Source organism: Dromaius novaehollandiae, chromosome 27 (assembly GCF_036370855.1).
Source record: "Dromaius novaehollandiae isolate bDroNov1 chromosome 27, bDroNov1.hap1, whole genome shotgun sequence".
NCBI classification, from domain to species: domain Eukaryota; kingdom Metazoa; phylum Chordata; class Aves; order Casuariiformes; family Dromaiidae; genus Dromaius; species Dromaius novaehollandiae.
This window is the reverse complement of record NC_088124.1, coordinates 1,711,360-1,778,834: the sequence shown is the minus strand read 5'-3', so window position 1 is coordinate 1,778,834 and position 67,475 is coordinate 1,711,360. Positions and strand designations below refer to the sequence as shown.

At 46.6% G+C, this 67,475-nt stretch overlaps 1 protein-coding gene across 1 annotated transcript; it reads left to right on the top strand.

The window, feature by feature from the left end:
- Positions 1-19,053: 19,053 nt before the first annotated feature.
- Positions 19,054-66,360, top strand: PKP1 (plakophilin 1). Its single transcript, XM_026101276.2, has 14 exons — positions 19,054-19,425; positions 26,701-26,801; positions 36,719-37,146; positions 45,377-45,521; positions 47,247-47,454; positions 48,268-48,445; positions 50,654-50,768; positions 51,983-52,138; positions 52,242-52,418; positions 54,473-54,626; positions 55,148-55,334; positions 60,235-60,319; positions 61,636-61,736; positions 62,868-66,360. The coding sequence occupies exons 1-13, from the start codon at positions 19,224-19,226 to the stop codon at positions 61,705-61,707; spliced, it is 2,208 nt and encodes a 735-aa protein (XP_025957061.2). The 5' UTR covers positions 19,054-19,223; the 3' UTR covers positions 61,708-61,736; positions 62,868-66,360.
- Positions 66,361-67,475: the final 1,115 nt, after the last annotated feature.

Below are 67,475 nucleotides of genomic sequence, written 5' to 3'. Positions count from 1 at the left end.
GAGGCAGAGAAGGGGCTGGAGAGAGGTGCCAGTCAAACAACTTTCCTGGCCTGAAAGGAGGCGGCCTCCTCAGAGTCACAAATGGGAAAGCAGGCTACAAAAGCCTTGAGATCTTCAGCAATGCTCTGTAACTTGAATGCTTAAATTCTGAGCTCTATTTCCCTCATTTTTTGCAGAGAAAATCTCATCTAGGTGGTCCCAAACCAGCTCCCTGGATGCCAGCACCAACAGCAGTCACACAGCCCCTGGTCCAGCACAGAGGGAGGACTCATGCTGCTTGGGCAATGCTGATAAACCGCTTGTGTATCCCTGATACTGCTCGCTTGTCACTGACTCAGCAAGAGGATCTCGCGCCAAAGTTCCTGTGGGCCAGCAAATTGCTCCTGGCATCCTGGGGATGGCTGAATGCGCATGGCAATTTTGTGGTATTTAGAGAAATTATTGCCCATAACCTATTCTGAATCACTTTTCCTGGTCTGCTATTGCTCTTTTCAATGTATGTTTGAGTTTTTCAAGATGGTAACAGGGGATCTGGGGTAAATCTGACAGTTCTTTCTTGTAGGAACTACTCATAACAATTAAAGGATGTCGTATCGGTATCCCAGCCCACCACTTTATGTCACCCAGGGCTCACTAGGAGCTCTGGCATGTGGCATTGCTTCAGCCTGCTTCTGCAGCACTCAGCCTCTGCTGCCACTTGCCTCACACTCCTTCAGAGTCATTCCCCAAATTCCCATCTGATGAGGGAACACAATGCCAGATTAGTGGAGTTTGTCTCTCAGATTGGGTTGTCAACACCTAGGAGAGTAATGCTCCCAAACTGGAAGGGAGAGGAGAGCTCTTGTGCTAATTTTCATCCCAAGGTGGGAGGACACAGGCTGTGTCTGTGAATGTGCTAGGCCAGTGCCTCTGCCAGAGCTTGGATTCTTCCCTCTCTTCACAGATAAGGCTGGGCCTGACTAATTTTGATGTACATATTGCTGCTGAGAATGAGCAGCAGTGTCAGCTTGGGATGAACAGGTTTCAACAGTGTAAGAAAGAGCAGAATCTCCTCCTAGCCCCTCAGTGTGTGACAAGACCCTTTTAGGGCAGAAAGCAGGTCCTCATGCAGGAGCCTTCCTTGACACTAGGTGTACTTGGTGTGTATCCTGCTGCTTTACAGCCCCAAATGTCCTCTTATTAGGGCTCCAGCTTCTGTGGTCTTTGGTGACTTGGAGAAGAGGATCAGGTCTGTTCATAAATCAGTGCTTCTCCATGCTACTTTCTGATGTCAGCGCTAGGAACTCTCACTAAGGGGGCAGAAGGCCCCTGCCTCTCCCTTTGCAGGTTCCCAGGTTCTGCTTTGTGCTGTGGATGTTCGTGCCCATATATCAACCCTGTGCAGCTGTATGTCCTAGCTCCCTGCTCCCTAGGAGAGTGCTGGTCATAGCTATGGGCCTCAGCTTCCTGGTCAAAGTCCTCTTGAAGGAAATGCTGCTGTAGTCCTGCCTCTGTGTGCACCCACAAGAATAAAGGGTGTTGGGATAACGGTCTGCTGGGAGGCAGGAGATGGACTGGGGACTTAACATGGTGTCCTCAGGAAGCCTTTCGGCATGAAGAGCACATTGGTGCATCCATCAGCGTAGCATCCTTCCTCATGGAAGAGTCTGGCGGGCTGGTGTGAGTTGGGCTTGCTTGAGCAGTCCGTGGAGTTGAGTTTAGGGTCCATTGCTCTTTAGGAATGATAACCCCCTTTCTGAGTACAGGGATTTCACAGTCCATCCTTCTGATAGGGCAAGATGATGATGGTCATCTGGGCAACACACTGCATGTGCCACGGAGAAACTACTGCTGACTTTGCACCCATCTCCTGGTCAAGACATGTTGCTGTTGCAGGAGAGGACCAGATTCCTTCTGGAGACAGTACTGCTCAGTGGGAAGAGGCAGGCTTTGGAAAAACTTCATCCGTTCTCCTCCTTGAACTGTGCAGTAGTCTCCAGTCCTGTGCCTTCGTCTCCAGGGGGTGGTGCTGTGGGATTGCAGAGCCCTCCAGGTCTCCCAAGAGACAATGCAGAGAGGACATTTCCTGCATATGTGGGCCTGCAATTCCAGCTCCTTCAGAGGCTTGAGACTTCAGAGCCCTGACATCCTTCCTCCATGAGACTCAGCTTGATTAAGAGCTGTCATTGGCATGTCTTACCTCTTGCTAAAGGGCTGAACATTTACTTCCTGCGTGATGAGACTGGTGCAGGGTGTCCTGAGAGCCTCATCCCCAAATCTTTGAGGATAGTGCCCTTCTGTGTGCTCTTGTAGCTTTGATCTGAACATCATCATGTCTGCTTTCAAAGCCTGTTCTGTCCTGGTCTCCTGAGCTGGAGTCAGTGTGGCTGGTCAGTAGCTGCAGAGCAGGAGGTGGCTGCCGCACTGGACTGGAGCTCCTGGACGGAGGTGAGAACAGCACGTACACCCCACACAGAAGGTTTTCAGAGTGCACTGAGGGATGATTTCGGCACGCTGGGGAGGGCACAGCTGCAGGACCCACTCAGGGGTCCTGCTGTATTCCCTCTCCACCATGCTCTTGGCTCTGGCAACAGAGCTGGAAGACGGAGAGGTCTGGAAGCAGAGCACAGAGTGCACAGAAGCCACTGTCTGGCCAAAACCAAGCCCTGCAGGCACCAAGACTGGGGTAGTGTAAGTGGTGGGCCAGGACAGGGGCCATGCTTTCATGTAGGTCCAGACAGATCTCCAGTTCCAGCTGGGAGAACTAATGCTCAGACTGCTCTGGGCTGCTTTCTTTCGCTCTCCCATGGCCTCCTTTCTTTTCTCAACCTCAGGTAAGATTTTTTGTCCTATGAAGCAGAATGCGAAAGGGCTGATGCAGCCATCCCTGACATCTCTAACCTGAGGGAAGGAGGCTTTGTGCTGCAGGAGTCTATGCTGATGTGGGCGGTGTCCTTCTTGGGGGGGGTGTGTGTGTGAACCCAACAAGGGTGGCCTGTCCCTCCTGGTGTCTTGTAGGAGGCTCTGCAGGGGAATAGCAGTGTTCGTTGTCAGCGCAGTCGATTTTGCTTTGCTACTGGGATTGCTGCAGTGGTGCTGGGAGTAGGGGGAGGATGGATCTGCCTTGGCTGCAGCTTCCCTCTGTGGAGTACCAGGATAGCTTCATGTGCGGGATTGATGCTTCCAAAGGGGGATGCTCTGCTTCTCCCAGGATTCCCACTGTTAGCCACCCCCTTCCATGTTTGGGATGCCGTGTGTGCATGGTTGCCTTCACTCCTGGCCCCAGAGGTCCCTTGCCTATGCTGTCAGTACTTGTTAAGCTGTAATCTCCTTTCTGCTTTAGCATAGGCAGTTTGTTGGTAGGTTGGAAGGGTGCAGGCACTGAAAGGTAGTATTGTCTGGTTTTCTGTCACCCTCAAATGCTCTGGAATGCCTGGATGAAGCTGTTCTGCAACTGCCAATACAAAGAAATAAAGCTGGGCAAGTCTAGAGTATTTTTAAATGCTCTGCAGTCAGAGCATTCCCTGTCTCAGCTGAAGATCTATGTGATTTAGGTAGCTGGTATGAAGCTGCAGCTTGCAGGGCACTTCCCAGCCATTCCTACCATGATTTTGGATTCACAACAGGGTCATCTAGTGCAGCGTCTGTAGGCAGGTTTCCTGTAGTGCAGCAACTTGAGATGTACCAGCTGCTGAAGCTGTGTTTCAAGCCACAAGTACCTGTTAGTAGTTCAGGCATTGCAGGGCTGAATGACGGTGTTGACTGGACCATAATTTCCATTTTAATCTTACTTCTGTGGTAATACAGCAAGCTGGTAACATGGGGAAAAAAACCCACTGTAGTGAGGATTTCTTTAGCTGTTCACTGCTGCACTTGGGCGAAGTGATTACACCGTGGATTGGATTTCTTTCTGTGGGCCATAAGCATGTGGTTAAACTAAGCACTGCTGTATCATATGGATCTCAGTGTTGTCCAAGTAGTTTTATTTTAAACCAAGACACAGCAGGCAACACCAGTTCAGTAAAAGATGATGCTGTGTGTGCTTGGCTGATCTGAAATCAGACTGAGACATTCTGAGACTGAGAGGCTGGTCAGACTTGAGAGTCATCTTGATTCCCAGAAATGATCCTGTTAAGGCACAAGGAGCTGGGATGTTTGCACAAAGATAAAGAAATCATTTGAACATTTGTGCAGGTCTTCTGATATTCTTGCTGTAAAAAGGGACTTTTAAGGCCTCCAACTTCACTCCTTTCTCTCTACTCACCCCTTGCTCCTTATCTACTCGTCGTGGAGCTAAGGGCCCCACTAAAGGTTTGACCAGTGCTTTCACAGCCCAGGCAGCTCCTAAGGCAGATGTTGCTTCTGTGAGTGTGGGTGCAGTGACGGGATCCCATAGGTGTGTGGGCTCTGCCGAACACGGGAGCAATCCTGGAGGCTGAGGCATGTGGCTCCCAGCAGAGTCTCCTCCTCACCACCAGAAGAACCAGGTGCCTGCCCCATGGATTGTGTGATCCTCCCAAGGGCTCAGACCTATCTGACAAGCTCAAGTAAAAAGCACCATGCTGTAATCAAATTGAAGTTAAATCAGCTGGATTAGCAAACTGTAATGTGCCTGTGCTGACTGATGCTTGTTTCCCTTAGCCTTCTTGGTGATGTTGGCTCCTCCTTACCCTCAGCTCGCACAGCCTTCTCCAGCAGATGCAGAGTTACATGACAGACCCAGAGGCACTGACCTAATGAAGTTCTGTTATTCTGCAAATGACACTTCCTTTTATTTGCTCACCCCTGTGCAAGCAGAGCTGCTCTCTGAACTGGCTCAAACCTCTGGTCTGGGCAATGCTATTCCCCCTAGGGCTGCGTCTGAGTAGGCAGAGTTTCTAGAGGTGTCAATATGTGCAGCTCTTTGTTTTCTGTGCCTACAGCTCCTTCCTTCCTTCTGTCTTTCCTTCCTTCCTTCCTTCCTTCCTCCTCCAACCTGTCTCTGCACAGCTGTCTGTGGCCACTTTGCCAGGGTAGTGCCTGCCTTTCCCGTTGCCTGCTGCTGCTTTTGCCGGTGTAACTGGCTTAGGACTTCACTGCTGTGCAGGCGAAGAGATTTTGCTGCTCTCTTTCCCCTCCTCTGCCTCATACCCCAGCTCCTCTCCTAGCAGCAGCAGCCACCCTGGCTTCCCACATCTCTGATGTAAGTTTGGCACCGGGCTGTGGTTGTTTTGCCTCCTCCAGCAGTCTGCCGCCTGTATCGCCCATGCCTACACCTGGCTCTTGGCCCTCCTGCTTGGTGTGGCACATGGTGGCCTTTGTTCTTGCCCGTTGCATGGCGAGAAGATGAAAGCCAACCGTGAAGCATAATTTATAGGTAGCTTGAAACACAATTTTGGCAGGGTGAAGCACGCCAAAAGATGTAGCAACGCCTGAGAAGCTGCACTCATAGTGCTTATCAAAGGATGCTTGAAAGCCTTGGTAATGCAAGAGGAGAGTTGAGTTGCTCAATTTTAGTACAGGATAAACTGTATTACAGGGACACGTGTTTGGAAGCAAGGAGCTGATAGCTTGCTTTTGAAAACTTGTCTGGCAAGGCAAATCGCAGCTTAAGGAGTCTTGGTCCAGAGAGAGGCAAGGCTACAGGACAGTGCTCATGCACATGCCTAAATAGGGCTGACGAGGTGCTACTCCATCTCTCCTTTCTACCTTCCGGAAAAACTGGCCCAGAAAGGAGAGCATATTACCTTTAAACAATCGAACATGCAAGCAAGCTTTATACCAATCACCCTGAAACCTCTGGGTAGCAGGAAACTTAGCCATGGCACAGAATCACCCCACAGAAATGCATGCTGACTGCACAGTTACCTCCAGAGACCAGGAAAACGTGGCCGTGACTCAGGTGCGTGACAGCCTTTGTTTGATCAGGCAAACAGCAACCTCCAGCCACTACAGAAACCCTGTTCTGATGAGCATGTATTGTATTACTGGGGGCCCTGGGCAGTGTACGAGGAGAGCATGCCTGTATGGACCATGCACCCTGAGAGCTTGGCTTGCCTGTTCCAAGCTGGTTGTATTGCAGATGCCCAGAGCACCCCAGTCAGTGCTTGTCCCTGCTGTCTCTGCCATGAGGTGCCACTGTCCTGACTGCTGGTCCTCTATGGTGGAGGAAGCCATGGTACTCAGGGCAGAGCAGTATTGTAGAGATGTAGGGCTGGGAGGAACCTTGGAAATTCACCTGGTTATTCCCCTGCTCCAAAGCAGGACGGTGCAACCATACCTTTCTCAAAAGGGATGTCTGTTTTGCATGTCCTTAAAGATTTCTGTGCTATGGGCTCCACATGTAATGGAATACATGGCACTTGCGCCAACTCACCACCAGCATTTTTTTTTCCTACCCCTTGAGATCCCTTTTCCTACCAATAGGAAGAATTTGGGAACCATCCTTCGCGTTAGCTGTCCACAGCAGCCATGATGGATCAGAGTTTGGGTACAGCCTCCTGCTCCCCAGAGGGACATCAACTGTGAAACACTGGGACAACGCCGCGCCTTTAGGACACTAGTGTTTAGTGCACAAGAAATACCAGGTGCTGTGGGAAGATACTGTGATGCTGCAGAAGCTATTCCAGCAACTTTGGGGGGTGGTGGTGGTGGTGGTTGGCGTTTTGGGTTGCTGCGATAGCTTTCAGGGGCCTTAGATCTTAGATAGATCTGGACTAACATGCTTCCCTCTCTCAAATGTGGATCATCTGCTAGTGTTTCCATTTGAATTTTGAATTTTCCATTCCAATTTTGAATTACTCCACCCAGCTCTCTGCAGGACAAAGCCCGGATGCATTTCTGAGAGTAGTCCACTCCAGAAGCACTCCCAAAAAGCAGGATGGACAAGACTGCGCCAAGTGTGGCTCCCTCTAGCCTACACAGCCCTCCAAAACTATCCCGACAGGCTCTGCATCCTCGTGCCATGCCTGGAATCTCCAGCACACCCCCTCAGTTTCATGCTGTGAAAACCCCACCCCAGCACTACCCTCAAATTATTTCCAACACTCAAACCAGAGGAAAAAGCTCCTCTCTGAATAATTATTATGTTGTAGGCCACCACATGGGTCCAAAAGAGTGCAAGCTACTATAAATGCAGCCTGCTCTAGAGAGGGCTGGCCCAAACCTGGGTTTCTGGGATCTTGTCCATGGCCCCTGCCTCTGGGCCAGGTATTAGTCTCTGGCCTTCTTCTATTACCTGTGACAACAGTCAGTGTCACTGGGCAGAGGACAGACACCTTAGGGATGTTGATGGGATGGGTGTGAGTCCCCTTGGCCAACACTTCTGTGTTCTAGCTTTTGGAACAGGACCTTTGGTACTGCCCAAAGCCTGAAAAGTGTCCTGCTAACAGATGTGTGCTCTTTTCCTTCCCACAGCTGGCGTAATTGCCTCGGATGTTGTGTGTTATGCCAGGAATACATAAATTCCCTTCCCAAGAAAGGCTCCCTTCTCTGAAAGCTCCTGCTGGGCTGCAGCAATGAGCCTTTTCCACTCCCATTCAGTTGTCTGTAAGTGGCAGGAGATTTCCAGGAGATGAGGTCTCAAATAAAAATTGGAGTAGAGCTGTACAGAAAATTTGTGTTAAAACCAGTCTTTGCACAGAAAGCTCTGTTTTTTTTTTATCAAATGAACTTAAGTTGGACGTTAAAAATTATTCAGGGCAGCTGCTGCTTAATAACAACTGAAACATCCTTTTTGGTTTTCTAGATCAAACGTTTGTATAAAATGTCAGACTGTTTTTATTACAAGAGGAAGACAAGGCACTTTGATCTACAGAAGCAAGGTAAGATTTTTCAGTCATTTCTAAGCAGCAGAGCCATCCTTAATGATTTCATTTTAATGAAATTATATGTGTATTTCAACCTCAGCAGCTACCGTGTCTTTAAAGAAAAAAGAAATTGCTCTCTGGTATCACAGGAGTGCTATACCCACTCTGCAATCTTGGCAAGTTCATACTGCAGATTTTTAGCCCTGAATTTTACAGAAAGAACTTGCTTTCTCTGCACCATCACTTGTTTTCCATAGGACAGTCCTGCACAGATGACTTGGTTAGCTCTTACCATTATAAAACAGAGGCAGGGTGTGTGCCATTCTTCAGCAGCGTGGCAGGAGGGGCAGGATGCACTCTGAAGGAGGAGCCTCCCATTGCTTCCTCCAGTCAGAATATCAGGCTGCAACTGGAGGCCAAGCGCAGTCTTGCTGGATGCCTGGACTGCAGTTTCTGCCCCCCCAGATCCATGCTAAACTTGGCAGCTGGTGTTGCCATGTCCCTCCATGATGCCTGCAGCTGCCAGGATGTGGAGAAGGAGCCCAGCCAGCAAGTCAGGAGGCTGCATAAATTGCATGCCTAAACCAAGGCTGAGGGGAGGTGCGCATCTCCCCTGCCCCAAGCTCACTCTCTTCTCAAGCTGGCTGTTGAAGCTAGGTGAGTCCATCCCGGCAACGGGTGAAAGTGCTCTTGCTCCTCTGCACATGGTAGCTCTAGGGAGAGAGGATGGACCAGTAGCACTGTGTTTCCTGGAGCAGCTCGGCTTCCATGCTGGAGTTTCTTTGAGACCAGAACAGCTGCATGTAGAGACAGGGCTGGAAAAATTCACCTGGTACTTCAGTACATTTCCAATAGAGAGCTGATTTCACAACAGAGAGGTGCAGACTTGGCAAAAGGGACTTGAAGGCTGCCGTGTGGGCAGCTAATATGACAAAGCAAGAGACTGATATCTGCCTCTGCCCATCTCAGCAGCTAGGAGACTCAGCATCATTGAACATCCCCTTGGACGTCCCCTTGGAAGGAGAGAGACTCCTTGCTCCATCCCTAGCATGGTTATCTGAATACATTTCATGCTCCCAGCTGTAACTTTGCTTTGAAAATCTGTTTTTCTGTGTTTAGTCTGAAGTCAAATGTGTAAATACCTGTCTGTCCTGACAACTGAACTCAGTGTGGACTCTTTCTGGAAAGCAGACATGAGCTGAACAGATAACTCCTGCATGACATGTATAGATCAGCCTCAAATATTATCTCTAGATGAATTTGCTATTAAGCACCAGTGCTGTAGGTTTCACTATGAAAATAGACAGTGGTCTTAAGAAAGATGATGGAGGCTGAGTCCCCGTGGGTTGGGCCTGCTTCACATGCCTGCCAGCTGCAAAAATCACCAACAGGCAGCCTTGACATAGAGCTGCAGGCAGAGAGCACGGCCCAGAACCTCCCCAACGGGAGCCTGGGGTCTGCTGGGCTGCAGAACCCATCCCGGCTTCCCCACTGCCACACAGTGCTTCTCCCTCAGTGCATGTCTAGGTACATCTTTGTAGTCCAGAGATGCGACTGCTGCTCTGCTTTCCACCCTGTTACCTCCGCTGTCCGGGAGGGCCAGCATCAGAGAGACTGCATGACTTGGGATTCCCTGTCTCTCTTTTCAGTCATCTTCTCTCCTCCTTGGCCTGGACTCCTTGTAGCAGCTGAAGGTTCTCCAGGTTTCTCTGCTTTTTGTTCTCCTCTACAACCCTCCTTGCGCTTGTGGATGTGCCTCCCATTCCCAGTTTCTACCTCTGGTATAACCCACTCACCTCCTTTCTCTGTGTTGCACCTGGCTGTGGCTGGGTCGGGCTTTTGGCTCAAGGAGGGAGTGTAGGCCCCGGGTCAGTTAGAAAGCAAAGTGAGCCCTGGCACAGAAGAATGATATTAGGAAGCATTCGGTATTTCTTAAGTGTCTTTGGCATCAATAAACACTCCAGAAAGGGGAAAACCCACTACAGCAAAACCAGCCAGTACCCTGCAGACCAGGAGGTTAAAGCAGTATAACAAGCAAGAGAAGGAACGTCTGGCAGCTAATGTTGTTATTACTGTTTTTATTACTATTAATACTTCATGATCTGGGTGCCCTGCGACAGGTCTGGGAGCAAAGGAGAGCAGGCTTTCTTGGGAAGGGGGTTGCTGTAAGGAGAAATGCAACTGAATCTCAGTTTCTGACAGGATTGCTGCTGCTAAAGAGGCATCCATAGATTAGGAAAGAACAAGGCTTTGGCGGGACCAGTGTGCCATGAAGGAGGATGCTGTGGTTATATGGCATAGTGGTAGCTGGGCCAGGCTTCTGCCAATTCTGTCTCCTTTTGGCCTTCTTTTGCCCCAAAAGAGGAAGAGGTGCAAGGGTTCAGCTCACACACATCCATGAATCACAGCTTTTTCTAGCAAGAATATTTTTCAGGCTGTGTCAAGCATCCGTTCAAGCAATACTTTTCTTTCCCTGTGCACGTGGGAAGGCCTGAGATCTTTACTCATCCTGTTCATGCTTCACCGGCAGCTTTTCAGCACGGCACTGAGAGCCTGCTCTCGTGCAGAGCGATTGGGATGGTACGAAGCTTTACACTCAGTCACACCTTCCCCTTGGCAAACATTGTTAGTGAGGGAGGTGGTGCAGTAAAACAAGCAGTCTGTGAGCTTCAGCAGTAACTGAGCCTAGGAGTTGGTTTGCTCATATCATATTGTCCACAGAAATAAGGACTGCAAGGTCGTCTGCCCTAACCCGGTTGTATCCATATGTCATCTGTCTCTTTTCTTTTCTTTTTCTTTTAGATCCCGAGCAGTCTGTGAGCCACAGACTGGGCCATCCTGGTGGTCAGTTACCTTACTTCTGTCGAAGTCTGGCTGCTGTCTCAAAGCTAGGAAGGGAGCTCGTGTTGTTAGCTGTAGGTACCTTAATTGCAAAGAGCTACTGCTGAGCTAGCTGGCATGGGAAGCGCAAAGCACTGTCAGGGAGCAAGTCCTCTGCTCCTTGGGGCTGCTCTGATCCCACCCGTGATCTGCTGACCCTATTGCTGAGATCCCCAGGGATCTCAGGGGGGTTGCTGCAGCCCTGCATGTAGGCAGAGGTGCCTCTCTGTCCATGTGACCCTGTGCGTCACACATAAAGGAGTAATTTGTTAATGTGTAGGAATTAGAGCCTTCCCAAATTTAGGAAACTGAAGAGGATGGAGAGGGAAACTCCTCTAGCAGCTGCATTGCCAAAGGAGAGGATGAGCGCAACTTCAGCACGACCAAAGAAGGGCATCGTCACCTCACTATGGATCCTGATGGCCAGCAGTGCCTACTGGTGTCTGAAGGGTGGCACTGGATACGGATGGGATAAGTGCTTCCAGGACATTGCGCACACAGGGTCAGCCCAATGTTTTCATCCTGACAGTACTCACATTCTCTGGCAGTTACAAACCCTCCTGGGCTTCAAGTAGGCAAGAGAGGTTGTGTCTGGAGAACAAACAGTCAGACAGCATCACTGCAAAGTGGCGATCCTGATGCTTGGGCGGCTCTGATCCTATCTGGAAGAGGACAGCAGTGCTTGTAGCACCTGATGTCTAGTGGTAGCTTGTGCTTAAGCTGGGGTCAAACTCTAACGGGACTCCGTGATGCAGGATATGAGGAGAAACTAATTCCCATCCCAAGCCCTGAACTGAAATGGTGCTCTGGAAGGAAGGGAAGCTCCTCTGCTGATGATAGGAGCATCTGTACCTCCCTGCAGAGCATGTGGTTATGAAGCAATGGAGCTGCCAGATGTGGCGTGAACATATGTCCATACATAACCTGTCAAAGTGGCAGGCATTTGGCCTAACTCTTCTGCAGCGTAGCTGGTAGGTCACACAGTGCTTGCAGCCTTCTTTCTCTTCCAGTCTCACTGCATGTTCCCTGTCTGCACCCAGGAGATTACTGCGTGATCACCTCCCCCTTCGCTGCTCCCCCAGGCAGTGTATGTTTTAACAAGTCAGGTCGCAATAGGCTATATTGCTAAATCATTACATAATCTGGTCTGTGGGGTTCCCTTCCCCCGCCAAAAACACCAAAGGATTTCACAATGCTGTGGAATCTAGTGCATTCTAGCATCATTTACATGCTTGCTCCCTTTCTGAATGTGACCCTGTTGCCTCTGTTCCTTCCAGAGTCAGAACAAGCTCTCCCTTCCCTGGAGCATTTCTGAGCTGATCCAGATTACTACAGCAACAGGGAGGCAAGGAGTCTGGGTACTTTCTCAGCTGAAATGCATACGTACCCACCCCTTTTCAGCTGGGTCCCCACGGCCAGGAGGCTGCCCGTACCTATTTGACTGTAGCTGTTTCACTGAGCTGTGCCTTGGCTCATGATGGATGCAGGCTTAAGCCGTCTCCCTGACTTTCCACGTGGGGCACTTGTATTCGTACATGCCTGGGCCTGGCAGCATTCCCACTGATCCCTGGGATCATCATTTCCGATGAGCAGCATAGCCAGGGGTGTACTACCTGGACACGTTCTGTGCACTGTTTCCTGGCTCGAGCCTGTGTGGCTTTGCACCCAGAACATCCCAGTCCTTCAACTGTGCTTCGGGCCATCTTCTTGTGGCCCTCATTGCTGTCCACACTGCTGTCCTGGCAGAAGAAAGAAGTCCAGAGCAGTGTGCCAGTGAAGACAAATTTTAGTTGTGCCTGCTGCCAGGATAGGAGGGACAGGGACCTGTTGTGGGACAGCTGTTTGGAGACAATAGGCAGCATTAATGGAGACAGGGGATGTGGCTTGGGGTTGGGGTGCATCAACCATTTCTACAGCTGAGAGTATCCTTAGGCAACTGAAGTGGCTGGAGAAACATCTGCCTGGTGATCAGCTACATCCGCAGCAAGGCGCAACACCTGCTACACAGGCCTGTTTAGGTGTGGTGGACACATGCATCTCCTCAGCAAAGCTGACCCTGAGAAGGCCCTGGAGCAGCTGTATCTGTGTCCATGAGCAGAGCTTCACCTCTAAAGACAGTGCCCCACACCCCAACCATCCTTCCAACCGCTCCTGGAAGCAGCAGATGCATCTAGCAGGACCTGACTTGGCTGCATTTGCAGGACACCACCCAGGTAATGCTCATGCACCCCATGGGGCCCAAAACAAACTCTTAGCTTATCTCTGGGGCTGGCTTTAAGGCAGTGTGGGGTCTTCTCCCCATCTGAGTGTGCTTCCTCCAACCCCAACCTCAATCACTCCCCCCATTAGCAGCCAGCTCTCTTTGCAATTCCCGGGCATTGCATGGTGTGAAGGGGAGGGGATCTACAACTCTTTAATTATTTAAGAACAAGCTGGCCACTGTTCAGTCCTCAGGTAGTCCTCAAGATCTAGAGAACAGAGCACCTATGGAGAGGGCTCTACTGCTGAGCACCCTCTGGTCTTCTGGGCATGGTCAAGTGGAATTCGCAGCCACCTGGCCACCAGCAACCTGCAGTGGGTACACAACCTTGCTGTGGGGCTGACATATCCTCCTGAGAAGCCACGAGATTTTGTCCCTGGGTGCATGTGGATGGATGTGGTGGGACAGTAGCATGGCACAGACGTGAAGGCCAGCCTCTCCACACTCATTTCAATGGCATCATCTACTTTCAAGGGCTGCCTCTTGGCAGCAGCCCATTTTTCAACTGATTCCCCCCCACAGGGGAATTTTTGCAACAACACCAAATGTAAGTGCCATCAGCACAAGGACTCCCTCACTGCACTTCCAGAGATCTGTCCATCCCCTCACATGTGTCCTCTCCTCAGGTCAGAAGCAACAACTTACTGCTGAGATGCACCAGCACCAGGGGTGTTATCAGGAGAGTGCCAGTCCCAGAGATCCTGATCCACACTCTCAGGAGCTCCTCTTCATGCAGTTGTCTCCTGGGACTTGATCTGCAAAGGAATAAGTTACTCCAGATTCACTCAAACATCATTGCAAGCTTTACCCTTGGGCTGCAGGACGGGCTTTGCCAGCAGTGTGCCACATGGTAAGTCTTGCCGTGCAGTATGTTCCCCTGGGCATCTCCTTCACAGAGATGGGGGAAGAGGCAATTGGGAGCATCTGGTCTGAACTCACCCTGAGCTGGAAGTTGCCCTGAGCTGGAGGTTGCCCTGGCGGAGGTAGAGATGGCAGGTAATCAGCAGCCCCTCACTCAGTTTTGTAGGGGCTCCTCAGGTGAGATGCGAACATGAGGAAAACAGGGAGGATTGGCTAGCCTGATGCCTTTCCCCTGGAGGGGACCTGAGAGCTCCTTATTTCTCCATCACTATCCTCACCTCCCAGGGCACCTCCTTCATGGCTGCTGTTCCCTGGCAGCTGCACAACCACTGCTGGAGCTTGTTCCCAGAAGGACCTGCTGACCAAGGGATGTCCCTTTTTTAGCTCTCAGCAAGCCTGGACAGCACTAGTCTTTGCTTGTAAAGCAAACTTTGCAGAGTTGCCACGTTGTTGCTCCTCATGGTTTGGACCTGGGATGTGACTGTGTTTGGTGGGGAATGTCTGGGTATAGGAAAGGGCAGAAGGGACAACCAGTAACCTCAGCCTGGATAGCACTGAGCGTGGGCCTGTTGTCAGGTACCTGCAGGCTCCTGCACAGAGCTTTAAGGGTGGTCTCCAACCCACATATGTCCTGCTCTTCTATGGGTCCCTTCGAGTGCATTGCACATGCCATCTGCCACAGATAGGAGCAGCAGAAACAGGAGACATAGGAGCTCGAGCACCCAAAGGTCCAACTGGCAGCAGTCATGGGCAGCATATTCTGGCACCAAGCTGGCGTCCATTACTCGGCAGAGATGGCTGGTCTGGGGTCGTAGGGCATGGATATCCTGGAGGCATGAAGACGTGGGGATGTGTGGCGTGGGAGAGCAGAGGAACCCAAATACTGCACTAGAGTGAGGTTCAGGAGGGGTAGAGTAAAGGTCCACGGGGTATATTCTCAGCCAGGGTATGTGCCAACTAACCCACAATTTTGGCTGTGGCCACACTGTTCTCAGGACTGGCACATTTTAACACATGGGCGTGGGCCATGCAGTGACACTTGGCCCCAGGGCAGAGAGTGGTCCCAGGCACTTCAGCACACTTCGCCCATGTCATAGCCAGGTGCCAGGATAAAATGCCACACTTCTGGCCAGGAAAGTGGCTCTGCCAGGGCAGCTGCACCTTGGAGGTGGACAACAGCTTGGTCTTCTCCCCACCCTCCAGCTCTGCAGGGTTTCCTGCACCATGCCCAGTGCTGTGCCCAGTTTGGGGGCCCCAATATAAGAAAGACATGGACATTCTGGACTCCAGTGGAGGCCACCAAGATGATTGGGGCTGGAGCACAGGAAGCACCAGGGGAGGCTGGGAGAGCTGGGTTTCTCCAGCCTGGAGAAGGGAAAGCTTGGGGTGATCTTACTGCTGTCTGTAGCTACCTAATGGGAGGGTGCAGAGAAGATGGAGCCAAATTCTTCTGAGGTGCATAGTGAGAGGATGATAGGCAATGGAAACAAGCTGTAACATGGGAAAGACTCCTTAGATACTAAGAAAAAAGGTTCACCATGAGGGTAGTCAAATACTGGAACAGAGGCTGTGGGACCTACATTCTTGGTGATACTCAAACATCAACCGGAGAAGGTCCCCAGCAGCTGGGTCTAAGCTTTCCCTACTTTGGACAGAGAGTCGGTCCCTTCCAACCTAAATTATTCTGTGTTTCTATCATGACACACCTGTATGATGCATTAACTGCATTTTCCCAGGTACTTTATCTCCATTACGCAAGCTTTGGACTTGGTTTGTTTAGCCTCACAGCTGCTCTGTGCGAGCTCTGATACAATGTTACACAGTCCTCCCTTTTCATGGAGTAATCAGGGTTTTCTTCCCTTTCTTCATGTAAGACCATTCCCTGCCCCTTACAAGCTCTCATCTGCCATGGGAGATCTCTGGGCCTTGGTGAAGTCTACCTACTTCGTCAAGGGTTTACTTGCAATCTGACAGGCGCTGTTGCCATCTTGTCCTACTGCTGCACCACCTGAAAACCCAGCTCAGTGTCACACGTGTGTGAAGGGCAGAGAGCAAGTTTTGCTTGGAAATACCTTGTCCGCTTGCCTCAGCAGGCTTCTGTGTGGCTTTTCTGAACTTAGACAATCTGTGCACATTTTCACCTGGATCCTAGTTCCCTTTTTGCATCTGAGCTCTCCATCTGTCCTGGCCTGGTGGCACTTTCTTCTCCCACAGAAGAAGAGCCTTTCAAGAGAGGCTGAGAAAAACTAAGGCTGTGCAAATCTGAAGAGCAGGTTTCCTCCTGCAGAAACCTTGCCAGGCTCTGGGAAGTCTCTGCTGTGGTGGGGCAAGGCTGAGTCACCCCTTGGAGAATGGCATTTTCCTGGGAAATACAAGAAATTCCCAGCACCCTTACATCTGTCTCTCTTGGTGACCATCCACCCTGAGGAAGAAGCAACCCTAGATGCTAAAAAACTGCAGCAGGGCTTCCTGTCACCAATTTTGGGGGCCAGCCATCTTGCCCTGGCAGATTCTGCAGTGATCTGTAGACACTTTCAATTCAGGAGTGTCTGACAAGTTTGAACAGAAAACCCTGCGCCACTCTGGGAGCAGTATTGGGCCAGCGAGCCCTTAGATTGCAATCAGTGAGTTGGCAAGAATCCCAGGAACTCGTACAAAAATGCTTTGAAGAGGCCAGATGCACAAGGTGTGTCCCTGTGAGCCTGTGGGGCGCGGAGCGGTGATTCACGGCATCACCATGCGATGGCTGGTGTGCACACATGTGGCCGTCGGACCGCGGCTACGGCCCCCGTCTCCCTCAGACCGCCAGATGCCTTTTTACTCTCCAATCTTTTGGCCGTCATGCTCCAAATTCGGCATGGTTTTTGCTTCCTTTCAGCCTTCTCCTATTGCTGTCCCAGTGCCTGCAAGCTCCAGACAGAAAGGCAGACGGGGAATTTGCTTAATGCACTTGTAGATGCAGGGCTTTGGCTGCTGTGTGCCACTCTGGTGTGGCGCTGGGCTTGCTGGGGATGACACTTGCTGTGCCCTGCTAAGTAAGCATCACCATCGTGTGATTCATAGCAGAAACGGCAGTTTGCATAGAGGTGCAACACACTCCTTTGTTTAATTATCTTTTGCTCTTTTAGAGGCAGGTTTGGAATATGTTTCGGAAAGCTGGGAGATTTCTTTCCCTGGGCTAGATGGTGCAAACTCATCCCTCAGAATCTATTGTTTCTTGAAAGCCTTTATAGGCTCCCTGTCCCCAGCTCCGCAGCCCAGCTCAGCATTTTGGGCGAGTTATGAAACAGGGCAGATGCCAGAGCATAGCATTCGTATTATCCACCAGTAAATGACTGGATGTGATAAACACTTGGCTCTCCTGTGCGGGGACAGGGTGAGGGCTGTTCCTTGCCGTGGGGTAAGTGACATTACAGGTTTGCAAGAGCTGGGCACTTTGTTGTTCAGAAGCCATCTGATGCTGACAGCCTGTCATTGATTTGCGAAAACATCATTTGGCATCGATAACAAGCTTTCGGGAGAAACAAGTAGGACACAGAAAAACAACACCCAGATATTGCTCTGCTGGTCCCTGTCCCAACTGGGAAGCGCACAGACTTATTCCTGCTGGGTGAAAATGAGCACAGGAACATTAAGAAATCCCCCTCCATGTCATTAGGCATTACCCCCCCCCCCCCCATCTTGGGTAGTACTTGCCCCTCATCCTGACTGGCCTCTTTTGGTCACTGACTGGGCCTGATGGGTGACAGAGCACAGTGGAGCTGCTGTGTCTCTTGGATGAGGTGTCAGGAAACTTGGGGAGGGGTGACTGAAGGTAATTAGCCCTTAGTTGTTCTAGTCCTGAGTCTCATTAACCAAGTTTGGGTATCTGGTGTTGGGGTTTTCTGCAGGAGCATCCTGGAGCCATCAGAAGAGAAAGGTGCACAACCTTCATGCTCCCCAGGGCCATGCCCTGCGTTTTCTAATATTGCTCCCACTTTGAAAACTGAAATGCAGTCACAAGCTGCCGAGAAAACATGAAACCTGATGAATGGAAGTGAAGTAAAGTGTTTTCCATGTCTTCCTGCTGCTTTCAAGGAGTGACCTAGTGTCCATGAGCTGAAAGCACCAGGCCTGTGGCCAAACCACAGGCACCCTCATCCCTCATGCTGCTGGTTCCCAAGAGAGAGAAACTGCACAACTGCTCTTCGCAGCAACACCCTCTATCCAGCAGCGCAGAGGAACCTGCTCCTCCTGGCCTTGTCTGGGCCCTCTGCTCGTGTAGGCACCCCTGAGACCCAGTACTGGGCGGGGGTGCCAGGAAGCCTCTGCCTTGGGCGGCCTCTCTTCTGGTCATCTTTGCACCTCTTCTGATATATCAGCCTCCTATGGCTTGGCAAAAGCTTTGTCAGCATTTGCTGTGACCTGAAACCGGTCGCACCAGCACTGGGGTGTCTGGTTCACTGCAAAAGACTCACGGCAGTGCAGCTTGGCAGAGAGAAACCTCTTCCCTCAAATTCAGAGCTTGGTACCTTCTGGTATTTTCTCCATGGAGGAGAGCCCGGGTATAGGGCTGGCCCTGCAAAGGGAAAGGATCATGCCACTATGAACACAGCAGCATCCTGTGGTCAGCGGGGCCCAGGGCATCGCTCCGGGACCAAGGTTAGGTGTTACGCAGGCAGTCCTGCGCCGTCCCTGGCTCGGCAGGTTTGCCACTTGTTCAGGCAGAGGAAGCTTTTCACAGACGGAGAGCTGAAACAGATTGACCTGGGAGCATCTCGGCAGGGCTGGGGATGGAGCCCGGACGCCCCGGCAGGCACAGGCACTGTGGGGAGCATTCGTCCTCGTTCACGTGCAAGCTGCTGCTTGCTAACAGGGGCATCCCCAGGCTCTTGGCACTGAAACTCCATTTCGATGCAGTTTAGACTAAGGAAAATAACAAAGTACAAGACGAGCAGGCTGCGTGGGAGATCCTCCAGCCCTCCTGACAAGAGCACTGTTTCCTACCGAGACCCGCGACCCCCTAATCTGTGAGCCCCCCATGGCGAAGGGGACGGCGGTCCCTGTCCCAACCCTACACCCCTCCCGGCCTTGCCCTCCGCCCACCAGAACCGGCACCTTTCTCTCAGTCTGCCCATTTCGGCGCAGGCTGGAGGAGGCAGAGTTGGGACAGGGCAGCGGGGAGCTGCGTGCCTGCAGCTGCAGCGCGGGGGCTGCGGGCGAGCGGCGGCGGGGAGCGTGTGGGTGTGTACGGGCAGGGCGGTATATCCAGTCTGGCGGAGGGTGTGCCTGCTCACACGCTGGAGAGCCGAGCCGGGAGCAGGAGCCCTGAGACATCCTCGGCCAGGGGACGTATGGCAAGGAGGGGTTTGGGAGATTGAGCCCAGAACGAGACGTGTCGCTGTTGCCTTGTGCCACGTGCGGTCAGGTGAAGTGCAGCCCCCTCTCCCCCCCAGCCCCACGGTCCGTCTGCAGCCATGCTTCACTCTCCGCTGAAAACGGCGCTGGCGTATGAATGTTTCCAAGACCAGGCCAGCTCCACGCTGGCCTTGCCCTCGGATCACAAGCTGAAAACTAAGGGCACAGGAAAACAGAGGGTCCAAGAACAAGTGATGATGACGGTGAAGCGGCAGAAACAGAAGTCGTCTGTGTCATCGAGCATGGGCCACTCCAACCGAGGTAAAATCCCACCGCGCGCTGGACGGCAAGCGGTCCCCCTGCGGGAGTAGAGCAGAGGCTGTGGGGTCCTGCTGCTCGAGGCTGCTGGCTTTTCTGGGGCTTTGCTCGTGGGGGACAGACCGGTTCATGTCTCCCATTACTTGCTGGGTTACCCCGGCCGGGAATGCCAAGGTCTCTTGCGCTGGATGGAAGAGTTAGGACAAGACGTGGAGTTGGAGGCAATGACTCCCTTCCCGGTGCGGGTCTGAGAGAAAAGTGGATGTAGATCTCCCGGGAACGCAGCGGGGCTGAACTGATCTGCATCCCTGAGACACTTGGACGTTTCGGCGTGGTGTTATTAACCATTTGCTTCCTGGCTCTAAAGCTGGAGTAGCTTCCTAGTCTTTGTGAATCGTTTCTCTGGGAATGCTGCTGCGGGTTGGCTCCTTGGCCAAATTCCTCCCCTCCTGTGGCTAGCCAAGGCTGGCATCCACCATGCCGTGGGACTAGGAGCTGGCCAAGAGCTGTGGCTCGGCTGTCACCTCCTTAGTGTTGCTGCGGATGGAGGACAGGTAGCTTTGCCTATGCACAGGACACAAACCTGAGCTCAACTCAGAATTCCCCTCTGAGGCTCCCAAGGTGTCCCCCGTTTGTAGGCTGCATTACAGAGAAGCGTGCGGCAGCTGAGTCTCAGGGACACCCCAGCGTGGGCAGCAGAAAAGAAGTGAGAGAAGATTAGAAAGGTCTTTTTCTTGCTGTGGCCTCTCGTTGTGGTTCAGCGGGGTGCTTCACAGCCCCCTCTGTTTTGCAGACGGACAGGGTGAGGTGGAGGGGATCCAGGCAGCTGTTCCACTGCTGTGCAATGAATTTGTGCCATAGAAAGCAAGCAATCAGCTGAGTCCTGGAGTTTTCAGACTTCCTATCGGAATACCTTCCCCTCTTTGGGACAGAGCCTGGCAAATGATTTGCTTCCCTGTCCTTCTTGACTCTGGAGAAAAATGCTTTGGAGATAAACCCCAGCTTTCCTCAGCCATGCAGCCAGGAGCTGCAAACCTGGAAAGTCATTGCAGCCAAGCACAAAACCTCCCTGGCTTCCAGGGGTGCTTTCACCAGCAGTTGTTAGTGAGCTCACTGGCCAAGCTGAGCTCACTGGGAGGAAGAAAGCCTGCGGTTTTGGAGGAGAGATGAGGGCTGGAGCTGGGGCTGGGGCTGGGGCTGGGGCTGGGGCTGAGGGTAGGGCTGAGACTGACCCATTCGGCTGCATCCGGGTTGGCCAGTGCGCAGAGGAGTGTTTGCTGGAAGGCTAGGTGAGCTGGACCACTCTCTGCCAACAGTTTGGGGACTGTGGCCCTGGCTCTGCAATGTCTTGCTGGCAACTTTTCAGGGCTGGATCACTAGGCCAGAATCCAGTGCTGGTGAGGCATCACGGTCCAAATATTTTGAGCTGGTTTGACAAGAGAATAGGGTGGCAATATGCTGGCGGGTGAAGGAATTGAGATGGTGGTGGCCATGGGCCATAGGTGCCCTCCTGGCCATATACATTGCAATTGCTGTGGCAGGGGGAATAGAGCAGCTTTGTGGGGGAAGGCATGTGTGCAGTGGTCCATGATGGGCATCGGTAGGTACAAATCTCTGGCTGCTTTGTTTTCACTTGTTTGTGGACACAGACTCTAAGGGGTGGGTGGAGGACAGGTGGGTGAAGGGAGCTGTTTCTGCCACTAAAATGGAAGACAATGGGAAATGTAAATCTCTTCCTGCATCAGGAAGGTTTATTGCTTAAGGTATTATGGTGCCAGACCGGACAAAATAAAATGCAAACCAGGATGATAACTGAAGCTCTGGTTGAGGATTGGGCCAGTGCCAGCCTCCCTCTTCAGCAGAATTTTATTACAAGGGGAAGCAGGCAGGCAGATGTCTCCCGCTGCTGCCTGTAGCGGGAAGGAAAAGAGACAGAGGGGGATTGCTGAAGGCAGTATTTCCTCTGGAGAGGTGCCCAAATTAAACCTCTTGGGGAGGAAGTGAGGGAGAGCAAATTCACCAGCTGCCTCTCTGCTTAACAAGCCTATGTTAAACCCCTCCCCTAGACTTTGGGGAATGCCTGGGAATTGCCTGGAAATGTGCAGCTCCGGTTTCTATGTCCCAGGGAAGCTGAATCACATTCAGCTCCCAGCTGCTGCCTCCAAACGTAGGGCAGAGACTGTCCCGTTCCCACAGCAGGGACGCTGGCCGGCACGGAGAGCCCCGATGCCTGCCTTCCTGATCACACACTTATGCCATGGCCAGGCTGATTTGCCCCCCGTGGCTGCTCTCTTAGTGGGGTGCTGGATGGACTCCCAAAAAGGCAAGAAGTTCCCATTTATTCTCCAGCTTTTCTCCTGGGCTGGAGACTGAGACGGCCAGACAGGGCTTTCAAGAGGCAGAGTGCTGTTTTGTATTGTTCTTTATTGCTGTTGTTCCAAAGGTGAGCTGAACACGCCTGGTGAGAAGCAGTCATGTTTCCTACGGATGGGTTACAAGGGACTGTTAGATCTGTTTGTCTGCCTCTTTGAATGCTCCTCCAGTATTAGCTGCCTGCATCCCTGCACGATTTCTCAGAGATGCTCCTCAAAGGCGGCACAAACTGGGGAATTTGCACAGCCCTTTGAGAAGTGTCCCACTGCCTTGTTCCTTGTGGATTCAGAAAGCTTCCCATGTGTGCCTGGTTAGGTATCGATCTAGGTTCAGCTGTCGCTGTGTTTCGTTATGCCGTTTGGACAGGAACTGGAGTGCACAGCAGAGCTTTGCCCAGCTTCGGGAATGTATTTGCCTGTGTACGTAGGATGGGAGGCACGGACGTATACCCTACTTACATGTAGCAGGGATGGAGTTAACATGTCCCATAACTGGAGTTTCTTTAGAGGGCAGCAGACATCCTTTCAATGTCCTGCTATTGATGTCTACATAACATTAATTGGTTAATTGCAGTCCAGCACATCAGGGGACTAAAGGCCAATGCCTAAGCCCTGGCTGGTGACCTGGTGTCTCCCAGTGTGTGTACAAGCCACAGAGCATTGACACATCCTCAGCAGGGCAAGGTAATCCTTCCGAGACTGAACTGACGTGCACTGGGGTAGGGCAATGAGTGGAAACCAACTGCAAGGAGAATGATCCTGCACCAACGAAGGGGCCTTTTCTCAGCACAGCACCTGTGGGTGTTTCCAAGGATGGCTGTAGAACACTTGGGTTTCAGGTCTGTGAGATCTGCCCCACGGACATCATTTCTCACCATGTGAATAGCTAACTGGATAGCTCCATCGGATCTGTGAGTAAAACAAATTTCAAGAGAAAATGAATTTCTCTGGCATAGCAGGAGACAAGGCCAGGCCAAGCTGAACAAACACCTACTAGCTAACAGTGGTATCTACAAAGTCCTCTGGCTAAAGGAAAGTTTTGACAGTGTCTCGTCACTGGCTAGCAAGGAGTACCAGGGAGCAAAGACCTTAGGCAGCCTGAACTTAGGAGTGTTGTGTCCAGCTGCCTCGCAGTTGAGCTGTGATTTAGAGGTTTATTATGCTGGCTGCTGCTGAGAGGAGTGAAATTCCACCTAGCTCTAATTCCTTTGAAGTGAGGGAAGAGGGGACTTTGAGGAAAGTGAGTGGTTTGAAGACTTCTGTAACCTTCCCTCTGCATGAGATGATTCAGTGAAAGCTGTCCACTCTTCCACAAACCTTGCTTTTCAGAGTGTTGTTTACAGAAGCAGAAACCCTTTAGCTCATAGTTCAGAACCAAAAAATGCACTTCTCTCGTTCCTGAATGAATCTCAGCTTCTGGGATTTGACTAACACCTCTCTCCTTGGAGACATCCAGGCTTTGCTTCGTGCTTCCCACAGGCCACCTTCTCTTATCACTTCTTTCCTATGTTTAATCATCCTCATTGTTTTAAAGTCATGCATAATTTATTATTTAACTTGTCTAGCCTGCACTACTGACTGGTTCTTGTCTTGCCTTTCCCTGCCATGGATTAATATTTATTAATATGCATCCATCGCCACAAACTGTCTTAGTTTTATGTGTCCAGCTGGCGTCTTTTACTGTTGTGCTTGAAAGATGGCTTTGCTAACACAATTCTCCTCCTCCCCATGAGCCTTTTAGCTTTTAGGAGCGTAAAGCTGCCTTTGAAGGATCTAAATAACTCATCAAAAGGAACATACACCACAAGCAAACTGGGTTAGACCAAAGGCTCAGTTTGCTCTGCAATGATCAATTATAGCTAAGGAGAGGAGGATGAGGGCAAGGCAAGCATGTAATGGTGCTTACAGTGATTAAGTGTGGGATCCTGCAATCCTTACCTCTGGCGAGATAGTCTTTACTCTATGAATTGTCTCACTGATTTAGACTTATCAAGTTTTGAAGGAAATGTTGGGGGGGCATGACAATTTGGGTGTGGAAGAGAAGGATTTCTATGACAGCCCAGCCAGAGCCTGGTTCGTCCTCAGGGGTATTTTCTGCCCACAGCCATGATAGCTGGGAAGCTGTGCTTCAACTGAGTGATTTACATCGCTGTTTTCCCTGCCCCGTCCCACCTCATAAAGCTAAAAAGATGATGGTTTAAAGTGGTTCTGGGTTTAACCAAGTGCAGGTGGGCACTCTGGAGACCCAAAGAGCTGCTCAGCTGCTGGACACCAGCAGATAGGACTCAGACATGCAGACATAGTTAGGAGTCAGCACCAAGGAGGCATCTCCCCCAAAGAGCATTTCCACCCCCTGCAAAATATTTTTTAAGCGGACAGTCTGTTTTTCCCCAGGTTCTCAATAGCTGTGGCCAGCTTGCGTGCTCTTTACCCTTGAGCTGGTTGAAGAGAGAAATATCCTCCCTCTCCCCTAGGGCTGATTATACAGATTGAAGCCGCCTTTCAAGAGAAGTCAGGCAGAGAAGTGTAAAATAGCAGGTCAATACAAAGCCGATTTTTCCATTAGCCACCTCCATCAGAAGATCCACAGGTTCTTCCTGGCTGCCAGACTGAGCTCTCCAAACAATAAATCACACCTTTGTGGTGGCAGGAGAAGCACTTTCTCCAACTGGCAGGGTGGCTTCAAAATGCCTTGAACACGTGAGCCTATATAAATTCTTGGTAGTGAAGGCAACTGTTTGGCGACTGAAGAACATAACACTGCATGAACTGCCTAGTTTCTTGAATTTGGACATGCAATGGTGCGTTTATACCAGAAAATCAGAAGTGTGTCTAAAAGGGCTTATTTTTGATATCTGCTGGCTCAATCCGGAAATCTTTAGTGCTGTGCCTGGTAGGAACAGGTCATAACTGATCCGTGCCTTTCCCCTGAGAGGGAAAAGGGAGAAGGAAGATGGGTCAGATTAGCCTGTGAGTCCTGCTGAGAAACTCGTGCATTACAGGGAGCTGCTGAACTCACAACCAGTGTCAGGAAAATGCTCACAGATGCTTCAGACTGCAGTTGTTTGATGTTCACACAGAACAAGAGACTGATAACAAGAAGTAATTCCTAGGAAACGAATATCGTAGGATTCTTTCATCTTTGCACACAGAGCTAGTTTTATTACATAATTGTCATCTGGTGAAAACCCTGGGCCAAAGGTATCATTTCAAGCCCTGCCTTGCTTCTCCTCAAGCCCAGCACTAATGTCCTGATCTGCCCCAAAGGTAGTTTCAGCAGAAATCCCAGGATGGGGAAGCACTAGGTGAAGGATGCAGCTGTATAGTACCTCTGTTCTGATGTCTGTGGCCATTTCTGTTAACCATACGGGAAAGTCTTGTGCAGCTTAATACATAGGAACCAATAAGGGCTGGAGAGATATTAATAGGGATCTTGGAACAATGCTCACAAAGTTTATAGAGTTTATGGATAATGAGATCCTATGGTCTTCTGCTGTTGCTTATTCTGGGTTCAGTGACATTCCTCAGATGCTGTCTTCTACACAGTGTTGCTCCTCTCTGGTTGACAATAGAAAGCAAATCTTATTATTTATACTGTATCTAAGGGAATGATCTTCCTGAGAAAATGCAAGAATTTTAACCATGCACCAAATCAACATAACAGGTTCTGGATGCCTAAGGCAGGGCAATAAATTAGATATATTCTAAGGATGAGTGGCTGTAGAAGACCGGAGTGGCTTCAGGGCCTTTGTGGTAGAGCTTATCCAGTTTATCTAAGAGATGAGTCTTATCAAATAGTCAAAGAGATTAGGATATTTCTGACATTACCCACCAGTTTAGGTGCTGGAGACAGGTAAGTCCTGATTTTGTAGGTTGTTAGACACTCAGAGCTTCCTCTGGAGGTTAATTGGAGTGTAGGGCTTGCACTTCCTCATAACGGGACTTGGAATCCCACAGTCACTGAGCACTTTTGAAAATGAAACTTAAATGATCTTAAACCCTTTTGGACCATCTGAAGAGTGTCCAAACACTCTGAATAAAGCACTGAGAAATAGCAATGGCAGGTGGGTTCCTCCTGATCCAAGAAATTTGCATCTTTGCAAGACATGCCTGACATCTAGTCCCACACATCTCCCCAGCTCCCCATAGATAATAATCAAGCTTAATACTTTTCAGAAAAAGGAATATGAATGCACATAATGATCTTTTAGAGACTGGACATGTACATTTAAGCCAGTGATATTAGGTTTTAAGTGTCTGACTCATTTTGATCCCCAGGTGTTAAATAGACTTGATCATCATTTACTGATCAGGTTTGTTATTTACAATTCATTGCATTGATCACAGCTTGCTCATAAAACTTGTATTGATGTGATTATTAGTCTTCAGACCATGAAGGCAGTTTCTCTCCAGCCAGATGGACAAAAGGGCTGAGTGTGGAGTTTGTTTTCAGGGAAAGGGCAAATCCTATTTACCTCCAACTCAGAAAAAGAAAGGTTAAGTTCTAGGTTCAGAGCTGCAGGGTGTATAGTACGGAATATCATCTCATTCCTCTCATATAGCAAAGACCTAAGATATTGGCCATGCCTTTGGTCTTGTCTGCTCTTGTTCCTTTTAGCTTTTATGGCACTTGGTCTTTTGTGCTGAAGACCTTAGGCTATCATTCAGTCTGTGAGCTAGAGTTTCTAAGAGCCCTTCTGGAATAAACATCTTCTATGAGTTGCCTGCAATGGCAAAGCTGGACTCACTGACTTTCTTTTTTATGTTCCTGTTAAGTTTTCTAACTCTGTTATTCTTCAGTAACAGGTAGAAATGATCTAGACTCACTGGAGAAAAAGAGCTTTATGCTCTACAGGGGCACTTGCTGGGACCACTTTCTCCTACTGACAGTGTTTTTTGTTCACAGGTTCCATGTACGATAGTCTAGCTGATGGTTACGGCTATGGGACATCCCGGAGCAGCTACTATGCCAAAACCCAAACAGGAAACAGCAGCTGGGGATATCCGGTAAGATATTCTTTTATCTGGGAACTGTGACATACTCCTGAGGTAATGTACAGAAATCACCCTTCAGCAGAAGTCATGTAGTAAGCTAATAGCACTTTGGAAACATGGGTGAAAGAGAGATTATCCATAGCTAAGTCTATTTTAGCAAGTAATTCAGTGCAATAGGAGAGGATCAGCAGGTCACAGCAGCCAGCACTGAGGACCCTGTATCTACAATGTGTGTAGTTGGGGATTTTACTGTGGATAAGATATAGTTTGGTCTGCTGGACTAAATGTCCCACAACATAAAAGATTTTAAGCTATATATCTGAAAGATTGGTCATGGGTTCAGATTCTTAGGTCTCAGTTAAAGGTTGCACGTCCATCACTCACTTGGAACAGAGTTTCCGATTTTGTTTCCTCCAAAAGGAATCTGTTCACATGCACCAAAACTGCCATGTCTGCAACACTAATGTGGTTCAGTGGGGATGATCAGGGGATTTGCCTCATAACTGTGTTGCTGTTCCAAATCTAAATGCTAATGCAGACTCTTTTATGATATTCTCTGAGCTTGGAAAAGATGTGCTCCACTTCTCCCATAGTGATGTCTAAAGAAATATTATAGATTGTCAGAAAAAAAATGAGTAAGACTGTGCTTGTCTTTGCACAGTCTGAGCTTATGCATCCCACAGAGGTCCTGGTCTTGTCCTCGATGACAGACAGTGCATTGCGGATCACCAGTTCTCCAAACCACTCCAGCATCTGTTGAGGCAACCTGTCCTTGTGTCCTCCCTCCCTCCACCTCGGGCCTGTTCTTTCGTGGTCTCCATCAGCTGTAGTGTAGAAAGGAGAATACACAGATCTGAGATTTTAATGTGGGAAAAAGAAAAGGCTCCTTTCAGCTGCTCTGGACTGCCTATCTTTAGGAGCTGTAAAGCAGTTCTCCTTTCAACTCTCAGAGGGTTGAACCAGGAAAGGTGCTGTGCTGGCTTCAAGCACAGAGTCAGAGGACTGATGCTTTTCCTGTTAGCTGCCAACTCCTCTCCCTGTTCATAGCATCAGCATTCCTCAGCTACGGAAAGATTTTTCCGTCGTCTTTCTTAGTGGTCACTGTGTAGCATGCTTGCTTCAAGGTAGCGATGATGTCACTTGCTAGGTTTGCATTGCTATGTTAGCTTCCTACTTCCAGCATTTTCAGTAGGAAGGACTGGAAGCACTGGCATGTCTTTTAAATTTTTATCTGCAGTCTGTCTGTCAGCTTGTTTCACAGTATTGTGTTGAGCTGGTTAAATCCCAGGCAGTGGTGTTTCTGCCTGGTTTAAGACCAAAAGAGTGACCGTGGTGGGTCAGAACAAATATCCTGTAACCATCACTGAGGTAGTGATGGACCCCTGCAGAAGGGTCTGAGAAGGGCAAGCAGGCAGGGAGGTTTCTCAGTATTTTGCTGTCCACCAGCAAATTGCAGCTGACTCCTCCTGAGGTGGAGCCACCATTAGGTGGATGTCACAGATCTCTCCAACATTTCTGTTACTGATGAGTGTTCATTAGTAAAAGGACTGTGGTGGGTTGTTTTTTTTTTTTTTTTTTTTTTTTTTTTTGATAATTTATTGTCACTTTTTTATTGTGCCTTCTGAAAGCAGTTTGTTATGCTTTGTCTAAGTAAATCCTTTCTGTTAGAGCCCTTCCTAGCTATTTTACTTAACATTCTAGCTAGTTTATTAAACAGGGAGGAAGATAAGTCCCAGCTCTGCAGTTGGCCCTCCAGCTCATGCTATAGTACGGGCAACATGACACTGCAGACAGCGCTGCTGGTGTCTGGAGTGTTTTTTTCATTTTGTTAATTCCTGATCTTCCCAATTACTGCAACACTTGGAAAATGTTGGATAGGTAGAAAAGCCAACTCACTGCTGGAGATTTCAGTCCAGCACCGAGGTTGGTGTTCTGGAGAATGGCTCACAAGATGATTATGATATCAGGGCCTCCACTAGACACAGAGGGCAGTGCACATGCCAGTTCAGTCAGTTCTGGTTCTCCACTGACTTATGCAGCTCATGGCTTTTCTCTGAAGGGTTCTTCTGCACTTACTGATCAGGGAAGGTCTTTCTTCAGACCTAAGTTTCTTGTTTTGGTAAAGGTCTTCAGGACCTGGGCTGCTTTAGGAAAAGGGACTGGGATTCATTGCCAGTTGACAGCAAAATTCATCTTACCTAACTTTGTCTATCTGAAAATCTGCCATTTAGTCTTAACAAGTTGTCTAGACTCCTCCCATAGCCAACAGAGAGAGAAGTACCAGGAGGTGATTCATCTCCCCTATCTTGGAGATCTGTCAGGTCAGGATGAATCAGTCCCTCTGGATGCCTATCTCCTTCCACTGATAACTGGATTGGAGCAGACACCTAACAGATGGATGGCTGCAGTTAGGGGCGATGAGTCCCACGTGCCATTGGCACATCGGAACATAGAACCTCAAGCCTAAATCTGCTTAACAAGCTGAACAGACATCATACTCCCCAGCTGCCCTGAGAAACCTCCTCCATTTTGCTTCTTCCAGAAAAGTGTTAAAAGTTTACAAACACCCGCCACTACCAGCTTTCAGCTTCAGTTATCTTTAAGCTTTGTCTACAGGCTTATTTGAAATCCATACAGGTTCTAGACATTTTAAAAATGTGTTTGCATTTGTAACTCCTGTTTTGTAAGACATGGACGGGAAGACAAAAAAGTCTATTTTTGAAGACAAAATTGCTAGACTTCTTTCTTTATACTGTGATTGTTTCTGAAAAGTCCCAATGGCCTTTGAGATACATGGTCAAATTCAGGCATTTCGAGGAAATGATCCAGTATAGTATTCAGTGACATTACTTACTCTTAATACTTCTGGAGTTAAAAAATATAATAGGCAATCTATATCCAGGTTCTGCAAAAGGAAATGGTTACCCCAAAGCACCTGCATCTTAGACACTCTTCTTATCAGTGCATTGCCTTAGATTGTGACTCTAAATGACATTTTTTTAGCAAGAAGGTATGTCATCTACCCTGCTTCACCTTTGACCTTCACCAAGAAACTACTATTCCTGACTCTTCCCTTTTGTCTGGTCTTGTGTCTCCCTGGAAATCTGAAGTTTTTACTTCCGCGGTTTCTCCCCTACCTCATGAGATGCTGGTGATGAAATATTAGAGCAAAAAAAAAAAAAAGATAGCTCTGGAGGGAAGAGCTTGCTAATATATGTGTTGTCCACTCTCTTTTGGTCCATCAACACTCCTGGGTAAAACCTTTGATTTACTTGTTGTTACTTCTGTTGTGGAGTGCCTTGTTAGTAACATCACTGTAACTCGCATTGCAATGAGTAACTACTCATTACCACTTTAGGTAACACTGAAATCAATGTGTTTAATCCAGGAACAGGCACTCCTCCCCACCTCTGAGGGTAGCAGAGCTGGTCCCCATTGTTTGGCTGCACCGTTTCTCTGGCTCACGTGACAGAGATCAACTCACACTTCGGGGATGAAGTCCCCAGTCCCATTTGCATAGTGACCTCGGCAGGAGGTAGTAATGGGTACGTTAGGGATAGCAAGCCTCTCTGCATTAAGTGATCTTTCCTGGCTAGTTTCAGTCGGGTACTGTTGAGCCTAGAAGACCTTTCGCGACATTTATCACCATGTTGACAGTGTGAATTATAAGTGGTCACTAGTTCCCAAAGTTGTCAGACCCCCAGGAATTTGCTATGCCATATCCCGATGTGAAGGCCTGAGCAATACCTGAGGTGAAAGTGGTGACCACACTTCATGCAGATGAACTAGAGGGTTCTTTAAATGATCTAAACTGGGTGTCCAGAGCAGGATAGTTGTGGCAGGAGAGGTCTCACCATGAGCTGCACCCTTGGCTCCAACCTCCCCTACTGCCCAGTGCACTGGCATCTACTCAGCACCAGGCTCAAAGCCACTGTCGCAGTCCGCTGGACCGTAGTCAGTGTAGTCATGTAACCATGTAGTCAAAGCCAAGGCACAGAACATCGAGGAAAGGCAGGAAGCATGCTCGGAGCAAAGCAGAACTTCCGAGACTTATTTTACCATCTGCAACAGTTTTGCTTTATGCCTGGCTCTGATGGGTTGGCAAATCTAGCCAGCATCCCTACTAGAGAGTCAGGAGGGGGTTCCCAGGTCCCATGTGTGCCTTGGCACTGTCTGGAAGGTGCAGTATCAGGACAAGATGCAGAAGCATGACAGCCCCCTCCATGCCATGGCTTCCACACCACGGAAATCTGCATACACGGTCTGCGTGGAAGCGGCAGCTTGTTTCCCCAGGCACTGCCCTGAGTGAGGGGGACCAGGCCTTCAGCTTACGCAGCCTGTGGGCTTGTAGCTATTGCAAGAAACATTCCCGGGAGCAGCTCAGCTCCCAGGCCAAGGAATATTTGGCATGTCCAATGTTGCTGCTACTGAGGCAGTAACCCAGCTGGATCCTGAGACAAATAACAGTTGGAGATCGCTAGCTACTCAGTCACTAGTGCTCACCATTGCTTTCTTCAGTCATCACAGCTGGGGTCTCAGCCTCAGTGCTGCGTGGACCCAACTAACCAGGCTTCTGGAGCAATCGTGTCCATTTTGACACAAATGAAATACATACACTTTGGTGATCCCTATGCAATAGAGACCATATGTAGATTCCTAAACAAATTTTCTCTATAGAGCAAGTTGCAGAGCTTTTTCTCCCAAATGCATTATCTGCATGAGAGGAGTTCACCAGCAGATATGCCTGTCTGCAGACCAGTACTATTCAAACAAAATGCTCCCTGCTATCCGCTGGCTGGTGTCACCTCTGCAGACAAAAATCTCTCAGTTTAAGTGGGAGCTTTGTCCTGTAAGGACTTCAGAATAAAGTTTGTGATTTACTGTAATGACACATTGAAATAAAAAAAGGAATGAGTTGAGTAGCCTTATTAAAGAATAAAAGGTTTTACAGCTGTTGCACATCACTGCTTGTTCAGGCCCTGATCTCCCTGTGAGATTTTACAAGTCTTTATGCTTTGGAGTAGCATGTTGGACATTACCCTCCTCTGACAGAACAAACTGAACCATCAAGACCTAAATCTCAGCTGCTTAAAGGATCAGATGAAAAATCATACAGAAGGGCAGCATTCAGGAGAGGTGGGAAAGAACATTTCAGAAATGGATAAACAATATATTTGCTGGTTTTGCAATTTTTTCTCCATGCAATGGAGTGTGTAGCAGGCAGCAGCTAAAGCATTTCGCAAGTAGCATCAAGAGTTTTCCCCACCCATCACTCAGGGTGGGACGCTGTCATATTGCATTGCCTGTGCTTTGCCCTCCAGCCTGGGAGAAACCTGCTCTTGACGTGTTTATACGGAGTCCTTTACTTCTCTCTGTCTGCTGCTCTAGAAACAAACAAATTGCAAGGGAAAAAATTAGAGCTAAGTAATGAACTGATCGCGTCCTTAGATGCACAAGTCAGAAACACCCAGTTATCTGGGAGGGCCTCCGACTTGGAAAGGCAGTCCTGCGATGTGAATGGGATTCCTGGTTCCGGTATGCTGGGCAACCAGCAACTTGCTCTGTGCTTCGGTTCCTCTATCTGGAAAGTGGGAAGAGAACAGTGGCTTTTCCTGTTAAACAAAGCGGGTATGGAAGAAAAGCACCGGAGAAGGGTTCATTATCAGTGATTGAAATACTGTGATCGTGTCTTTTTCTCTAGTACAATTTTCTTTCCAATTGGAATATGAGGTTAAAGATATTTATTTACCCATTTTGTATGAATGCTGCTTGTTCTAATTAATGATTCTAAAATAGCCTTGTATGTCAGGCTGATAACTGGTGATCCCAAAATGCCTATTAATTTAAAGGCAGGTCTTTGTTGCTGCCAGTGAAGGAAAGCACCAAGTCCTTGGGCCTGATAAGAGCACCTGCGCGCTATCAGTACTAATCTTTGCTGCCTTTCCTCTCTGTGCCTCCCCTCCTTGTTTTAATATGAATGAACAGCTTCCAGGGATTGGTCCAAAACATACAAGCCTGTTTCACAGTAGGGAGGAGAAGTTCAGACTAAAATTCAGGATGCCCACAGCATGCAATTGCACGTGAGCATCCTCCTGTGTCCTGCAAGCGCAGGTGACTGTTGTTGCATGGTGACGTCTGCCTGAAGGGGAGACCTACGAAGCTGCCCAGGGCCACTGAAGTCCTGCACGGAGAAGAGCCACTGAAGTCCTGAGGGGAGAAGAGCCTGTGCTCTTCTAAAATGATTCCCAGAACTCGCGGTGCATAAGGAATCGCTGCTTTCTGCCTTTACCCTGCTTTGAGGGAATTCCTTGTCTTTTCTGGAATTTCTCCATGATTCTAAAGAGAGGAGGTGTGGACCTGGCCTACCTTCCCTGTGCAAATGCCCACAAGCAGTGGGGAGATGCAGTTCAGGACATTAGAAGATCTGGGTGGTTTATGAGGTTTGAAGGAGAGAGATCGATTATTTTCTTTTACTAATGCCATTCTGCATAGGAAGAGTTTGTTCTATACGTGTAATGGAATCAGCAAAAATTATGAGATTGCTGTCAAGTGGCTCTTTGTAAGACAGACTATTTAATAACATCACCTTCGGAGATGACATCTCTTCTCTAGATGGCAGAACACCTTGGTTCTTCTTTGCTGCACATCCTATCTCACTGACTGCTGCATCAGATTAAGAGATACCAAAAGGGGAAACACCATTCCCTTCACCGTGTTTGCGCTATTATTACAAGTGAAAGTCTGTGCCTTAGCTGGCTAAATATCTGAAATGGAGACGTAGCTGTTAGTCTGACAAAGTTGTGCTTAAGACATGGACACGGCACTTTGCTGAGACCAAGAAGCAATCAGCTACGTTTGTGAGAGGATTCATAGAAACTATTTGGCAAGCAGATTCGAAATCCACTGAAGCTGACAAGTGACTCCTCATCGATTTGGAGAGGCTTTGGGTCAGGCTCTTGCTGCAAAAGAGAATTCTAAGATACCAATTAGGTCCGTGCCACTTGAAAGAGATTAAAATGGGCTCAGCCACGCATCTAGTAGCATCAGCAATAAAAGTCATGCACTGACTTTGGTAATGAGCTTCACATCACACGGGAACTATTTTCCCATGAGTTTGCAAAAGGCTTCCCCGCCCTGCTAGGACCTGCACTGACTTGCAGCTCAGGGCTCCCTGTGTTGCAGAAAGGAGTCTTTCCAAACAGGCGGTTGCTTTGCTTCACCCTTCTCAAGGCTGGCAGGAAGGAGAACAATGCTATACACCACTATAAAACACAGCAGGAAACACAGAATTGATAATTCCCACCTATAAACACAGACACATCCACACCTTTCCTTGCCTGTTCTATTGCCAGAGATCTGATGTGAGTGCACTGAAAAGCAAACAATAGCTTTAGATAAATAGCAAGTTAGCTCTTCCATGGTTAGCTGAATTGGTAATAATGGTAAATGCCCAGGGGCTCCATGTCTCTGCCAAGTTTCTGACAGCCCTACAAAATCATCTCAGCTTATACTGACTCATAAAGAAAAACGACAGGGCCAACATCTGGCAAACTGCTGCTCAGTCCTCCAGCCAGTCCTCTGAGACTGGGCTCCCCGCTCAGCTCGCCATGGGCCAGCAAAGGCTACCCAGGACCTTCCTTCCACAGCCTCGTCCCATGTTCTCCTTCCCTCACAGGCCTTAGGATCTCTGAATGCCACCTGCAAGTAGTAGAGCTAATGAGGATGATTTTACCCTTAGAAGGACACAGTCATTCACAGTGGAGTAGATCACGGCTTCGCTTAAAAGTTCATTTTGCCGTTGCCGAGACAGTCAATTTTGCTGTAGCCAAAGCAAAACCAGAACGGAGAGGTTGCCTCAGCAGCATGGCCATCCTGGAAATTTCTGTGGGCCTGCTCTACGATTAGGGGAGCCACCAAGACTCGTCACACTTACCGATGTACCTCGTTCTTGCTTTTCTGATTGCATGCAAATTCTTTTTCCAAATCCCTGGGAGCTCTGCAATAGGCACCAAACCTGTTATCTGCTGTTCTGCAGTGCTAACAGGTTTTTTCTGTGTCCTCTGGAGTAAATGCAAAGGGAATTCGCCCTCCGTTTCTCCCCTTCCAGCAATTCACCTGTTTAGGTACAAACCTGCTGAATGAAAGTATCAAAATTACTTCAGACTTGTGCTGAAGTGACAGAGCAATCTGGGTATCAGAGTAGTCGGACTGAAGGGTTTCCTCCTATACAGATGGCATGCCTGATAGATATATATAAGCTGTTCTAAAAGTTTTCAGCCGTTACTCACCTGTGCAACTCTCTGGGACACAGCAGAGAGGATTCACTGCGTTCCTGAAGATCACTCTGTTAATGGAAATATTTAGCCTAATTAATTAACATAATGACAATTCTGCAAAGTGTTAGAGACAGAAATGATGCTGACTGTGCTCGAGGCTGGGATGAAATGGGACAGAGCAGCAGGAGCGACGAGATCCTGCAGAGGATCTAATTCTGTAATTAGAATTTCTATAATTTCTGTATCACACGGTGTTAGAGAATACCAGTCTCTCTATCACACTGTGTTTCTTTGTTAGAAAATACAGATTTGTTCAGAGGGGCACAGGCACGGACACATCCATTGCACCAGGCACAGGCTTGTGCCTTGAATCTTCATGGAAGTAATAAGGTGCCAGTGTTGACTTTTCTCTCCCAGCCCAAGAGACCTGTGGGTGGCTGGCACAAAAAGAGGCATCCATAGTGCATCTGCCTAAAGTTAGGTGAGAAAAGACCCCTCAGCCATGGTCTTTTCCTGGATAAGCCTGCCCAAGATAAACCTAAGGGAGATGAGGCAGACAGTTAAGGTCTATGTCGCTGTCTTTATTTGGTTCTTTTTATGCCTTTTTGCTGAATGTCTTGGAGATCTGCTAGCCAGGATGCTCAGGGGAGTAAGGTGGAAGAACTTGATATCATGAGGCAAACAGCATTAAAATACCTTTTTTTTCCTTTCTGGATTATACGCCTTAGTGACACGTCTCTGACCTGGAGACAGCCATGCAGGCCTCCAAATGCGAGGATTAACATCCAGAAGTTTTAATATTGTAGAAGAATATTGGATCCAGTCCTGATCTGTGCTATACTTGGGGCAAATTCAGAGTATCTTTGGCGAAGTGGTGAAGTCATTCTGAACAGACAGCAGGGCAGATAAAGCCATTGTTTCCTTTGACTAATTGAAGTGTGTTTTTTTACTTTCTTTGTTTCTTTTTTTGTTTCCTAGCTTAGTGATTGTCATTTCTTACAGCATATTCCCCATTGTTCTCAGAACATCCCGTTGTATAGGCTGATAATACATGCCATGTAAATCAGGAGCAGATATTCATTGCCTTTATTGGGTTCTTAGCACAATGGGATTCAAGAATCCCTTTTTACCACCTTTTCACTCCCTTTTCTCCCTTTCTAAGGAACTTGTACATGGAAGGTGAACAAAAGAGGATAAGGAAATTAAAAATAAGGACAGGCAATGCTGGAAGGGCAGAAAGGGGCAACATTCCCTGTGATGGCAAGAGATGTGACATGACCTTTCACATGAGAACTCCCCTACATTTATATGGCTACTAGGTAAATGTTTGTTCTGTGCTTTGCACATAAATGCTCATTGATAAGAACGAGGTGTGCAGGATGCAGTTCAGCACCTCATGAGGCTGATGCCTAAAATTAGTCATCTCAGTGCAGTGTAGGTTTGTCTGTGATGCCTGGGGTATAATGTCTCTGTACAAGGAGACTGGCACTGCCCTCCTTCCAGGCTCGTACAGCAAGGGATGGGAGATTGGGCCCAAAAGTACCTAAGAAACATAGGAATTTGGTAGCCACACACGGAGTGGGGCTTGACAGTGTTGATCTTCAGTTCGACCCTTTCCTAACTTTTTTTGTTTCCTCTTTTCTTACTGACCAGCTGTACAATGGGACGCTGAAGCGGGATGCGGAGAACAGACGCTACAGCTCGTACAGCCAGATGGAGGGCTGGGGTAGCAAGCACTACAGCAAGGCTGCTGTCTGCAGCCCCGCCAGAGCTGGCAGCGACTACTGCTTTGTGCAGAACATCAAGAGCAGCCGGAGCGAGCCGGATCTCTACTGCGAACCACCCCGGGGCACACTGAGGAAGAGTCAGGTGGGGAACCGGGCAGAGCACAAGACAACCTTGAACCGCCAGAGCATCTACAGCAGCTGCAGCACCCAGCAAGGAACTACCAGGACAAGTAAAAAAATGCCAGCACGGGCCCTCTCCTGCCCCTCCAGCAACAAGGCAGAGGTGGTCTATGCCCAGCCCATGATGAGCAGCAAGCAGGACGTGGTTTATGGACAGGCTCAGTCCAGCTCCAAGTAAGTCTCACACGGTGGGATTCATCTAAGTAAATGTAGACATCTGATATGGAGGCTTGTCTATCTGAGCTAATGACTTGAGCTGCTTTTTAGCCACTGGAAATCTGTTTACCGGTGCACAGTGCACTCAGTCTCATCCTGCAGTAGAGTGTGAAGTGGATTGGATGAGTCACACTCTCAAAGGGCTTATTTCTGTTTGCTGACTATGAACGGAGACCAATGTGACTGGCTCAGTGTAAACATCTCTGCTGCAGGTGTATGACATTAGGCAGGATGATCCCCTAGTCTCAGGTGGTATTATCCTACAGCTCCTTTGTAGGATGGAAGTGGGGAGGTGAAGAGCAGAAAGGCCAGTGTGCAGTTTAGGAGTCTCTCTTGACCGCCACACCACCCTGATCTGGTAGAAAACTAACTGGAAAAAAACAGCCAGCTTTGAGGAATCAGTTCCTTGAGTTCAGGACTAAAAGCAGAGCTGAGAACTTGCTGACTGGCAGTATTTACCCTTCTGTCTTTCTACCCAGTCCTTGCTTCCTTCCCCAAAGAGGTCTGACTGATTCAGGTTCAGGGAAAAATTGAGTCAGAAATTGAAAAAAACTAGCCTAACTGGAAGAATTTACCTAGCCTGCAAAGAGGAAGGAATGGAAGCTGTACATTTCCTTCCTGCTCACAGCATCCAATCCCATCAGCGTTAGGAACTATGCAAGGGTGGAGGATTGTCCCTTGTATCTCACTTAGCACCAGATCCCTTCTTGTAAACGTTGCCTACAGCAACAGGGCATGTAATGCACACCAGAGAGCTCAGAGCAGACACTCCCAAGCTGTTATATCTGTACAACACAGCACAGCCCTCAGGAAAAAAAAAACAAAAAAACAAAAAAAAGGCAGGATTTTGGTGGCATTACAGCAATGTTAGTTTAAAGCTGTCCTGAAGCGAACAGCTACACTGCCACCAACTCTGGAGCATGAACTGTGTTCTTCTGCTCAAAATAGTCCTAGAAGACATTTAGTTCAAGTCTGTAGTGTTTTACTAGCCTAGAGAAAGAGGGTCTGTATCTTCTGCAAGCGTTCCTAGGGACTACCTTTGCTGCATCCGTGTCACATAGGACTTGCTCTGTGCCAGCCCAGAGATTGTCACAAACCCCGTGCAGACACCACAGACTGTTATACAAACTGTAGAAGCTCCTGAGCTCATTTCTGGTGGTTCTTGGTAAACTTCCTGTGTTATCAAAAAAGGAATTTGTTTACTACGGCACAATGTTTGAGACTACTTAATAATGATCATAGCCTTTGCTATAACTCACACCAAAGGCCTTAGATTGTTCAGCCTTCGACCCAAAATGTGTTGTAGATATTGAGAAAATCCCCCCGCAGTAGGTGCTGTGAGTCAGATCATGGCCTTGTTCACATCTGAACGTTGATTTCCAGCTTCCATGCTTTTGGCGAATTTTCTGCTCAGCCCCCCTCATTTCAAACTGTGTAGGGGGAGTAAGTCCCAGAGTGTGTATGCCAAGAAATGTCATTTGCCTGTTATCATGTTGTCATGAAACCTTGGCTTTCCATATGCCCAGTTCCCTTAAGTTTAACATGTGCAAAATTAGCCCTGGTCACCTCCAGCATGGTTTGCTCATCTCAGAAGCTTTGTAATTCCTGTGGAATGGAAGACAGAGACACTATGTAAACTAGAAGCAACTTGTTCCAGGGAATTTCTGACTAGAGAGTATAAAAGTGTAGTGGGAGTGACGGCCGAATGAACAAATGTCAGACTGCTGCTGTTTTCTGCTTAGGGAAAATGTTGATTTTGAGAAGTTAGTCCCAGGTGGGCAGGCTTTCTCCAAAGAAAGTCCTACACTGCAGAACTCACAATTGCAGCCTTGGTCATTGCTTTGGAAAGGTCACTTGAAGAATAATTAATTTTTCTGAAGAGAAGAAGAATTGCTTTTGTGAGAGGAATATTCTCCAGCACCGAATGCCCTCTGGTTAGGGAGTGGTTTCATTTATATGCTTCTCCTGGCTGGGGGCATTGCTCATCTGGCAGAACTGGTTCTGATGTGGAAATGTCAAGCTTGAAGTCCTAGGCCCAACAGGGGCTGTGTCCCCTGAGTAAATCTGATCTGACGGCAGCACCCCTCCCTGCTCCCAGTGAAACTCACTGCCGAGCTGGATTAGTCTGGAGAGCAGTCTGCACAAGCGGTTCTGCTCCTGACTCAAAGGAGCTGAGGTTGGCAGCAGTCGTCCTTATAATTTTGGAAACCTACAAAGGAATTGTTCTCTTTGAAAAAATGACTGATTTGGAAGGCCAGTCCTTCTCTGAAAGCAGGTTATAGCAGAGTTGCTGTTAGCCTTGGTCTGGAGTGTGTTTTTCTTGGGAAGGGGCTCTTACAGTTAGGACTGTGTTTGGGCTTTCTTTGGTGTGTAGGACTGTTTCTGGTTGGAGAATTCTGCACTTGGAGATCTTGATCTTTATTTGGGTGGCCTGATCTTTGGGTAGGGAGAGGTTTGCTTGTAGGCATCCCATTGATAACCTCTACATTCAGGAGGAGGGCTTAGCTGGGTAATAGCTGCTGGGTAGTACCCGGTTTGGGGCACTGCTCTCTCTGTTCTAGTAGTTCTTAAGGTAGAGTTTTTGCCTTTAGAACCATTTAGGACCATTTTGTGTTTAGATGTCATGCTACCTAATTCCTGTGTAGGTGGGTAAGTTGTCCACAGTTTGGCTTGGCAAACCATCTCTGCGAGCAATGGAAGTGTTAGACTATTTCCACCCTTTCAGAAGTGATACGATGGGATAATTCCTATGGCTGTAGGAGTGATGCTGGTGGGATCTGAGATCCGGTGGGTCTATCTTTAATACAGAACTGCTCTGTAACACAGTGACTCTGGACAGAGTCAATACTGGTTCAAGAGCTCTGCTCCTCAGATGTCTCGTGCTACTACATACCTGACCTTCCCAGATGGTGTGAGATGAAAAAGGAGACATTGGATATTCTCAAGTAGTGATATAGGCATGTGGCTATCAAAACACGGAATATGCAAGAACTGTCAAAGTCTGACTGAGCAATCTCTCTAGCAGAACTGTACTCTGTCACAGAGTTATTTCATTTCCAGGACTCTTCTTGATTGTGTGATTGCCTCCATTTATTGAGCTGGTTTTCCATGCCTAAGCACTTCCTTTTCAGAAACAGAAAAGTTGTCTTGGACAAATAAGTCTCAGAAGAGGCCTTCCTCATACAGAACAAACCTCAGCTGAGGAAAGCGCCTTTCCTCCAGCTAGGTGATGAGTATTTTAACACTGGAATGCTTTTTTGCAGAAATCTTGTGCCATAAACTAAAGCATGTTGTAGGGTTTTACTTGTCCCATAATACTGGCTCTAGTGATTAAATCTGAATTTTGCAGTTTGTTCAGATCAGGAGGTTATTCCAAAGACACTGGCTTGCTTTGAGAAATGTCCCCTTGAACTATCTTCCCTTCCACCACCCATCATTATGATCCTGCCTCAGTGAGCAGAGGGGGACTTTGTCATGTCCCTTCTGGACATCGCTGTAACTATTCAGGGGCTTTCTCGTAAGTCTTTGTAAGCCTATGTTATGTCATATTTGCAGCAACATTTCTGAGCTCAGCATCTCTGGCCTGGGCTCAGAAGCTCATGGATTTTTCTGATGGCTCCCAAAGTCAATTCCCATTGTGCACCATTTACCTTTTTCCAGAATACAGCTTTTTGGAGTGGGTATTTCTATCTAATAGAGCTGGAGGGAGACTTTCTGATGTCTAGGGCACCCCATTCTTCCCAGCATGCTTCTTTTCTTTGGACTCTCATGGCCTCCTGCAGATCTGCATCCTTTCATCCTGGGAGGCAACAGCAACAGTGGTTTCAGCAGCTGATGAAGACTAGGCATATTTGCCTGCTCTTAACCACTTCTAATTGATGGTACTTGCTTTTCTTTTGTGACAGTCATGCTCCAATGACTGTGTGCCATCTTGAGCTACCCAGCTTTTAGCTAAGTAACATGTTGTGATTCAGCACGGTCAAGAAAAATTTTCTACACCTTCCTACGTCATCAGGTAGCGGTAACAAGAAACAGCAATAAAGCATGTGGTGTTTAATGTGTCCTAGAAAGCCCTGGGCCTTTCTTCGCTTGAGCTGGAACTCAAGGTACAGGGAAACTACTGCTGCCACCAGCTGACATTGTTTCAACCCTGCTTCCAGATGTGTTGCATTGCATGCTTCAGACACCACATGCACAAGGCTTTGACAGTCCAGGCTCAGGCTAGACTGGTGATGTAGGCTGAGTGTGGCTCTGCAATAGTCTGTGCAGTAGCCAACTAGTTATGTGCATAACTTCTGTATTTTAGATGCCTGCACCTGAACTAGTTCCCCTGGGCTCTTGATGCCACAGCAGAGGTGCAGTCAGGGGCCAACGTAGCTGAAATCTGAGGCAGGTCAGCAAGTTACCCCTACAAAGTCAGCCTCTCTCTATTGACTTCAGAGGAAACCCAGGTGACTGAGTTGCATACATTACTGTCAGGTCAGACCAATCTCACCCTTTGTGAAGGATTCAGAGTATTCTCGTTTGTAAAGGCAAAGATGTGAGTTGGTGAGTCTGCAGACATTTTCCAACTTAAGAGTTGCTGATGTTGATCAGGAGCCATTAATGGACATCTACAGTATGCATCGTCTTCCATAATACCACATGCACCTGTGGCCTCATTTTTATACATTGTTGATGCATTTCATTCTGGCATTCTCTGTGGATGGGAGAAAGAGGCTAAAATGCCACTTCAGAGTTCACATGAAAGTGAGTGCCCCTCAAGAGACAGGGGGAACCCTTTGGATGTTTTGTGTTGCAAAAGCATGAGTCAAATATGGTCATATCTGGCTATTGCAACACTAGCTAGCCCAAGACAGGCTACAGCAGTCTCTGTGATCTGTAGCTAAAATTCAGGGACAGGAATTGTGTGTCCTGTAACCATTCATTCCTTTGCTAGGAGCTCAGTCTCTTCGGATGTACAATAGGTAGCAAACACAGAAGAGTTATTGAAAGAGTCAAAAAAGGGCACTTAGGTTGTTTTCTGATAGATCGCCTCTCTTTTGCGATAGGAGATCAGGACCAAAGGAGATCAGTATTGAAACACAGGCTTTCTCAGGCTATGCCATACAGTGAAAGCAGAACCAAGTACGAAGAGAGGCATCTTCATTTTGTTTTGTTCTTTTTTGAGATAAACTGCTTCTGAAAATGACTGTTTTACAGTTTTGGCTCAGTGTGATATGGACTTGTCTGCACTGTGTGTTTACATCCAAAGGAATTGCAGAGAAGCTGTGCATGATGCTGTCCTGACAGGGTTCATACCGCAGGATTGCACATGGTGAGGATCCACTCCTCCTGGGCTCAGTGTCAATCTGTGCCCATCTCCCTGGTATTTACGCACCAAGGAAAGCCTGAGGGGAGGCTCCAGCTGAGCTCTCCATGGCATTGAGATCTTGGTGGAGAGTTCCAGTGACAGGCATGGCTGCTTGGCATGGGGCACAGCCATGAGGTTTAATTTGGTGCAGCCTAGTTCTGGAAAGCTTGGATGCCCTAGAGAGATGCAGTCAAAGGTTTGAATGTCTTCACTCTCATTTTGTTGATGAACAGTGGATTTTCTCAGAAAGTTCTGTTTTCCTCCTCTCCTGGGACTCATAGCCCTAGTAACCAGGATAGAGACTTAGATCAGATTAGCACAAACCAATCTGCTAATACGAAGTGAACCAAAGGCATTAGTATCAAGCAAGAGAATTTGCCTTTCTGTGATACTGATCCTATTAAGTACATTTCCCTTCCAGACCCAAATCTGATCATCTAATTTGTCTCTTGTTGAATCATTTCTAATTGAGGTCTCTCCCTAGTCTGATTGCTTCCTTATTGTGGAAGAAGAACAACCTTTGGAGTTCTTCCTACCAGGTGCATTGGCCCAGGCTGGAGATGGCCACAGCCCAAGAATTTCTCTTGAAGCAGGTTGTTTTTCGCATAGTGTTGATCTGGTTAGGAATATCCCTGACTGGCTGATGAACAATCTCCCTGTTAGCACAGGCCTTGGCAGGGTGATTATATTCCTGACTAGGAGAAACGACTGCTTCTGACTTCTCAGGTAGTATGACTGAACCTAGCTGCTCATCCTCTGTGAACTTCTCCTGTCGGTGATCCAGCAGAGGAAATAGATGCTGCTTGGCCATCTTTTCCCATGCAGAACTGGGCCTGGCTGCTGAGTTTTTCACTGCTGAAGGAGGGTTTGCCCTCTGGTGGAATGGATGTGTAGAAAATTGCCATCCTGGAGTAGCTAGACTAGATGGACATCTTTCTCATAAAACATGCTCTTGGGCTGAGTTTTTTCTTAACTTGGGCAATATACCAAAAAAAAAAGAAAAAAGAACCAAGTATCACCATGATTAGATATGCTCCCTCCCTCCTTCTCTACCCTGCCAGACCAGGTCCATATTCTCAAAGGAGGAAGGTCTCTGGTGCCACTCATGCTGGACCTGTTGGTGTCTCAACTCTATTGTGTGACTCAGAGAGCACAAAAAGACTAAGAGAAAATCGGAGCACCCTGAACCTTACAACAACTAAATCCAGCCCAATGCTTTTTGAGGTTCCAAAGTCTCCATTTTAAACTTTTTCTTTCCACTTTTGTATTTCCTCGTTTCAAGCTTGATGCAAGTTTCTTGGAGCCACGTTTTGGTAAAGGTTCAAATGATGAAGAACTATATGATGAAATGATGTGATTTTATTCTTACAGTAGAAATGGAAGTGGAATGATGCTCATCTAACCTTAGTCATTGAAAGAGCTTAATGTCCCATCCAAGATCATTGTCTCAGATTCCTGTATATCAACAGAGGCATAGGTATCTCCAGAGGGAAGGTCCTCTTGTCTTAAGATAAATATCTAAGACATATAGGGAAATTGTTCTTTGGAAGCACCTATTTCTCTTCTTTCACTACACAGGTGCTTAGATGAGTAAGTTAGACTGGATGCAACTTTACCAGTAAGAGCAGGGGAGGTGAATCCTGCCTGGCAACAGCCTCTGCTGCTGTCTTCCAGTGTCACACCCTAATTGTTGACTTTTGATATTTTGTATGATATTTGTTATAGAATGGTGGGAATTATTCATTGGCCTGTGTTGTGTGGAGGTAAGAGTCTTTGGAAACTTAAAGACAAAATATTTATCTTATAGTAAGCTGCTGGTCCTTTCTAGACAGTTACAGTTCTTTGGCACAGTCAAAATGAGTCTGCATATCCTGTGCATGATAAGATAGTCAGTCCCTCCTAGTAATATTTAGTGCTTCAAATGTAATAGGTTCATTTAAAGATATTATTTAAAAGATTCTATTTTGTTAGAGTCTATTGGATTGTCTTACGACGATCAGCCCCTCTACATAGTCACTAACTAGGCTGACATGAAACAAGAGCTAGTATATGAATTGATATGGCTCAAACAGGAACCGATCGCCCTAATCTCCAGGTAAAACTCCCCATCAGTCTCAGCTGGAACCTGAACGAGGAATGATATCAGTCAGGCAGCAGAACTATCAGGTAATTGTCCTAGCAAGTTCCCCACACTTTTTCATTTCATCTACTGTTTACAAAGTGTTTCCCATTTGTTTTCCATCACTGCTTAAATAGTAATAATCGTATGGGACGTGGGTTTTTGAGCCTTCTCAGTCCTGAACTTTGTGATGTCATTTACTTCATGTGAATTAATGCAGGCTCTGCTGCCATGAGCTGAGACCCCTGTAAAGGCAGCTGCAGGCCTAAGAGGCAAGGATGCTAAGAAGAAATAATAGCTTTTTCTAGACTAACTGATATAACTGGAAAAAGAGACAAGTTTTGTGGTTCAGAGCCCCTTCATCAGTCCTCAAGTTTGTACCTTTTTCTAATTTTGTGTGGCTCAGTATCAGTACTGCTAAAGACAGCTGGAACTTGATCTTTCTAAACAAGGAGGCAAATCTTTAAATCTGTAGTTTTCCCAAGCCTTTCATTCCTGCTCCAAGCCAGAGCTATTCATAACCTTCCTCTGGATGCTTTTATCATCTCCTTTTTGAGACAGAGAAGGGCACTAGAGGTACACCATATGATTTATATGCTGGTGTGATCATGTTTTGCATTTTGTCTTTGATTCCTTCCTACTAATTCCTAGTACTGAAGTGGCCCTTTTGTCTGTGACTGAGCACCAAATCAATGCTATATTTCTCTTTAACATAGAGTATGTGGTGATGAAATAGACGGCGGTGCAATGACCATCCAGAAAGCGATACAACTTCTGTGCTCCTCCGATGACAAATACCAAGCTATGGGTGCTTACTACCTCCAGCACACCTGCTTCCAGGATGAGTCTGCCAAGCAAGAGGTGAGCTAACTTCTTCACAGCTCTGCAGTCACATTGGATGCGAGGGCATACTAGTAGGATGAAACTGATTTCCATCAGTGTCTAGCATCCATAGCTCCTCTTGATTTTGACTATGGACTCTCAAACTTTGTTAGTCCCATATGGAATTTAATTAAGTGGATTTTTCAGCTATTAGTGGCCACTTTCTCTTAATAGCAATGGGGTCAGGATTTTAACACAGGGGAGTAGTTACCAGGCAGCAAAGGAGATCGTGGCCACGTTATCACCATAACCCTGTGTGACACAGATGGGTGGGTTTTGGAGACAGGAGAAACCACCCAAATGCGGTCTCCTCTCCTGCGTGCAACTGCATCTGGTTCCACATGAATCTCCTGCTATCTCAGAGCTGCAGTGTCCGAGTCATACAAAATTGCCCAAAATCCTGCTGCAATCTTTTCATTGTGCATTGCTCAATAACATTTCAGCCATTCACCTAATCCAATGGGTTAGTCAGTGGTCATGTATAAAGATACTTAATCAAACAGAAATGCTCCTCATAGCACAGCTTATTTTTCTTATGTTCTTACTCTCTAATCACTATTTTTATGACAACATACAGCAAAGGAGGCAGCTTAAAGGATGGATCTGCTGTAGCAACACTTTCACAAAAGTTTATCCCCATCCTGGCTTGTTTGCAGTGATGAAAATGTGGGTTTCTCAAGATGGCATCTGTATAAAGGTGGCTTTCTATTTTCTGGCATAATGGTGGAGTCAGATACGCTGGCACAGTGTGTGAACATATGTTTGTCCTCGGTGCAGCTGAACCGAGTGCAGGGACCCCTGCCTATGTGATATTCACTAATTGTGGTGTGACCACTCCCTTCGTTACCGTTGAGAACGGGAACGCACCAGCCTGTCCCATCACTTCCCAGAAGGATGTGTTAGAGCAAGTATGCAATGAGTCATCTGAACACATGCTTGTTTTCTTTCCTTTTTAAAAGGCACACGTTCATTTTCTATTGTCAGCAAATCTTCAGCCAATAGGTTTGTTTGTGCCAGTAGGGGCTCCACTGGGACTTAGGTCTCCAGTAGACCTGGCACAGTAGGGAAGCCTGTGGCAGGAGGCTTCATTATTTCAGAAAGCCTCAGCTGCTGGAATTCACGTGGCTTTCAAACCCTCCTCAGCATGTGTGTTATGTCCTTTAGGTCTGGATTCACATCCCTTTCCCATGTGGCCTGATGCACCCTCTGCTTTGCAGTACTAAAATATGGCCCATTCTAGTTGACCTCCAGGGCATTTACATTGTACCACTACCATCCCTCTAGTTCGGCCTGTGATTTCAGGATGCAAATAAATTACCATGTTGTGTACTTATATTGCTATAGAAGTCCCTTGCATATTTACAGGGCCTCATTTTCACCTGACATAAACTGATGGAGGTAAGTGAGAGTTTGCGGGAGCAAACAGTTTTATATCAATGAAGGATTTGGCCCATGGCTCATATGCATCCATTATTAAAAGCTGAGTTTTAATCTCAAGTGCAGCACCAGGGTGCCCACCGCCTATGGCCTGAACAGATATATCGTTTGCAGGCTCTAGCCGTTCTTTACTGCCAGGTCTGTTTTTCAGATTCCTGTGAGTATGTGCCATGTGGACTCCTTGCAGTTCTGTGGCTGTTACAGTTATCCCTCTCTGAGCGATGCTTTGCACACCACACTGACGGTAGCATGTTTTTCACGGCACAGGTCTATCGGCTGGGGGGAATCGCCAAGCTCGTTGAACTGCTCCGCAGCACAAACCAGAACGTTCAGCGAGCAGCAGCTGGAGCCCTCCGAAATCTGGTCTTCAGGAATCCAACCAACAAGATAGAAACCCGACGGCAGAATGGGATAAGGGAGTGTGTGAGCCTTCTACGGAGAACGGGGAACACGGAAATCCAGAAACAATTGACAGGTGCACAGCAGATTGCCAAGAGCCCCTCAGCTGGTGTCAGCCCAGATACTGACTACACCAGCCTTGAGTCTCCAAAGGGCTCACCTGTCAACGAGGACCACCATCCTCCCTGTCTGGGGTCTGTGTTACCCAGCACTTGGGGGCCCAGTAACCACGGTGCTGCCATATCACAAAGAGGAGGTTTTATGCTCCCGTTCCATGAAATGGCAGCTCAAAGCACAAGGCAGAGGTGGTCCTGGCCCTTCGATATCCTGCAGGGACTCCCCATGCTGCAAGCGCCCATTGGGGCTGCATCTGCCCCAGGTTTCCCTCCACAACCGTGGTCACCCAGACATTCTCCTGCCTTCCTGCACCCTTGGCCCCCACGCTGTTCCCAGGGAAGGCCCAAGGCACTGGTGGCCCCCAGAAGGTTGGGCAGGTTGTCTGGTTGGTGCTACAGCTTTTCTTGAAGGATTGACACATTTGTTGGCACAGGTCACCCTCAGCTGTGCTTGAGATCCTGTGTTCGAACCTTCACAAGATCTCTGGAGAGATGCCTTCCCCTTGCTAAATTAATGTAAATAAATGCTAATTTGGGGAGGCAGGAGGATGCTCAGATGCCCACCTACAGATGATAAAAGGCCCAGCTGCCCATTCTGCCTTTCTCTTATTGGGACGGACAGACACTAGGGTTTAGGGCAGCCCCTGCCCCTCAACAGTTCAAAGAGGGAGGGAGTCAACAAGAATTTTGCTGCTGGAATTCACTCTGGTCTGAAGAAAGTTCCTACTGCATTGTGACCTTCTGCTAGTGCTTGCCTCCTGTTTCCTTTCTAGGACTGCTCTGGAACCTCTCTTCCACCGATGAATTAAAAGAAGAGTTGATACAGGAGGCCCTCCCTGTCTTGACAGACTGTGTTATCATCCCTTTCTCTGGCTGGTCTGATGGCAGCTGCAATAGGACAAGAGAAATTATTGACCCAGAAGTATTCTTCAATGCTACAGGATGTTTGAGGTGAGTCATCAAGCAGGGACTTACTGTAGTTTGCCTGTCTGTTGACATAAAGTGAAGATGTCTAAATCCCCTTACAATAGTTTCATTAATACCTTCACAGTGAGTATGTTTTTACATATTCTCCTTGAGAAAGTTTTCCTGACTACAAAGAGTAGAAAAACTTCCATGTAAAATATTTTTAGCAGGACAGTATCTTCTTTTTTCTTCAAAATAAGTTTGTCCTTGCAAAATTTCTCCTCAAAAAATACAAGTTGCTCTGTCATTGGAGAGTTACAATACTGAAACTTGACAGTGTTCAACTTAGACCAGGAAACTTGGCACTTTTTGCCCTTAGAATCTGAGGTTTCAAAAGACAATTTTGGTTGCTAGAAAAAAAACTGGTCTGGGTTTTAGGTGATAAAAGAAAGAATTCTCTATGTGGGGAAAACAAGCATTTTCCCGCTGATTTTAATAATCAGTGGGAATTATTTAATAATTTAATAATTAATGTTTAACTACAGAATATTCTCATTGCCCTGGACCTTTCCTGGCACTCCTTGACATACGCAATTTACTGTCTATCAGCTTGTTTCAACAGATGGGTCAGCTACAAAATGGGAGGTGCAGATCAAGCCCAGGGTAGGTTATCTTTTCACAGAAAAGCTAGAGCCCTCTTGTAGAGGATCTTCGTCCTGACTTGCTATTTCTCCTACCACCCTCCTCCACTTGGATGCAAGCTTCTTGTCTTACTGGGAACAAGTGAGGAAAAGAAAAAAAACAAAACAGTGTAATTAGGTACTTTCATCAACTGAGGCTCCCCCGAGGGAGCGCAGAGCCGACCGCACCCTTACCAGACATGCAGCTAGTAGGAGCTGTATCTGCTTATGAAACAAAATGGGTGAACACGGTAGGGGCCTTCTGAGACTTGATACTATCATCTTCTGAGGCTGGGAAATGTGTCTGAAGGATAGTGAGTGCAGCTCCTTTCCCTGTCTTGGAAGGCAACCTTCCTCATGCAATTGCACGTCGGGGTGAGTGGTGTGTGTAGCGTATGAGTTGCTCCTCTTATAAGACCATCTAAACTCACCAATGCCACAAGATAGTCCATTAAAATAAGTAAAAGAGTATGATGTTAGAGCTCATTAAAAGGGCTTTCCAGGGAGTTTAACTCAAGGCAGGCTCTGTCTCCTGAGACTTGTTTATTGCAATCTGTGACAGTAATGCATGGCCCCACCATTAACCACTATCAGACTACAGGTCAGTGAGGGAGCTCCAAAGGCTCAGAGAAACAGGACTCGGGAGCACCCAGAGGAAGGAAAGCAGGGCGGTTGGAGCCCCTGCTCCGAGGGATGAACTGGGAGAGCTATGACTCATTGCACTGCACCACCATAACGCAGAGGAGAACAGCCTTGGGCTTGCCCTGAGGTCGAGCCATTGCTGCTCAAGCATTTCTGGATTGCAGATGAACTCATGTTAATGAGGAGGCTGCAAATCACAGTGAACATCAAATCCAGTTCTGGGATGCCTGGAGTGACTATCTTACGACAATTGCCAACCTCTCTGGGAAGCTACCTCTCTCTGCAAGCTACAAGGCATTAAAACAGGAAAGAAATCTTTTTAAAAAAGCATTTCCTGTTACTGGAAACACTCCCCCGTCCTGACAGCAGCCTTCTGGAGTGCTCGGGAATACAGTACAGCCTGGTCAATCCCTCTGGTCAGAGCTATTGCTCCAGTTCATCATGCCTGCCCATGTTTCCCATGCAAATTGCTGTCGATTCTGTGTAGCTCCATGGTTACAAACATTTACACATTCCTGATCTTCACAATAATTACAGGTGGTCTTTGTTCAACCTTCTCTTTGGAAACACCTCCAAAGAGGCAATCAGTCTGTGCAACATCACATGCATAGCTTCTAAGGCAAAATGCTGCTGTTAGTTATTTTTGATAGAAGGATGTCTTCTATACAGAGTTCTTTAAGAGGACATTTTCCCAAATGAAATCTATATAAAAGAGCAACATGAGGGCTATGCAGTCTCACAGAAGGCCTGCAAAATGAAAGCAATACACCACCTTGCTGAATCCTCCCCCCCCCCCAAAAAAAAACAAACAAACACCCTTAAATTCAACCAGAGGCATTGACAGAACAGGGCTGAAAAAGACTTATGAGTGAACTCAACTAATCCTCTCTCCTCCTTCTCTCCTGACATGCTCTGCAATGTCTTTCTTCAGAAATTTGAGTTCTGCAGACATGGGGCGCCAGACCATGAGGAATTACCCTGGCCTGATTGATTCAGTCATGACTTATGCCCAGAACTGCGTGGCTTCTAACCGACCTGATGATAAGGTACGAGATGCTCCTCCTAGGCTGTCTGCTAGAGTTCAGTTCTAGCAGACCCACAGTTAATAATTGCAATCTTGAGAATATCTCAAAATCCCTTTCAGATTCAAATACAAGAGGCAACAAGGTTCTGTGGCTCCTCTTGTCCTACCAAATCCCATTGTGATCTGTTGTAGGACTGCAAAGCCTCCCTGCTGTTGGCCTGAAGTAGATGTGGGTTTTACAATTTCCCTTTACCAAACACAGAGCCACAGAATAATATTTTGGCTCCTGTGCCTCCAGTATGCTTCCCTACCTTGCCCTCCCACCCCAGGATCCTTCTGGCATCTTGACCTACAACTCTTGGTTGCCCTATTACATGCATTCCTCCAGCAGGGCTTAAGTTTATAAACCCCAAAATGGCATCACGCTCAGTAAGAAGCCAGGAGCTGGCATCATTCTGCCCAAACTGTGACTCTGGTTACTGTGTGTAAATGGCACTTATCTCAAGCAAAATAGTGTTTATGGCCACACTTTCAGGAGTTCCACATCTGCAATACTAGCCAAAATTCCCAAAGTCCTCAGATCCCAGCAAGGTACCAAAATGATTTCAAATGAGCTCAGGACTGAGCAAATGCTCTTTTGGGCACAGCTTTTGCCAATAGACCAGTTCCAGCAGCACACGCTGAACACAGCTCTTTGGAAATGTAACTGCATGGCTGCATGTTTTGATGTTGGCTACAGGTATCTAAGCGAAAATTCTCCCTTCCTCTTTACACTGGTGTGCGTACTCATTGACATCCAGGCAAAGCCGGTTTAAAAGCTTGTTTTTGGTAAAAGTGTCCCCCAATCTGTAGCCATTATTTGGATAAAGTCGTTGGAAGTTGAATATGGAATGAAGAAGACTGTCAAGATTCGGTGTATTAAATTTCTTGCCAGGCAGTGAAAGTGGGACCTTATAAGGCCCATTCAGTCAGCCAGTTCATTGAGATCCACAATACCACATTTGCTAGTTGTTCAGCCACAAGGCTCTGTGGCCTTAGTTCATGACTGCTCTGCTTCCTTTTTCCTATTTGTCTCCCATCCATTGCTCCATTAAGCAGGGTCAAGACCTTATACAGCAGAACGCCCAAAAAAGATAACTATGTCACCGTCTATATCCTCTCTATAGCTATAGCAGGTACTGCTCCATCTTTCTGCCTAATGTAATGCTTGCATCTTTCTTCCGGGGGTGGTTTCAGTCTGTGGAGAATTGCATCTGCATCCTGCACAATCTCTCCTACCGCCTGGATGCCGAAGTTCCCAACAAATACACCCAGCTCAACCACATGGCCCGAAGTGTTTACGTGGACAAAACTCTCACAGGCTGCTTCAACAGCAGGAGTGGCAAAGTGGAGGTAAGATATGCCGCAGAGGGCTTGGAAATGTGTTATTCAGCCCCAGGCATGGGCTGCAAGTGAGCAGCAAGATCTGAACGTGCAGTCTCTCATCTCTTCGTAGAATGATGAGTATGGCATCCCCCTTCCTGAGGAGGATTATAAACCGAAAGGACCCAGCTGGCTCTACCACTCGAATGCCATCCGCACCTATCTGTCCCTGATGGAGCACAGCAAGAAGGATGCCACTTTGGAAGCTTGTGCTGGGGCCCTGCAGAACCTCACTGCAAGCCGAGGGCTGGTAAGCTCTCCTTCTCCCTCCTCCGTCACGTGTGGCCGAACATGTCAGCGCCCTATGGTAGCCAGAAAGGAAAATGCTCTTTTTAAACCTCAGGGCACTATCACAATTCTTTCCACACCAGGTGCTCCAGCTTAGGTATTTATAAACTCCAAAGACAGCACCTCATGGGGAGCTAGAATCGGTGACCCAAGGGATCTACCCCAGATCTATATACCTTTCCAGGGGAACCTCCAGATTTCCTGGTCTGCCAGTCACAGCACTAGCATCTGTTGCATTGGCCCTCTCATACCAGGACACCAGTGTGGGTGTGTACAGAAGTGCACATGTGGACAGTTGTCCTGAAATCGTCCAGGAGAGAGAAAGGACACATGTTTGCAGCCACCTCTGCATGTTTTCATAGTGGGAGGTGGCTCTAATAACAGGGTGGGTTGTACAGTGGATTGTAGATCAAGCTTACATAGGAGCTACTCATAAAATAAGCATCACAGGTGCTCCTAGTCCTCTGAGTATGGCAGCATGGAGGTGACAGGGGCTGTATAACGCCGTGGGTATTGCAGGGGCTAGTGCATGGCAAGTGCCACGTCGCAACAGCATCTCTGTTTGCGGTGCCCAATATCGCTATGGCATGTCCTCACAGGCTGTGCTCATGTGGACAAACCTCAGCTTGTCTGTTTGTGTCGAACTTCATCAATTCTAATTTAAATAAGATGGCTAGGTAGATAAACAGATAATTGTTTCGTATATAGGTGTTCCACCCAGAAACACGGAGTGACTCACTGAAGGAGCCTTTGCTGCTAGGATGGCATTAAGCTGCCAGTGCCAGTCTCCTCCTGGCAGCTTTTACTGCAAGTCTTTCAATGTGAAAATACTTTGGGATTTTTTTTTTCAGCTGAAGTAAATGGTGCCACTAACAAAAAGAGGGAGGGAGCCTGTCAGGGTGTGGGACAGGGGTGACTGGAGAAATGGGGCTGGAGCTATGTACTACGTAGAAATGAAAAGGCTTTCAGCAATCATTGCACAAAAATGTCTTTTTAGAGGGGGAAGAAAGCAAACAACCAAAAAAAACTTCAACTGTGTTGAAACAACTAATTTTAGCCTTCTGGGAGGGAATAGTTAGAATTTACCAGAATGTGCAGAAATGGCTTTTTCTTGCAAAGGTCTTATTCCAGCTCAGATCTGGAGTTGGAATGGGTTGCTAGGTTTGTTATCACTTAAGAAAAAGGGAGACTGATGAGAAGCTTGCAAAGTGATGCCGTTAACCCTGTAGCTTGTAGAGGAGGAGTCTGAATCTCTTCTCAGCCTCATCTTCACACATCTCGACCTGCCGGTGTGAATCCGTAACACAGCACATGTGCCTCTTGGAGCGTGGGAGGGAAACTGGACGTCAGCCCAGTGGAAGGGGGTTGCCTCCCAGCTCATTCCCTCCATCCTCTTGCTGCTGTTGGTGGATGTGCGTCACTCTCTGGTGGTGCGATAATCTCCAGCAGCCTGTCTGGTGATGCATGAGCTGAGAAGCTCAGTTTAAACTCTACCAATAATTGGGCAACTTAATGTTCTATGCTTCAAAATTCATGAGCACTTGGCTGCATCAGCTCAACCTAAGGATCCTCTGGATTTACATGAGCAAACGCGAAATTGTGACCCAAGACATGCATTATTGGCCTTCAGCTTGCTTTTTAAATGTATCATTAGCCGTTCCTGCTCTGAAACAGCCTATTGCTTATGGCATGGCAGGGTGCTAAGCAAGGGCAATGTAGACATGAAGGTGAAAATTCTCCAGCTAATGGGAATATAAGTTGGGTGAGCAACTGTCCCACCTTCAGGCCTCCAGAAAGAGGACAGAAGTTCCAGTCGTATCACAGAGAATGAGAGTGACTTTGCAAAGTGCTTATGGAGAAGAGGGGTAAATTACAAAGTAGATGGGATTATGATAGCAGAAGAAGGTATTATATGGATGCTTATTTTATAGTGTAGCCATGTTTGGCTCTGTACATTGTTCCAGTTGTGTTCTTCCAGTATTAGAAGTCATCAGACATCTCTGTTCTGTCTCCTAGATGTCCAATGCCATGAGCCAATTGATCGGTTTGAAAGAAAAAGGTTTGCCTCGCATAGCACGGCTCCTTCAGTCCAACAGCTCTGAAGTTGTCCGGTCTGGGGCTTCTTTGCTGAGCAACATGTCCCGACATCCTATTCTCCACAAAACCATGGGTAAGTAATTTCCACCACAGAGTATTCCAGAACAATCTCTAGTTTCTTCCCTTCTAATATCTGCCCACCTCATTTTGCAAACCCCCAAGCCAGGATTCAGCCAAGCACCCAAATGGGACAAAGGGATGTTATTCATTCTGGCCAAATGGACCATTACTGATGATATCTGCTTTCTTAACAAAATGCATGCTATTGCAAAGTCCACATAAGCATGTGGTGTGCTTGTGTATAGATAATGACAAATCTGTGGAGTCACTGAGCTGCCATCTGGATGTGTGTTTTGGGGACTGAGTTGGACTTGGCTGCTCCTGACCCATACCATTGTCTTTCCAGAGGCTTACAGAACTAATCTTGGCTGCGAAAATCAATAATGGCCATTGTGCTATTACTGTCCAACATTATTAGTGTCTCCTTCAGGGGACAATACTGCATTCTTGTACTGAATTGTGCTTACTCAAGTAGTATTGTTCGCTTTTGTTAGGTTTTATTTAAACGTTGATTGGAACATTCCACCTCTTTAGCTCACCAGGTGCTCCCAGATGTATCACGTCTCCTATCATTCCAGTCTGGAAATACCAACAGCTTTGGAGAGATCATGACATCAGCCTGTTACACTCTGAGGAACCTCATCATGTCCAACCCACACCTGGGAAAGTCTTATTTGACAAGCAACATGCTAAATAATGTAGTAAGCCTGTGCCGAAATGGGTGAGTTTGGAGCAGAAGACATACAGAGCTTCATGTGCAGACATTTTTGAGCCTGTGCACTCTGTGCAGAACCAGATTAATTCCAGAGCCTCCAGAGCACCAATTCAGAGCTGTAGGGACTGAGTAAAGCATTCTTCTTTCCCTGTCCTTGTAACTGAGAGTGATGAAAAATTTCCAGCCTGTTAGTAGACAGAAATCCTCAGCACTGATGCCTTGGTAACAGACATGAGCCATCCAGGGTGGGATTTGTAAAGGAGCCTCAGGAAATGTGCTGATTGAATTTAAAGAAATTCTAAAAGGAACTGAGGGACCAACCTCTTAAACTCTGTTACAAATGCCAGCTGTCAGTACGGGGGATGTCAAGTATCCAACCTGATGCTGTAGCACCTGGATTTCTGATCCATAGCTTTCTGCAGTCCTTATCATGAAAGTCAGGTGTGAGATTCAGGCATAGCTGATATACTCCCATCATGAGAACCTAATGCATCACAAGTAGTTGGGATTATGCTTGTAGTTTTAATGTTCAGATTTGTTCATCTTTCCATTGGACCATGGCAAAGACATGGCAAAGACAGAGCTGTGATGAAGCATATGTGTGTGTATATATATATATATATATATATATATGTATGTATGTATGTATGTATTTATAAATACTTCCTCTGGTCTACTCACATATACTCCATGCACAGCAACAACTGAGCAGTCTCAAAATGTTTTGCACACTATTTCTATTTGACTTGATTTGATTTTTGATGGTAATAATTTTGTCCTGCTAGTTGTCCATACTCCTTACATCTCAATGCAAAAGACTGTCATCTCTTGCCATATGATATGCTCATTTCTGGCCAAATTGGTATATAACTTATAAGGGAACTTACAGTCTTTGACCATGTGTTCCCTTTCCTAGACTTTCATCTCTCCTACTGTCTGTCTTTGCTTTAAAATATCTTGTGCAAATAATAGACATAATAATAGTAATAGAATAGACATTCACATCTCCTCTCTATCGTCCTTTGATAAACCACTTACAACTTGCTGCATGTTTTGTGATGGCACAGAGAGACTCTCAGTCATTAGAAATGGCTTCTTTCCTTAGTTTGGACCTCAGCCAACACCTCTTGATCAGTTTGCTACTTTTATAGGCTTCCACTCTGCTACAAGCCCAATTAACATCAAGCCCTGCCCTCTTCTAAGTCTACGCTCATTGTTTTGAATGATATTAACTTCTGCTTAAAGTCTTGTTTCAGTTCACTTAGACCAATCATCAGCTAATTTGCTACTTCAGCAAAGTGTTGCGCAGCTCGGATTGTACACACTTTAATTGTCTTGACTGTTTTGTGTCATGAGCTTTGTTTTCAATGACTCACTAAACCGTGAGGAGTTATTTAACTCCTCACGATGTCTTCAGTGTGTTCCTCCTATCTTTGTCAAAATTCTTTCTGAGAAACTCCCCAATTCTTATTACATCCAAAACTTGAGTTGTTCCTATTACTCCATTAGCCATTTCTGTCACCTAGTACTTCTATCCTGCTCCATTCTGATGAAAAAAAATGCCAGCAATTCACACCCAAGATTAATCTTTACTTATTCCGATCATCATTTCAGACTATTCCCATAGAGGAGGTCTCTCCTCTAGCAGCTTGGATCTGCTAATTCACAAATCAACTAACTTTGCCCACTTCACTGTATAGTCTACGAAGAGAAACAGGACATTTTAAGGTGGGATTTGTCCAGTCCTTCTACTTCAGAAAGAGCAAAGCCTCGCTGACTCCCTGACAGTAATGACTAAATCCAACATCTCTGCCAGTGGCTGTTGCCTAGGCTAGCTTGGACCCCATGTTGTCTATAACGACATTTAATGTGATGGATCCCATGCTGCGAACCTCCCCCTTCCTACTGTGACAGCCTGCAGAAACAGAGAACAGAGGAGGAATCAATGGTGACCAAACCACCATGGAGAATACCATGCCATGTTGTACCTTGTTAGTGTATTGTGTAGACTTTTCCCCCTTAATTTGTCTCGATTAGCTCATGTCAAGCATTGTCTCATGATTGGTTGCTGTGTCTGCGTAACGCCTTTCCAGTACGTGCTGCTTCTGCATTTTTATGCCATCCACCAAACTGTTCTTTGCCTATAATCTTTAACTGGTCTCTCTTTGCATTTCAATTTATAAATCATTAGTGTGATTACAACTGAACACTTGACTAATTTTATATTTGTATTTTAGTAAGAACTTCCAGGTTACAGACAAGTAGATTATGAAACTTTTCCTTTTCCATAGGCTTTTCAACGGGCAATCCTTCATGCATTTCTCATAACTGGAGTTACCTTTTTCTTGATGCTTCCTGTGGCTATGTTCTGAGTTAAAGGCATAAACTGTTAAGCAGTTTTTCTGACAGCTGTGGTTTATTCTCCTTTCTGGAGCATCCCAATTAGATAATTGTCTCTGTCTCCTGCCTATATCCTCATCCATGACATGGGCTCCATAGTGATGCTGTTGTTTGTTCACTCTTTATTATTTTTTTAATCCAAGTTGCCAAAATATTGATTATCCTCCTTTTAATTGGGGTTTCTGGAAAGCAAGCTGGTATTACTAATTTGTTGTGATGTCCTTTCATCTTTCTTCTCCAACTGTCTGAAAAATATTCCTCTGGTCATTTTAAAGCAACATTATTTTACTGATAGAATTGTCATTTTTCTCAATAGTTTTCCTGGCTTCACTAAAAGCTTTTCTCCAAAGTGTCTTTCTATAAATTCAGAATATTGGATTTGCAGTTCTTCTCACAATCCCATTGTCACTGATCTGTTTCAATTTTTCAAGTTTTCAAGTTTTCTCACCTTTTCTATTACATAATTTAATTACGCAATTTAATTCTATTATAAAATTTAACCAAAATTAATCTTTGAAGAAAATCGAGTCTCCCATTGATTCTTTTCTGTAAAAGAGAGTTCTTCTCACCCATGAATTTTCAATTTTCCCATTGCTACTAAAGATTTCACTTTGATACGAATTTTATAAATTTATGACATCCTTAAGGATTCTCTATTCAAAGCATTTTTGGCATCTCCCGTGACATGCATAATGTACTTGATATTCTTGTGCTTTGAGGAAATGGATCATTTTCCCCCATTATTTGATATGGTTGTACAAAAACTTGTCTTTTGTGCTGCTGTCATGCTTTCACTTCCTACCTCCTTCCAATTAGATTCTTGTTTATGTTTCATGGAATCAGTAGTTTCATGGATGACTGTTGCCACTGCCAGCAGTGGCATCAACTTTCTTTGATGATCTTCTCCACATTATACACTATTACCAGCATTCCCATTTAAGATATATTACTTGGCATATTTAAGGTTGTCATCACAGCTCCATCAGTTCATCCTTAATCTGTTTATACCTAAATAATAGCATGAGATGCTGTACAAACCAGGGCCAATATGAATCCTTCAAAATAAGAGTGGACAAATTCTTTTGACTGGGTTTGGAAACACCTCAAATATCAGGGGCTGGTAATTTTGGTTTGAAAAAAAAATCTTTTGAGATATGCTCAGAAGATACAGTTGCAAAAAGTGCATATTTTGGGCAAGTGCATAATGCATATTTGCATTAAAAGAATCTAGAAAATCTAGAAAAAAAATGGAAAAAAGGAAAAAAGTATAACTTAGAAAACGGGAATGAAAACATCCTCAGAAAAAAGTGTCCAGGACATTCACTGATGATCTAATCATAAACACAGGGAAAAGTTGCTTTCCACCACAAACAATTTGTCAGCCACAGAACATCTTTTTAAACGCAGTCATTCTAATAATAGGGACTAGAGTAGGTATAACGGGAGAAGAGATTTTCAAACAAAACATAGTTCTTCTGACCCAAAACATTGCTCAAGAATTTCTGATTATCTGCGTCTTCCCCCATCCTCCACACAGTACCAGCATGTTGAGTCTTCATGTGTGATGGTTGGGTGTGATCTGCAGAATCCCTTGGGTGATTGTGACCAGGTTAAATTGGTAATTCCTGTTAGGCCAGAAGGTCTTCTGTACCAAATGTTGCGTATGTCAGAGAAATGCCCCAAAATTCACTGAAGGAGGCTATGTCTGAGTTCAGAGTTTGCAGATCCCGGGTTGTTCCTGATGACGACTTTTCATAGTGTGACATAATATTCTGAGGACACTGTGTTTTGTGAAGCTCTATCATACTGGGAGCCAGGGAGGGTCCTGAGTTCGATCTCGTACTTCTTCATCACCTTGGTTGTGACAGGCTGGGACTGTCACGCTAAACCCTGCACTCTCCCATAGCTAGGCCGTGGTCCAGCAGATCAGGAGCAGCGATAAGAACCAGCAGTGAGTTTTATATCTAGGTGTATGAAATGATCCAAAATTATAGAAGATACTGTATATGACTCATGGTTTCGGAGCTGTTACGTGAGCAAATATCTATTAACTTGTGCTGAGTAAGGACTTAGGATTACTACTGTTTGCTATTACTAATGCTCACATCTCTTCCATCCTCACCAGACAACACAGAGCCCCTTCCCGTATCGCCCTTCTGAGCGATTCACCCACACAGAGTCCAGGGAGGGGTTGGCACCATTTCCCTTCTGTTTCACTATTTCCCAAATTTCGCACTCCAGAAATGGCCCTTCATCTCAGCTTAATCTTATTCCATTCAAATCCTCCCCTCCTTTTTTATTAGCCCTGTTTTGGTCCCAGGGGTCATTGTCACATGGCACTAATGGTAGAGCAATGAAGACTTTATTGACGGACCACAGTCAAGACTAGCTAGCCCCTCAGCAAAAGACAGGCTCATTCAAAGGCTGTTGAAAATGCATGCTGATATCTCTGGGTTGCAGCTCTGTGGCCTGCCATAATTCACTGGAGTTACTCTCATCTTCCCAGCTCCTGTCCAAAAGCAGCTGAAGCTGCTCGCCTCCTCCTGACAGATCTTTGGTCAAACAGGGAGCTGCAGAGCGTGCTCAAGCAGGTAAGGAAAATACTTCTGCTTCTCAGCTGATGGAACGAACCTGAACTTGACTCACTCACTGAAGTTTGGCAAAGGTCATGATTCAGCAGTGAATATGGTCAGTGCCTGGGAGAAGCCCAGGGCACTGGGACATCCAGCAATGCCCTCAGCATGGGGGCAACCAGGTGAGATCAGACTAAGACAGAGTGAGTCGCAATGGCAGCTCCCCGGACTATCTTTGGAGACTAAGCAAATGATGGTGTGCTTGTGCTGGGCGGTGCAATACGGAGAGGCACCCTGGGGCTAGTGCTAGCTCAGGTGGGCTCTGCTGTGATGCAGCCACATTGCTCTGGGGACTGAAGCTGTCGTGGGTGCAGGAGCAGCTCTGTGCCGGGAATGGACCAGGTTCCTTCACGCTAGCTTGGGAGATCCCTGTTTTGCAGGCCATTGCGTAGGATATGCATGTCCCAGCAGATCTCTGGCAACGTTCCTCCTCTCTTTCCCCACATCTTCTTCTGCATCCATAACCCTACTCTGCAGTCTCATCATCCTTACAGTCAGGGTAATCTTTTAAATCAATAAGAGGAGTATTTAGGGTTTGTTTTCCTCCCTGCAACAGAAACTCCAAAAGTGCAGAGCCAGGTGGGGCACCGAGCCAGCCTTCCAGCTCTCAGTGGCGTTCTTTGAAGAAGCTGGGTTTTTCCAACTCGACATCAACAGCACCTGCACAGAATAAAGGGCCAAATTCAAGTGGAGTAACATCCACAAAGGGAATGCCCTGGGGGCGGGAAGGTAGAGAGTACCCAGATATTCTTGTATTAACAGTTAGGGACTTTCTCCCTAGGAACTTGTGTAACTTTGCATCAGGCTCTGCTTAGGAGACAGTGCCAACTCATTTTGATGTGACTGAGTCACTCCTGCATATTCCACAGATGTTCGTTGCATAGGTATACATCAGAACCGCAGGATGGAAATCTGCAAGGCTATGTGCATCATGCACATATCTTTTGCCATTTTTCTGGTACAGGGAATAAGATTAAACAACATTCAGTAAAGGGTTAAGTAAAGGTTTTCTCCAGTAAAGCTAGAGAAGTCCAGCTCTTAGTGTATGGAAAGTGATTCAAAGAAGATAAAGTCCATCAATAAGGGCAACTGTGCACATGCCAAGGATACACGGTGGTAGGACAGAGCAGACTGTTTGTACAGAGAATGAAGCACACTTTTTAAGCAGAGGCCAGATTTTTATGTGGAACAGGAGGCTCTCCCTCATGATGGTAGACTATCAGTTTTGAAACCACCATGCATTCACCGCACTTCATATACATCTGCTTTTTCAGCAAGGATTTGACAAGAACATGATGGGATCTTTAGCTGGAACGACCTTCAGGACCCTCCCCTCCAGATTCTAGGAGCCTTTCCACGCGTGTTCCCACTGCAGGTGAGAGCGGGCCCTCATCGTTGCAGAAAAGAAAGTTCTTGGGGCAAAGGAACGATGCATGAGCCACGTGAGCCTTTTGCTCACAAACCCCCTAAAGTGGGTTTGTGACATTTTCATCAAAATCCTATCAGCCCAAACTCCAAAGCGTCTTCTTTGTTGGAAAGTCGGGAGGCACGCTGTTCTTGGTTTTAGTGCAGATGCTGCCCATAGTACACAGCTGTGTATTTTAGATATGCTGGGTGTAGATGGCATAGGATGGACAAAGCTGCTGGACATGACTCTAGCTCACGCCTTTGAACCGCACACAACACCCCTCCTTTTTATGGACTGACAGTGCTTTGCCGTTTTTACTTTCTTTGCTAGCTAAAAAGAGAAAAACTGCAGTTTGCAGAATCCTCTCAGGTGGGACTTTTGAAAGGAATCGCTCTGAGAGTATTTTCATTCTTGAATTTTGAGTAGTGTTAACCAGAGAGTATTAGTAACATGCAATTAATTGCAGCACATGCTATGGCACTTGCCATCACCCTTAAGCATTTTATGACCATTTAAAAATTTGTCAGAAAGCCTCATGTTAAAATTTGGAACTATATGCTACCATCTGAATAATCCCAACAGAGAAACCAGGTTAGAAAGATTAAGGGAAGAACTTTCAAGGCACCACTATGACTTTTTATTCAGTGTGAGATGAGGCTGGAATCTGTAAGGTACTGATGATTCGTAATTCTCAGTGAAGAGAAAAAGGTTTAAGTAGTTCTGCATTTCTCAAATATCAGGTCTCTACGGTGGGGACTGAGATCATGTGAAATGAATTATTTGCTCCCTTCCTGAACATGCTCTTTGTCATCAAGCTAAACACACTCCTGATGTAAGAAAAGGAGGTGCAACAGCCAGTTTGTTTCCTCTGCCCAGAAATGGATTTCACTTTTTGCTTTGCTGGGCTGTTTGCACTTAGAATGAGTTTGATCACTGAGAGGAGTGTTGAAGTCTAGGGGAAAAAAACCTCAGGGCAGCACAGAAATTGGGGACAAACCAAGGAAAAAAATTAAAAGTTGGTTTTGAATATAAAGAAAAGATTTCTTGAATGCTTTAATTACCTGGCTTTTTCTTTTTTCTTTGTTTTTCTCCATTCAGAATTTGGATTTGGTTCATCTCCAGGAAGACAACCCTTGCAGAATTACTTAGGATGTTAAAGATGTAGAGTGTTTGAGTTAAACTCAACTGTAAAGGAAACTAAACGTGCAGATTTCCTCTGGATGATACTGATATTTTTAATCATTTTCTTCTTTTTAGGGGGGAGAAGGGACTTTTATTGAGGTTATACTTTCTTGATGTCAATAATTATTTTTTTGCAAAAAGTGTGTCTGTGTAACTATGTATGTGTAGCTGTGTATGTGTGCATGCCCACAACATACACGTGCACACATGATGAGTAGGATCTTCCTACAGGCAGAGTCCCCTGTCTTCCACTGAAAGTCAGTGTGAGTTGTGCAATTAACCCCCTTGCAGAGTTTTGACAAATTCCGCCTTATCTGTGCACCAAATACTGCCACACAAAATACTTGTCACAACCTAGTTTTACCCACGAGTATAAAATTGCCAATTATATGCTAAGTGTTTACCCCATTGCATATGGCTCATAAACAGATACACACCACAGTGCTCTTCTTTAAAAAGCTTGTTATTCCTAACATTTATGAACATGGGCTTCTTTTCTGCTTTTGGATTGTTCTCAAATGAGCTCTTATAGTTATTAGTATTTTCTTTCATGTCACATGAATTCTTTATCTTAAGAAGCAAATTCATGTCTGCAAACTCTCCTGGCTCTCAGTAACCATTCTCTGAAGCTATATGCTAGGGGCAACTGTAATACATCTGCAGAGCATGAATATACTGGGGTCCCAAATCACTCTGAGCATTAGAACAATCATTCTGAACACTAGAACAACTCAATCTTGTAAAATATGTCCAATTCTTTCCTTTATAACAATGTACCTAGACAAATCTGGCATTTGAGAAGCTGAGCTGGAGACATCAAATGCTGTTTTTTCCAGGATTGTTTACTGCTACATAGGGCTTGAACATGAGGGATTTGGCGTTTTTAATCACATTTTGTTTTTACTAATCCATGTAAAGAATTAGTATTAAGATGCAAAGGGATGTAAACAGTTGTGTGAAGTCAGATTTGGAAATATTTTATTTCTCAGTATCTTTAATTACCTGAATCACTCTGTCCTGCTAAAGCTGTGATAGGGGACTGCTGAGCTCCTTTTAGGGCAACCCACCTTTTCCTGTGGCACTAACCATGTCACGAAAGCCCCTACCCAGGAGGGGACATAGCTCAGAGCCACCGGGACAGGATCAGCTACATCTTCTGAACGCACTGGCTGGCAGTCCCACACGCTAGATTATTGCTTCTTTGAACGATGCGGGGCCACAGTACACTGTTCTGCAAATATCACATATCCAGGAGGTGCTTGGGAAGGACAAATTACAGAACAGAGTCTGGATAGGGAAAAGCGTCTTGTTTTTTGTGAGGGAGGTAAAAGCTGGTGTCAGACTCCCAAGTTGCTGGAAATCAGTATAGCCCCATTCACTTCATATAAGTGCTGTGATTTGTGCCCATTAAGGGTCTGTCCATAAAGTTCAGATTTGCTCTGATATGGCTCTAGATGTAAGAAAGAGTGGCATTTGCCCCCTATTCAGGCCACGTGGAGCACGTGTCTGCGGAGAGGGTGCCAGAAGGAAATGGTTTGCCAGCTGGTTTTTCTCTTGCACTACAAAGGGTGGCTTCATCTTGTGCACTTTAATGAGCAACAACTATTTGCTTGCATTCACCCACGTTCAGTCGAGAGCTTTCTGTGCAGAGCTCTCAGCCAAATGAAAGAGAAAAAAGCACCTTTGAAGTGGAGAGCTAGAACCAGGTGAATCCAGTAGGACAGTTTCAGGAGCATTTAAGCAGCAGCAAAGGAGCCTGGGCCTGTGGGCATGCCCTTGCCATGCCTGTCAGCTGTTAAGTATTTGGATATATCTTCTCAGGTACATGGTTCAAAATGTTTTCAGCAGGACCCAAGACTATGGATGTCCAAAATGGCTGCAATATCCACAGGCAAGATGTTACAGTTTTGGTGTAAAAGTGTGTTGTGTGCAATTTTGCATTCAGATTTCTTCCTGTAATTACACGTTTTCAGCAGGAGTTCTGGGAGCTAATGTTTTTTCCTCTGTAAAATTAATTGGGAAAGCAATTCAAATTTGAACAAAATGTGATAATGGAATATTGAGGAAATCCATTCTAATTGGCTGTTATTTAACCTTTATTTTAAATAGTTCTGCTTTCACTGAAGATTTAGTTTACTGTATCACTATATAAGGTGCGAAGAGCTGTAGCTATATGATAATGACATGGCAATTATATCTTTCACAAGCACTGGAGGTTTCATTAGTAATTATTAAACATGAAGAAACAGATACATCATTCACATAAATTCTATTAAGTTCAGCAAACTGCTTTTGCCAAAGCTAATAAAATAATAAAAATAAAATCTGTCTCCATCCTTGGAGATCTTCAGAACTAGACTAGACAAGGCCATGAGCAACCTGATCTGGCTTTGAAGTTATCCTTGGTTGGAACAGGAGATCGAACCAGAGAGGTCCGTTCTGACCTAAATTTTTTTATGATGCTGTGTGGTACTGCTCTCATACCTCAAAATAAGGAGAGAGCAGTGTGCTGAGTGAGTTGTAACCACTCAGTCATCCCAGGGCTATTTTGCAGCTATTCTTTCGCCAGGAAATTTTCTGATGCTTAACTCTATTTTCCTCTCAGTCTTTCTTTTTGAAATCTGGACTACCGACTCTGCCCAAGTCAGGGAAGTGACACTGATGTCAGATGGTTAGAGAAAGGAAAATTAGAGTTATGGGAGTAACTGATGCTGTTTATAACCAGCAGTTTCAGGAACTTCTTTTCCAAACAACACTCTTACCAGGGGCAGAGTTCAGCGAGGTACTCGCTGCAGTGGATGGATGCTATTCTCAGACATTGTTTTCTAAAGGCATGTCTTTGACTGTGACATCCTCTTCGATGAGCTATTTTCCCTGTTTTTTTTGCTTGTTTGAGAGCCAAGGTAGGGCATATCCCCAATTTTACTGATGAGGGCAGACCTACAGTACATAGCACACGCTCTGAGTCATAGTGATGGAGAACTGAGGAGGGAAGGACCGTAGCTAGCAGCACTGTTAGCTCTGGCAGCAGTGGAAGTGAGAGCAGTTAGGGCATGATTCGTGCGCAGGACATGCATCATGTAAATAAATACCATACTTGTTTGTCCTGGGCATAGCAGACTATTTTGGTCTATTTTCTCATAAGTGCTTTGTTTGTTTTGTTTATGTAAAATCCAACTGACCCCAGCATTTCAGAAGCCTCATGGACGAGTAGAAGGGAGTAGGCAGTTTTATTCCTCTCTGACCACACACCAGTTTCAGATCAACTTTGCCTACCAGTCCATAGCTATACAGTGTATTCTGTAAGATATAGGTATGTGAGAATAATGTATCAGAGTTTTGTTTTGGCTGTACTGTATGTATTTGCTTCATTGGAAAAGCTGAAATCAATAAAAATTGCTGAAATTTCTTCAAGCTTCCCATTTGGTACGGTTTCATTTTGGTTGTCTTGCCAGAAAGTTACATCTATTTGAAAGGTTTGTAAAAGCCTGTTACCCTGCAGCAGTGTGATCAGTCATCGAGTCTCAGCCCTGGACTGCTCTGTCTTATGCTGGTTCTGCGGAACAAAGCTGTAAATCCGATCTCCTTCACCATTGCACCAGTGGCAATCCTCAGTGGGTTTCTCCCCCCATGAGCTTGTACAGTCACCCCTTGAACCTGTGAAACTTTTAAGTGTCAATAGCATCATTCGTTTCACCACTCTAAGGATCTCCAGCTCATTGTGGGAGAAAGCCACCACCTTACTTTTTTCTGATCCTGGCCCATTGGAGTTGTGTTTGAAGCTCCCTAGGTCTTATATTAAAAATGGGCTGACTTTGGTCTAGACTGAAAAGTCCCAGCCTAGAGACTAGTACCTCAGACAGAGCCATCAGTTTGTAAGTGTATTGACCTTCTCTGGACCTGTTCAAATTAAACTATTTCCTTTCTGAGACAAAAAGACCAGAACTGCATACAGTGTGCAAAGTGTAAGTCATGAGTTTATTCAGCGATATAACAGCCACTTTTATGTCCTCTTTTTTCCCTAACAGTTCCTAACTTTCAACTTGTTTTTTTCACTACTGCTGTGTATTGAGCTGCCATTGGTATTGGATCATGTACCATAGACTTCCCTACAAGTGGCTGTGGTCATCTCTGAGCCCATCAGTTACATGTGGAAATAGGATTATTTTGCCCCATGTGTATCACTTAGCATTTCTCTATGCTGACGTTCTGCCATTTATCACCCATTGCTTTTCCCTTGCTGCAATTCATTGCTTCCAGCCCTCAACCTCAGTAGAAACCCTGAATAAACTCTGCAGCTTTTCTTTGTGGACAGCTTTTTGGCAACTGGAGTAGACTTTACCAACCCTCAATGAGCCCAGCAATGAATTCCAATTTACAGGGCAGGACTTCTCTTTGCTTTGATGTTACTGCTTCCTGAGCAGAGCATACTCATCCAAATAGCTACTAGCAATAGTCTTCATTATTGTTTATCATAGCTTCTGTCAATTTGCCCAGAATGGGTATCTTTCTTACTGGTCTGTA

Bases quoted from the DNA above. Each gene is read 5' to 3' on its own strand.
- PKP1 (XM_026101276.2), top strand. From the start codon at position 19,224: ATGCTTCACTCTCCGCTGAAAACGGCGCTGGCGTATGAATGTTTCCAA. The intron at 37,147-45,376 runs GTAAGTCTCACA...TCTTTAACATAG, and splicing joins CAGGCTCAGTCCAGCTCCAA to AGTATGTGGTGATGAAATAG. The intron at 48,446-50,653 runs GTGAGTCATCAA...GTCTTTCTTCAG, and splicing joins AATGCTACAGGATGTTTGAG to AAATTTGAGTTCTGCAGACA.